The sequence below is a fragment of the Camelus bactrianus genome, chromosome 5, assembly GCF_048773025.1.
Source record: "Camelus bactrianus isolate YW-2024 breed Bactrian camel chromosome 5, ASM4877302v1, whole genome shotgun sequence".
In the NCBI taxonomy this organism is placed as follows: Eukaryota; Metazoa; Chordata; class Mammalia; order Artiodactyla; family Camelidae; genus Camelus; species Camelus bactrianus.
In genome coordinates, this window is record NC_133543.1 from 54,724,554 (window position 1) to 54,783,558 (window position 59,005).

The following is a 59,005-nucleotide window of genomic DNA, read 5'->3' on the forward strand; positions in this document are numbered from 1 at the left end:
GGGAATAAATGTAAAAAAAGTTGTGTAAGACCTTTCAAAGAGAAAACAATTTATAAAAAGGACATTAAAGTAGACTTGAATAAGTGGAGATAAATCAAGATGTGAAGGCATGGTATTGACTTTATGATCTCAACACAGGAAAGACAGAAAGAAATCAAGGAACAGACCCCCACACAAATGGAAACGGGGTAAATGAGAGGTAGCATTACAGTTAGTGGAGAAAAACTGGGCCATTCAATGAACTGTGCTGAGACATGGGCACAAGCTATCCATATGGAAAATATTAGAACCTTCACACCATAAACAGAAATAATTTCAAAGTGGACTAATAAGCCAAACTGAAAGACAAGGTCATAAAATTTTTGGAGAAAAATATTTTTATGATACCAGGCAGAGAATTTGAGAAAGACAAGCTACAACTCATAGATTCCATAAACCCGAAACTTAAAACAACATCACACATACAAAACAAAATACCATTAACAAAGTTAAAAGATAAGCCCCAGACTAGGAAAAGATATTATCCGCCCATGTATGTCTAAAATATATGTATCTGAAGTGTTTTTGTTTTTGCTTTTGTTTTTGGTGGGGGTAGGTAATTAGATTAAGTCACTTATTTATCCTTAGAGGAGGTACCGGGGATTGAACCCAGAACATCATACATGCTAAGCATGCACTCTACCACTAGAGCTATACCCTACCCCCAATATGCATCTGAAATTTATTAAAAATCAATACAAAATGCAAATAACCAAAAAGGCACACAGGCAAAGAAGGAAATAGGTCATTTCCTTCGAGAGGAAACATGGATTACAAACTTAACAAAAGTATGTTCAACTTCACCAGGATACAGAGAAATAAGAATCAAAATCATGAGTTATTTCATATCCACCCTGTAGGGTTGGAGCTATATATATAAAATACATTTACGTGGCAATACTGAGGGTCCGAGCAAGAAAGGATGTCTCCAGTGTGAAGTGGGCTTCTGCAGCTGACAGGCTGATCTATGAGTGCCTGAGTTGGAATGGGGTGAGGGTGGAGGGGGCAGAACGGGAGAAACTGGGCAGAGGGAAGAGGCCACAGTGCAGACTATACTCCCCGCCCCCGGGTGAAGAGAACTCCATGGAGAACAGCTGGCTGGGCCTGAGCCTTCTTTCCAACATTCAATCCAAGAAGGTTGTCTGCTGGGTGAGGAGACTGCTGCAGTGAGATTGTGGGGTGTACGACAGCACAGTGGGGCTGAATGAGCGTTAAAGGGTGCAACCACTAAACAACATGCAGCTTCTGCTAGTTACTGTATGTTTGTTATGCCTACTGTATCAGTGTCTTGATACAGCCTGGCTTTGTTTTCCTGATTCCTTTTTAACTTACACTTGCTTGTTTTTCTCCCAGTTGGATTTTAAATCACTTCGTCAAACTTCAAAATATAATTGCACTGTTTTTCATTAGAAAGAAATATCTGCCAAGGCCAAGGACCTGGGGAGGATGTGGGAAAAGGTAATCTCCTGTACGGTGTTAGGAGTGTGACTTGGCACAGACACTGCAGAGATCAATTTGGCAGTATCTGGTCAATTTGAAGATAAGAATATCTTACTGGCCAGTGACTTAAGTTCTAGATACATAGCTCAGAGAAACACACACACGTGCACAAGGAAACATGTCAGGTATTTCATTGCAGCATTGTTTATAGTAGACAAAAACTGGAAATAATTGAAATGTGCATCAACAAGAAGATGGGACTACAGCATTTAAAATGAATAATTTAGCGAAACGTGTTAACATGGATACATTTCAAAAACACGAGTGGAAAAACAAGTCCCAGAAGGTTATGTACGGTATGATACCATTTATATAAAGTTTCAAAAACATGAAAACAATCCTATATATGCACACATATAATAAGCATATAAAACCATTCACGGTGTCATTCTGATAAACATCAAAGTCAGAGCAGCAGTTACCCCCGTGGGTGAAGGGAGAGATATGGAATGAGACAGACTGTACAGAATTCAACTATAGCTATAATTGTTTCTTTTTTTTAAAAGAAACAAGCAAATATGTATAAAATGATTAAGACTGTGAAAGCTGGAGAGTGGATATACAGGTAATTCGTTATACTCTTTTCTATATTTTTTTCTGTACATTTTTTAATGCTTCATCATAAAAAGGCACAAATACTAGCAACTTTGTTAATGTTTGCTGACAGACAACTAGGTGGATCTAAGTGAATGAACACCCTAGTACAAGATGGGGATAATTATTTCCAAGTGTAGGAAGGGTGCTGAGTTCTCTAAGGCTAACATTTACTAGTACTTAACTATGTGCCAGGCACTGTGGGAAGTAGTTTACGTGCATTAACTTACTTAATCTCTTCCATCACCCTTATGAAGATGATGCTAATATTATCCCCATTTCACTTTTCAGAAAACTGAGGCCCAGGGTGGAAATGTAGGAGTCCAAATTGACACAGTTAGTAAGCAGCAGAGCCAGGACACAGACCCATATGTGCCCAAGTCCAAAATCTATGCACTATGTTATACTATGAGAGTTTTCACCTTTACTGAAGGATTCGAGATGGAAAAGCCACACAGTTACCAACAGCAAAAAATGGGAAAGATGCAATTAAAGAATTTTTAAAGGATCGGGATGTGAGGAAGCTAAGTAATTGGGTACATACAATTAAAAGTGAGGCCAAACTGCACCTGAGCCCAAATACATAATGAAAATAAAAAGACCATGTGATGGGAGATACTAACTATAAAGCTAATGTTGGCAGAAAGTCAGTGATCCTTAAGACCAAACACAAGACACAAACATAGACACAGCCCTCTGATTGTGTCCTCAGACTGTAGACTGCTAAGGCCTTTTACTCAGGTTTCCTGGGCACATTTTATTGACCTTTCAAAGCCCATCCTTTCTGATTTATTCAGGCTCTATGCTGAGTTCTCCCTCATCTAAGCCTGATTCATCTGGCATCAGCCCTGAATTTTTGTTGATATTTTCTATAGGCCTAAGTGATCAGCTGCTTCAACCAGGGTATTTTGTTCAAGAAGGAATTGTATCTCAGATGTTTTAGTTGGCACTATTTGGTAGCAAGTAAAAACCTCCCAAACTTAAGAAATAACTAAAGGTGGAACTGGGGGAGTCTCTGAAAGGTTTTGAGGGTATCTTATGAAACCCAAGAGCAGGAAGTGCACAGGCACAAAACATTGGTACAGTTATCAGGAATCAAGGCAGACATTCTCTTCATCTTTTTCTTGTGGTTGTATGGTCTCTCATCTTTGATTTATTCTTTCTGCTACACATGTAGGTTCCAAATGCTACCTCCCAAGACATCAGTTTTCCAATTCCAAACTCTTAGGAAAAGTCATCTAATTGGCTCAAATTTGATGAGATGGCCACTCCTTGTCCAATCATCTAAACAGCTCGTCCCCGAAGGTGGCAGGAAGTAATACTAAGAAAACGGGATGTAATGAGTTGAGCAGATATCCTAAAAGTTACCTATTCTAAAATTTCCTGTATGTTGCTGTTGCCTATTAATGGAGGCTTAGACATTTTTTGGAGAAAAAAGCTGTATTTCTTTGAAGGCCTTTTCCAATTTAAGTTTGGAACCATTAAATGCTAAATGCTCCCTTTCAATCAAAATGAACCTAAAGATTCTGTAGCTGGTTCCTAGAAATGTTAAAATAGGATAGAATTCTCTATCAGGGTGTAATTTCTGTGCTTCGTTCTTTTCTTCTTACTCCATCCTCTCTAATGAAGGAGTCACTTCAGACACATCGTTCACTATCAACTTACTCTCTAGTTTTCTTTTCAGATTTCTGCATTGAAAACTCCCCCTCATTCTGAAGGTGAAAATCAATGCATGAACCATATTTAAACAATGGAAACCCCAAAATATGGTCCCTTCACCACAAAATAAGTGATTTCTCCAAAGTTAACAAACAGATGTGGGGAGAAAATACCATTTATTGAGTTGCTACTGTAAGCCAGGATATGCTAAATGCTTACATTTTAATCCTCACAAAAATCCTATGAGGGACACTATTGTTATTTATCCTTTTTATGGATGATGAAAATTAGGTTTTAAGAAAGTAAGAAACCTATCCAATATCATCTAGTATTCGGCTTAATATGGATGTAGAAGAGGCATGGTTTTTAAATAAACAGGGAGTGGGGAGAGGAAGGCTCAAGGACATAGAGACTCCTTTTCCAGCACATCATTTTTAACCCCAAAAAAGCCTGTATCTTGAATATATCTAATAAAATGGTATAAATCATGTTATGTGACAGCAAATCATGCAGCTTTTTTAAAACTCACAAGTCCAATTTTGGTAGCCATTTTCAAAAGAAATAATAGTTATCTCTGGGTAGCTTTGAGCTCATTTAAATTCATTCATTTCTTACTATTTACCAATAAAAAAGTGCCACTTTTATAATCAGAATCAGAAACTTTTCCAATTTTTATAATCCTGACTCAGCTACACATCTGCCCATCTTTCTTCCCTTCATCACTAAACTTAATATTCTATGTCTCCATGGCTTCTTCTGTGTCCTCAGTCTTTTACTCAAATACTCTTGACTGCTTACAAAGGTCAGCTGGCAATTGTCAAAATCAAGTCTTCTCACTTTTCTTGCAACTTAACCTCTGTACTGCACTTGATGTTTATCACCATCTTTACACTGTTTCTAAATCAGCCTCCTTGACTCCTTTTCCTCCACCAGTTCCTTCAGTGTGGCTGTTTTCCAAGGTCCAGGCCTTAGCTCAAGTAGATCCCCGTGCACTGTTTGAACATTAGACGAGAATGCATTAAATGTGCATTTTCTAAGATGACTTATGATCCCCAAAATATTAGGAATCACTGGTAAAGATTAAAGCCCAAACTCCTTTTCAATTTGACAGCCCCTCCTCCAAAACATCTCCACTCCATCTCTCACAATTTCCCTTTATCATCCATAACAAATCACACTGTACCTTTGCTAAAGCCATTTCCTCTGCCTGGATTTCCCAGACTTCTCCACATGGAACTCTCCCTCATCTAAGTTTTGAGCACTTTGTATCTGCCTCTAGCATATATTTACCACAATATATTTGATTATATACAAATCTGAACAAGGCAAGGGGCCAAATCAGTATTATCTTTCGTGTCTCCAACACTAAATAAAAATGGTGATTTCACTAAAATATCAAATCTTGTTCCCAAGATATCAACCAATTTGTTTTGTGAGGATCATCAGCCACCAGAGACTTCCTACTCATTTATGGCAGAAAGTTTTTAAAATACTTTTCACTGAAACAAATTGTTCTCTTAAACTGAAAACAATTCTTGTCTACTTAACATAATTAAAACCAAAAACAAAGTTATCTGCAGGTAGGGTAGCATGACCAACACATATATTTTAAAACCAAGTGTTACTAGTAATAACCCGATTTTGAACAATATTGCATACAGTAAAATTTTAAATAAAACAAAACTTTGGAATCATGAATAGTCCAGTAATAGGATCCCAACTACAACGGATACTAAGGGGATGCTTGCTCTATTTGAGTGATTCTAACCCAGGAGTATTTAATCAGAGCCACTTGAGAAGCTGTTAAAAATACATACAGTTGACCCTTGAACAACACAGGGGTTAATAATTCATGTGTGACTTAAGAGTTGGCCCTCCCTATGTCTGGTTCCTCCACTTCTATGGATTCAACTTCGGTTTATGTAGTACTGTAGTATTTATCATTGAAAAAATCTGCATATAAATAGACCTACACAGTTCAAACCCACTATTCAAGCAAGGGTCAAATATATATATGCTCCATCTCCAGAAGTGTCAATTTAGGTCAAGGATGAAGCTAGGCTTGTGGACATTTTTAAACGCCCCCAGCATTTTCCGATGAACAATACTGGCTAAGAACTACTTTTTACGAAATATGTTTGACATGCCTTCAACTTATATGTACATGTATTTTTTACTATTTGAGCATTTTCACTATTCTGAAATAACTTAGAGGATCTTCACTATTGTGCCCGAAGTTACAGGGCAACTGACTTTTTGCAACACGTCTACTCCTTTAAAGCTTTATGTGATTTTTAAGTTAATTACTTCTCAAAGTCATTAAGTTTCAATCTATAGAAAATAGAATTTTCTTAAGTGACATTTTCTTTAAACTGAGGTATAGAGTACAGATACCTAATCCACTAGATGAGTATGCTAACAGGAATTATTTGTATGTAAATATACTGAATATGCACTAACACTAGCCTTTACAAAAATAAAGCAATTGCCAAAAACACCTATTAGAGTATATTTACACAAAGAAATATTATACCCATATACAATACTAACAGATTTTATAAATAGAAAAAAATTCTTCAAGGTAATTCTTCATATATTGTTTCCAGAGTATATTCAACATTTTTAAAATACAAAAAAAAAATGTATTTAAAATCACCTAGGTTGATGTTGAATACTAACTTTCATTTCTTTGTTGGGTAAAGATCCAAAAGTCACTGGTATGTTCCAGGTGGGCACTCAAAAAAAATCTGAAAACTTAAACAATTTTTAAGACTACTTGCTTTCTTCATTGCATTCATGTTCTAAGAACTGATAAAACTGTCTTGAAAACTCATGGGTCAAAAATGCTCTATAAATTTACTGCAAATTTTCAGTGTTAAGGACATCCCTACTATCACACTCTATAAAGTTTCTTAATCTTCTCACTTAATGGGTATTTTGCTCAAGTGATCAACCTCTTCATATTATCCTCTTCAACATCCTAAATAATTTTTAAAATTCTAAAAAGTATTTCAAGGAATTTGAAGGTTCAAATTCTAACCTTGTCACTTTAAATGTACATTCCACTGATTAATTTCTATAATTCCAAATACTTCCTATTTCACATCACAAGCTTAAGTTTAGAAAAATTTTGTGTTTATGTGTATTTAGCTAGAGTTGTCCTATGCATTCAAATATATTATTGACAGTGTCAGATTGGGACTGGAAAATAAACAATGGAAACCTTTAACCCCACTGTATACATGTATAAAGTAATTGGATTTTTTATTTTAAATATCTAAAATATTCATATTAATATCCTGGTAATTTTTCCTTCCCTCCTACCCTGCCTTTATGCTTAGATATACATAAATTCAAAAACAGTCTTTTCAAATAACTCTTGCCATGGTTACCAAAGTTTCTCTTTTGCTATTGTATTCAAGAATCTTCATGTAAACTCAAATTCTTTATAAATCAAAATATTCTGCATTGCTTTAAAGGGGAAACAAACAAAAAACAAGGTTTGCAAAATGGCATTGATAAGATTCTTATGAATCAACATGGGCTAAAAGATTTTCAAAACTTCTATTTAATAAAAAAGCTTATTCTTAGGTGAAAAAATTGTAATCTGCTAAAGCCTCTACTTTTTAAGTAAATATACCTGTTTACAATAATTTCAGTGTCTGAAATAAAGAATCTGCAAATAAAATGCTAAGAAAAATAAACCATACAGATTTTCTTACCCCATACCACTGCAATTATTTTAAATGCATAGGAATACAACAAACTCAAAAGAAAAAAAAATAGTGTTTTATTAACTACCACACTGTTATAATACACTTTTAAACGTACAATAAGGTAGCCTTTAAATTTGAGGTGGTCTTAAGAATAACAAATGAACAGAATTCCAAATTTTTGAAATAGGTGAACTGCTGCAGTTATAGGTATACATTTAGGAAAATTGTATAGCTCTTACAAGACCAGCAATGAAACTTTATTTTGTACATTTTTTAATAATTGAAAATATAAACAATAATTAAAAAATAAAAAGAAAATACAGCATAATAAAAAACATACATTTCTCAATTAAATGTACTGGATACATATAAATTTTAACATATAAATTTTAAGGGAAAAAGCAAAAAAGGAAAATGGTTGATATTTAAGTGCAGACTGACTACCTAGACCAAAAAAAAAAAAAAAAGACTTAAAAAATATCATAAAACCTCTAGTTTTCTATGACTAATATCCATATGGTTGGAGTATCGTCACTATGGAAGTGATTTTGTTATGTTTGCATATGTTATACTTTACTGGTAATTTACATGATGGCTTTTAAGGCCCTGGCAGACATATGGTTTTTGGAAACAAGATTGGATTAAAAAAAAAAAATCACTGCTAAGACGCAATACACCGTATTTTTTTGGTCCTCCAATGTTCAAGAAAAGGGATAATTCACTATAACGTTTTCTTACCACCCAAATGCCTCAACCTATACATTTTAAACTTTTTAAACATTGGTTATATTGCCCAACTTCGTTATTGAAAGAATATTAACAAGACATTATTTTGGCAAATTAAATCTTAAACATGGCTTTTCAACAGGATTTAAAAGGTGACTATTCCTAGAGTTCCATGTTAAAATGTAGTTTTCAAAATCTTACAAGAGTAATGCTTAAAATATTGTACATAGTTAACCTAATTAAAATAATTAGCTTCAAAATGACAAATTGATAAGCTAAGTAAAGCCTACACTATGTAACATTTGCTTGGAAACTTGATTTGTCAGTTATGCATAATAAAAATTCCAGTCATCAAGAAAATTACAAAAATTTTTTTTATCATAACATGATTTCTTTCACCCACCAACTTTTTTTTATCTTACAATAGATAAATACCAACATGTTCTCATTTTTACACTAAACCACACAGGATTGATGCATTTGGTTAGACTACCATTCGCATTGTTAAATTCAATTTTCTCTTTATATAACTTGGTAAAATTTCATTTCTTCTAGATTCCAAAAGTACCTACAAAAACCCATGCAATTTTACCATTTTTAATATACTATGGAATATCATACAAAGTAAGGCATTTCAGTGTCATGTATAACCAAGTTACTGTCAATCCAAAAATTTTTGCACATCAATAAAAAGATATCTAAGAACTTAGGAACAATATTCTTCTCACTACTGTATAAAAATAACCACAATGAATAAGTATTTGTGTAATATTTACTCCATTGTCTCATTTCCAGAAACTGTGACAAGCTGTAAAGGTATTTCAGTGTTGGTAAGGATATCTTGATTGCTGGTGGTGGAAGTATTAACAGTTCCTATCCCTGAAACAGAACCTTGTTGAATATTTGCAAGGATAAGTGTTGTTCCTCCTGCAGTAATCAAAGTATCATCGCGTGCAGCTTCCACAGATGCCAGCACTGTACTGCTAGAGTGAATGCCTTTTTTATTCTGATGTGTTTTAATATGTTTGGCAAGGTGATCACTTCTCATAAAGCGTTTTGAACATTCTGGACAAACAAATTTCTTCTCACCTGTTAAAAAAATTAAGTTACTTAAGTTTTTTAAATTCAGCATTAATACACTGATCATTTTCTTAGAAAGAAAATGAGCCAACAGTGACAGGGACAGGGAGCAGAGTTCATTTAGGACTATATTAGTTTCATGGGCTGTCCCTGCAAGATTTTTCTCATAGAATATTTTTCAAAATAAATCTGTCATCTTTATTTTTGGATGAAAAGCTATCTTCAACCTTATTAAATTATACACTGATATTCAGATACCAATTTAATACCTCAACTATGTTAATAGTTTGTTGAAATATCTGTTACAAAATGCCAGCTTAAAAATGACCATCTGTAATGTACTTCTTCAAAGAAAAATACTGTTTTAAGCTATATTTAAGATATTATTAACATGTCAGATCCCTGATACTTAACCTTTAACTTTTAAATGTGAATTCAGGTCACTACACAGAGTACTTTTCAATTAAAGCAAAGACACAACCCTGAAGTCCAATAAAGGCTGAGTAATCCCAAGAATAGAGATAGCTAGCCGACTTGATTTCAGCTGGAATAATGAAGAGCAACCCTAATATATCATGATGTCAAAGTTAATAAGACTCTGATGCCTAAAATTATTTCCCAGCATGAATAAAACTTTTTTTAAAACACAAAAGACAGACTGAACTTCTATTATGCTGAAGACCTACTATGTAAGAGAATTTCTGAAAGACAGATAAGGCAAAAAGCCAACTTAAAAGCAATCCAGAGAAGTCAATCAGCAAACAAATCTAACATTTTCTTTACTTTCTTCACAATGTCTTACCTATCTCTTGTTCTAGCAACTCTCCTCTTAGTAGGTCCTCATCAGACCTCATGCCTGAAACTATACTGCAATGACACCCTAGCTGTTTCCTCTCCAATCCAACCAATCAATGCCAAGACAAATCTTTCTTAAACGTGAAATTCTATCACAGCACAAAACTTCACCTTTGTATCAAGTGGTACGGAAATGCAAGAGTAACTTGCAGATAACTAAATAGTTGAGACTCTCCACTACCTAACTTCCAAAGACCTCTATAATGTGGCTCAATCCTATGTAACAGAAATGTGTTAAATAAAATCTCATCTTCAGGCATGACAAAGTTTCCCTCTTTCTCTGTTCACACACTATTCTATTCCTCTGGGAAGGTTATGTCCCAGTTGCTTGAGGAACATTAGTCCTGAGAGATGCTCACGGCAAATGGCACGATGAAAAGTTGGGGAATGCTACACACATTACCTCCCCCACTTGGAGATGTACAGTGCTCATTAACGTTCAGTTTAAGGCCCTAAGAGGCGCTCCTTGAAGGTACTTGTAGCAACCGTCTTTAACAGTATTTCCTACACTTATTTGATCATAGAGCTTTCTTCTGTTTTACATTATTTCTCTTTATATCCTGCTGCTCAAATTCCACTGAGGAAAATTCTTCTACAGGGTTATCTTAAGGCCTATCCCTGCCTACTGCCCAACAATGCCTTACTACCCTAGTAATAATAATCTCTGCCTCTGAGCATATTTTATCTACTTTCTTATATTATTAGTTTCAAACAGTTCAAAGCTTATTTGTCTACTTATTTGATGAGACAGAAATTAAAACAAGTAGAGCATATATTATGTGTACTACTACAGACTTCGTAGGTTATTGTATGCATTTAGATCTAGGAGACTTCAAAATCCACACTATCCGTTTCACCATAGTTCCTTCTTTTAAGCTCTCTAGACACTGTAAATGCACTATTTTTCAGTTCTTCGGTATTGAGAGCACAGACTGATGAATACCTTGGTCATTACATGGTAGTAGGATAAAACTATCTGTATAAGTTATATTTAGTTAGGATTCAATTTGGGTCATTCCTAGGTCCATTTCATACAACAATCACACAACACTATGTAAAAATAATTTAATGAAAGTCTTGACATCAATATTGCCTTGGCCATTCCTCTATGAAATGTCTTTTGCTTACCTCACAGATATTAAAACAAGATAAAAGGTGAAATGCCTGAATTTATCAGAGGAAAAGGAATTATTCTTTATTATAGTATTGAGGAGGAGGAAGAAAATTAAGATCAAGAGTAAAAGCAGGCAACTAATTTTAAAAAGTTAAAATTAATAATGATAACATAAATGTGGCTTAAGACATTCAATAATGTGGAAACAAAACAAAAAAGCTAACTGAAAAAAAAAAGAGATAACTGAAATCTACATAAAATAAAACATTATTTTGTAAGCCACACTGGCTTGTCTGTAATTAGTGCTTTTAAATTGGCATTACTGAAGATAGAAATTTGATATAATTGGTCATATTTTAAAAATTCAGTTCAGTAAGCTGTGCTAAAAAATTTTTTTAAGGTAATATGTAGTCCTATAATTCATTTTTGTCTGTTAAAAGTAAATATTAGTAACCTGTATGTGTTCTTCTGTGCCTCTGTAATTCATCACTTCGAGTAAATCTTTTACCACAGAACATCCAGTTACAAATAAAAGGGCGCTCCCCAGAATGCCAACGCAGATGGGCTCTCAGATGTGAGGTCTTCCCATAGACTTTACCACATCCTGGTATATGACAAATGTGTTGCTTCTTTTTCCCAAGATTGGTACCTCTAAAAAACACACACAGAATAATATATACTTATATGAAAATATTCAAATGGACATTACCACTCATATATGCCCCATGTTGAATTTCAAATAGAAGACACTATCACCATGAGGTCAATCAGAAACCAAGACCATTTAAAAGCAATTTAAATTAAAAAATTTTTAAGTTTTACATATTAATTTTACTCCAGAATTAATGTGACTGCTGTCCAAATGTAAATATGCTCAAGAAATACATAATTTAAAAGGACATTTCATACATAAAATATGTATAATACAGCTATTTTTTATTCTGTCAGAACCATTCACAAATTCTATGCATAGGTCCAATCCAATTAAGTTAGTTGTACAAGAAACTAAATGGTCTATTCAAAGTCATGATGTCAGCTAATTTCAAAAGTAAATAAACCAATAATAAATGTGCAACTATTCACAGGTACAATTAAGGCACCTTGATCAGACTTTAAATTAACATGATTTAAGCATATTTATTCACATATTTTTATGTCCACACCCTGAATATACACTGACTTAAGAGAAAAACAGAGAAAAAAAATCTAGACAAAACTATCATCTTAGATTTCTAGCACTATATGAAATAAATATAAATTAAAATTATCTTTATAGTTAAAATTCCCTTCATATTAACCATGCAAAGATATTCAAAATTATAAATCAGAGAGATAATACAGTTTCTCCACATTGCAAAATTTGACATCTGTTACATTTCAGTATTTGATACCAAGAGCAGGGTTTAGAAACTATGTGCTTAGATGAGTGAACACAGGTATCTTAGCCTAAGCAAGAAGAAAACTTTTTTGATTCCTGAACTGATATTCAAATTGTATTAAACACTACAGAAAATGTTATTACTTAACCTAAAAAAAAATTAGGCTAGTTTACTGAATAAAAACAATGCGTTTATAAGAAAACATGACATTTCAGACTCATCAACTGTCAAAATCAATTATAAAAACTTTGCAGTTTCTCTGAGATAAAAAAAAAAAGTACATTTAAGACCCCCCAACTTCCCCTCCTCCCACAATTTCAGTCTAAATTTAGCCTGTAAACCTTCCATAAGCCTGCAAATCCTCCTGTATATAACATACCTATCGCTTCTCAAATTTTACTGGAAAAATGCATATTTCCCCACATTTATATTTTAATGTACTCACACTCAGTAGCATGTGAAATTGCCATAGGACAAACAGTGCTAAACGGTGCTGTGCTGGCTGTTAGATGCCATAGGTGTTCTGAACAGGGAGACATCAATGTGGGCTCCAGTAGTTAGAGAAGGCTTCGTGGAGGAGGTGGGTAGGATTTAGATAGAAAGGAGGGAAGGCATTCCAGGCAGAGGAATAGCATAAGTAAAGACAAGGAGGAGTCATGCTGTTGTCTCAAGGGCAAGGATGTCATAATCTAACACAATTCTAGCTCCTGCTCCAGTCCACCCCCAATTTCTACAACTCTCTTTGAAGAGCTGAGTTGAGTGAAACAGGTTTTTCTGGCTCACCTGCAATGCCAAAGTCTTAACCAAGCCAGTATTATATCCATTTAATTTAGCTTTTTAAATTTGTTTTATTCTTAAATAGTCCTAAGAAAAAGAGCAATGTTTGTGGCTATTGGTGTACAAACCGATTTTACATATTATGTTCACCATAGCAATTTCACAGAGAACCCAATTCAGTTCACTCTATACATAACTTATTGCCTCTCTTCTATGCCTACCACTCAGGTCAGTCAATGTGCTTTTATAAACTCAAAAGTGCTATTTTACTAACTTAGCAAAATTTAGTTTGAGAGTACAAGCCACAAGATTGTAACAAATTACAGCAACAAATATGAGTTCTCAAAGAACCAAGAATCCAGAGAAAGATGTTTTCATCAATTGAATTATAAGGAAACAAGACATATTCATTGTTTGAAAATGGGACAGGCATCTAAAAAAGAAAAAAATGGAGACGGGGCACATGAAAATATATAAGGAAAAGCCCAATACCTAGGTCAAAGTTTCTATTAAAAAAATTTCACTCAAGGTAAAATCTAGATATGGATATATGACATGTGATGTGAAGGAAGAGAACTGAAGTGAATTTCTCAACAAACATCAAGTAATAAAAGATTTACCATCAGTTTTCCTCTTGATTTATCCAGTTATACCCCCTAATACCCATTACATGACCTAAAAAAGCTATTTTAAGTTTCTATTCTTGACTGCTTAAACTTGCTCCCAAAATTTTAATGCAAAGATAGAGTAACACGATAAATAAAACTAAATTTTGAGTAGAGGGGTTAAGAAAAGTTAAGTAAATTGAGTCTTTTGCTTGGGACAGGAGAAACAGAGCACAAACTGAAATGCTGACAGGGAAGAAAACAGATTTTGCAAAATAATTTTTAAAAAATGGATTGAGATCCACACAAAACCTATATAACAACAATGCCTTTAGAATTTATTTTACTTTATAAAATTATTTGTCTCTTCCACTAGTGTAAAAAGTTTCTGACAGCTGGTTCTGCTTAATAAATATTGGCTAAATGCCCAAATAAATACAATTTTAAAATATTTAATTATATTTTACATCTTGCTCAAAAAGGTAAACAAATAAAATTTAATTCTCTTAAGATACCATCTTACACATAGTCTTTTTTTTTTTTTAAGAGAGTACTGCTGAGGAAAAAAAGGCCAATATTCTAAAATGTTTAAAGTGCTACCTACCTCACTTCGCACAACAGGATTTACTATGCTATGCTTTTATTAATTAGATGCAGCAACTGTCAATGATACAGTTGTGCCTATCTTATATATATTAGCTGGATTTTGTTCAAATGAGCTCTAAGAGACAATATAGTTTTCTTAAGAACTTCAATTTTGACTGCTTAGAATAAGTTACAAAAAGGAACAAAAATGAGTACTTTTATAATCCTCAGGATAAGGGAGATTAATAGCATGATAACAAGGCATCTCATATAAAGATTGAACTAAAAATTTTGTGCTTAAAAAAAGTTTGCAAACTTTAAGTGGGAGAACTCTCTTTACTTGTGTAAATGCATTCTGCAAACCACTGACAACGTTGAAAGGCAATGTAAAACTTGGAAAAAATATCTGCACATGTGACAGGTAAACACACAAATTAACAGATACACAAAAGACAAACAATTCACAAAAGAAATTGTGAAATGGTAAAATAACATCAAAAATGTTCAATCTCACAAAGTAACAAAAATATACTAAATAAAATAGTGAGGTGTTACTTTTCATCAGTCAGACTTAAAAGTGATAAATATATTTAAAAATGATAAAATCCATTGTTGACAAGGGTGTGGGAAAGCAGATACTCTCATGTACCACTAGTGGAGTATAAGTTGATACAACCTTTCTAAATTCCCTTTGATTCAACAATTCCACCTTTGCCAACCTATACTGATGAAATAATCAGACAGATGTGCAAAGATGTGTAAGGATTAGAACAACATTAAACTCCCAAAAACGATGTTAAACTCTATACAGCTATACAACTGAATACTATTACAAGTCATTAAAAAATTGATGCAGACTCTATATAGACATGGAAATATGATCACAAAAATTTTCAAAAGAACAGACATGTAAAACAGTGAGAACAAGACATTCTACTTTAAAACATATTTAAACTCTGGAAGGATATATACAAAAATGCTACAGTAGTCATCTTGAAGTGGGGTAGGAGTTTGGTATTCTTTTAATACTCTTCTATATTTCTAAATTCTTATAAGCATGCATTAGTTTAATAAACATAAATTAAGAAGGTTTTCAATTTAAAAAGAATAAGCAAAACATAGGCAAGGCCTTGACTCTCAATTAGATTTGACTTCCATGAACAATTTATCTTGAAAGTTCCTCTAAAAATGATGGTAAATTTCAGAAAAGTTATTGCCTAACCAGAATTCCACACTAATTTATTTAAATTGACCAAAACATTTCAAAGAATAAAATTTCAGACAACTGAATAATTACTGGTAGTAATACAAATGCCTAAGGATCAGATGCAGAAGCAAATCCACTTGGGAGGCAGTATGTGTAGTGGTTAAGGCCCTGGAGTAAGAAAATGGGTCCAAATCCCACTTCTGTATGCTCTTAAGAGTCATTCAACCTCTCCATGCCTCACTTATAAGACCATCTCGAACACAGAACGCTCTCAGGGTTAACAGTTATTAGTCATTACTATTATTGTGAATGAGCTGGCCAATGTACAAACCAACTCAAAGGGAGACAGGCTCTATTAGTTCATGCTCATTAACTGTATTAACAGTTGTGGAGTTTTTTTCAGTCTATTTAAAGAGTTCATTTCTGAGAGAGGTATGTTAAGCCCTTTCACTGTAACTGGAGGATATGATTAGTATGTATTTAGAATTCTATCAGTTTTTGCCCTATATATTTCAAAACTGTGAAAAAGGTATCATGGCTATTAAATCTTCTTGTATTATTAAGAAATATATCCCTATCTATTCATTTGATATTTTCACCTTAATCTTACCATGCTTGATATTAACACTGCTACCCAAGTTTTCTTTTTGTTAACATTTGCCTAATAAATCTTTTCCATCACTTTATTTTCAACATTCCTGTGACAATTTGAGATGTTCCTATAATCAAAAAGGCTGGATTTTATGTTTTCTTAAATATGATCTGAGTTTCAGTCTCTTATTAAGCTTAATCCAACCACATTTAATATAATTACTGATCTGTTCTGGGTTTTACTCCTGTCATGTTAAGTCTTTATTTATGTTTATTTTAAAAAAACAATGAACTGAAATATTACAGTTCCACTTTTAAAAAATTCCATCAAGGCTTATTACTCATTTCTGTTGAAAATGGAAAATATTTATGCTTTATCATTATCAACTATTTCTGAACTTCTTATTTCTATATTATATAACTGCTATTCTCAAGCTAAGAATCAACTTTTAAATCTGTATTTAGGCTAATTCCATTGCTACTTTGCAAACAGACTAATTTTTGATAGACCTGTTAAATGGTATCTTGCTGTACTTTTTTTAAAGAAAGTAAACTAAGTAATTTTAGTTTAAAAAAGGCATTTAGATCTGAAAATTTGACTTCACATATTTTGTTCTAATTTTTTCTGCCACACTCATACAGACAAACACACAAAATGATCATGTAATGAATAATTTCCATAATTTAGTGACAGGGCATGCAGTATTTCAAAAATAAGGCTGATGATATTAAGTCTTTAAAAAAAAAAAAGAAAGAAAAAGAGTATGTTTCATGTGTGCATACCTCCCACCACCTTCTTTACAGTTGGGACAGGTGCAAGCTACCCTCCGAAGTCTTTTTCCTTCTTGATGTTGTTGGTCCCCTTCTTCATCTACCACCTGTACTCTTAAATGTGTTAGATCATTGGTATTCAATGTAGAATCACCACTGAGCTGCCACTCTTCAGGATCAGGTTCTTCTTCCTTGATCCTAATATCTAAAGAAAAAAACAAATACAGATGAGAAGCAGCCCATTGGCCCAAAAAGATAGCATAGATCTGAGCCTCTCTAAGGTAAAAAGAATACTAGATAAAAGTCAAAAATCATCCATTTGTGGAGCATAAACACTGCTCCTTGTTGTGGCTTATTCTTTCAAAACAATATATTTTATTCTAAATATAAGAGATTAAGCCAAAAAGCAAGTAAAGCCAGCATGAGAGCTTGCTTTTTAAGATTCATTAAGAAAAACAATTTTTTTTGAGCAAGCTGAGTCATAAAACAATCTGAAACTTCAATTATAATTGTTCAAATAGTCAGTGAATCCAACGGTCAACTCAATTGGAACAAATTCTAATGCCGTAAACCTCTCTTTTACAGCCTATCAATTATGCCTATCTGTAGTTACTATGGGAACACAAAATGTAGGTACTATGGGAATGCAATCAAGCCTCTCTGTAGGTACTGTGAAATTATTACTCACAAACCTAAGCTTTAAAGTCATTAGTTACTAAAATATCTATAATGGCCACACCACAGTATCACTGTGCAAGAAGGTGAAAAAGTGTAAGAGAGTTTCTATTTTCAAGGAGTTTTATTATAAACCAGGCTGGGAAACAAAATGAGCATGCAATGGTGAGAGGAAGAGTGGATATGGCAGGAAATTATATCATTTTCTCAGCATAGCCAAATATCTTTCTTTGTATTGCTAATGATATAAAATCATTTTCTATGTGAAACTGAGGTTTTTCATCTCAGAAAACTAATTCTTAAAAAAAAAAAAAAAGAATTTAGAACACTGAATATAACCATCTTTGGTAAAACAAATTCCTGCAAATTTTTATTTTGATTCATGTAAACTAAAAATCTCAATGGAAATTTATTATTTTAGATCTATCAGTCTAACAATTGGAGCAAAAATAGCCGAAAAAAAATCAAATGTGCCCTAATAACTCTTGAATTTATACAATGAAAACTAGAACGTACAATCAAGAAAAATGTCTCAGTTTAAAACTAGTTTATCAGAATAACTACAACTAAGAATCAAGGAGGGAAATGGGAAGAGAGGAGACTCTTGCCTGGGCAACAGGGCAGATGGTGGTGCCATTCACTGAGATAGGAAATACTGGAGAAGGTCCAGAGGGAGGTAAAGAAGGACAGTTAATAAATTCAAGGTTGAAGATCATGGAATCTAAACTGTTTGTGAGACAAACCAGTAAAAAAGCTGGACTTATATACAGTTGGGAGTCCATCCAAAGAACAGGTTAGATCATTCAAGGGCTATGTGTAGAATTAGAAGAAACAGTGGCCTATGAGGAACACAAACATTTAAGGAAAAAAGAAGATGAAGAATGTGCAAAGGAAAGGAGTACCCAGGAAAATGTGCTACATTAAAGAAAGAAGAAGGAAGTGGTCAATATCAAATACTGCCAAAAATCAAGAAAGAAACTAAGAAAATGAGCAAGAAGTGAAAAAGTGTTTAATAACAAGTATAGGTAAGTTTTTCAAAATGTCTGGCTTAAGAGGGAGACAAACATGGCAGAAGAGGCTAAAGGGGATCAAAGAAGACAGTCTGGGGGAGGGAGCTGAGCTGATGGAGCACAGCTACTTCTTCCTCTACTACATGAGGGAAGAAGACACAAGGCACATTTGTTCATTCAATAAATAATTAGCTACCATGTGCCATGAACTGTGCTAGACCCCAGATGCAGAGAGAATTTGATAGCTGGAAATTAAGGGGAAATTGGTTTTTATTTCCTCAGTGAAATTTCAGGATAAACGACTAGATATGTATAAAATTCACCCAGAAACTCAACAAAAATGAGTATTGACCTCTGTTCCTTTACAATAAGGTGTCCACCTGCATCACTGTGATAAAACATTTAATCACTTGCACAAATACTGCATAGTACTAGTTTTTTTATAAGTTAAATAAAAGACACAGCATATGGATATTACATATCCTAAGTTGGATAAATTTTAAGTCCATAAAATGAAGAATTTTATCAGATGTTTTTAAAGCTGCTCATCTTACATTATTTGTGACAAGACAGCAAGAAAAAAGGAGGACAGAATACTAATAGCAAAAATAAAGGACTCTAGAGAGACAGAAGAAAAATTTAAAGACAACACAGAGAACAAAAAAAAAGCAACTGATGAGAGAGAGCAAGAATGAAATGCAATCTGACTGAGGGGACAAAGATACTATTACAGGGTGTTCTTGCTCATATTGCTAATTCTCTCTGGAACCTACAAAATATGTTTATAGTGTGTCATGGGCATAGATACCTATAACAAAGTTCTCCTTATTGAATCTGAATATAACATAGGTATGAAGAACTTACCATGTCCAAATTGAACACATCTTGTCCACTCACCAAACCCTCTCCTTGCACCCCTCTTAGTTAATAATTACAAGCCATCTAACTGTTCAAACTATCAACTTCAGGTGAGTCCTGTCAGTCCATTCCCTGCCTCTCATTTCTTTTTTGCCAATCCAACTTCTATACAGCTCCCAGAATTTTCCTCCTAAACAAAAATCTGATGGCATCACTTTCCTGATTCATTACCTGTACTAATCCTCTGTTTTCTACAATATTAAGTCCTAACTCATTAAGTCAGTATTCAAGAACCTTCTCAATCTGGCCCCAACCTGCTCTTCCAACTTCAGTGTTAAAATACTGAAGTTCTCATTTTCAGAACACATATCCTTTCTTAATGCCACACCCTCACATGTGCCTCTTGCCTAGCCTGGTTTCTAGCTCTTTCCTTTTTCATCTAACCTCTACTTATAGTTCAAATGTCATCTTCTCTATACATGCTTATGGTAGAATTAATTCTACTTATTGGTTCATAATATCCCTTTAGATAATGAATACTTCACTCAAAAGTGCTCAGAAATTACAATCCAACTAAATGAACAAACCCTTCCCTCTTACGGAGGAACTTCTAATAGAGGTAATAATCTACCTGGAAAAACTTTGTCCTCTACTTTCCTATGCTCCTTTTATCTGTATGTATTATGCAAACAATATATAAAGAGAAGATTTTTTAAAGATTAAGAGTCAGTTCATATGGACAAGACCACAAAGTGCTCACTTAAGACAATAAATCAATTGCCCAACAAGTGTTACACCCGATTTTTAAGCATTTTACTTGCTCATACACATCTGAGATATCTTAGAATCAATCATAAATTTAACTAATCTAGTAAATCTCAAATAATTCCCCTTTAAAACTGGCGTATCAGTTTAACAGACACCTTAAAAAGAAGTCTTCAGTACTAGGCAGTCAAATTTATATCTTCCTCAATATCTCAGTGTAGTTAATAGACAAGTATTTTTCCCCATACTTTATTAGTGCTCTACATGGTACCTAGTTATTTAGAAATCTACTGTTGATCAAGCTCAGGAAAAGAAGGAATGCCATCAAAATGGACCACAAAAGTATGAAAAGGTATTCAATATTATTAGATATCAGAATTAAAATTAACATCAGTGAAATAAATATACTGCACACCAAGATGGCTAAAATTTTTTAAACAATTATTTAAAAAGTAGTAGAGCAACTGAAACTCCCATGCTGCTGGTGGGTGTGTACATCGGTATAACAACTTTGGAAGCTCTTTTGACAGTATCTTTTAAAGCTGAACTTACGTATACTCTATAACCCAAGCAACTTCACTCCAACAGAAATGCATACACACATGACACCAGAAGTACAGAAATTCATTCTAAACTGGAAACAACTCATATATCCATTAGTGTTGGAACGGAAAATAGATCATGATATATTCATTCATACAATGGAACATGTTAAAACAATGAAATTAACAACTTATATGCAACAGGAAATCACAGACATAATTTTAAACAAGACACACACTTTCTCTCATACGTATTTATCTTTATCTATATATATAAATAGATACTCCGTTTAAATAAAGCTCAAAACAACACTACTATATAGTGACTGCCTACCTTTACGGGGGGAATGACTGGGTATAGGGAGATTGGCTGAGTTGCTGGCAATATCTTATTTCTTGATCCAGGTGATAATTTTTCCTATGTGTTCATTTTATAAAAATTCATCAAGTTCCACACATATACTTTGCACATTTTTCTGAGTGTATATTACAATTCAATATAAAGATTATTCTAAATAAAAAATTTAAAGTAATCTATAGGAGATTACTTAGGAAATCTGTTAAAGACAGTCAATCAACGTTTGTTGTGGTTTCATCTCTAGTTCCTAAACAATCAAGTAGTTCCTTCTCGCATCATCAGAATTAAAAAACAAAAACATAAACGTAAAAACCTTAAGATGACTGTGCTCTAAAAATTAAGTCCATAATTTGAAGTTTAGAATATGTTAAATAAATATGTGAGTGACTACAATATGCCAGTCACTGTTCTAGGTTCTAAGGATAAAAGTTAACAAGAGTTAAGCTCATGCCTTTATTGAGTTTCCTTTTTCGTGGGAGATGACAGAACAAATAAACATGTAAGTACTAACCCCCGAACAATGCAGAAGTTAGGGGTGCTGTCCCTCTGCACAGTCATATACATCTGTAGATTCAACCAACCACAAATGGTGTAGTACTGTTGTACTTACTACTAAAAACTCTGTGTGTAAATGGATCTGAGCAGCTCAAACTCATGTTCAAAGGTCAACTGTACATGGTATTTTAGGTTGTGGTTAACTGTTATGGGAAAAAGTAGTGTAAGGACAGACAGGAGAGAAAGGAGAGGAGTACTAGCTGTTTTAGAGTGGTCAGAAAAAGCTTTGCCAATACAGTGACATTTAATGCTGAAAGAGGCAAAAGAGCAAGAAGTATTCCAGGCAGAAGGAAAGGCAAGATGATGTATGCTTAACGTTTTCAGAGAAATGCAAGGAGGCCTGTGTGACTGGAGTGAAATGAATGCAGAGGAAAGTAGTTAAGTGGTAAGATAGCAGAGATAAAAATGCAAAGGTGGGATAAGATCATATTTGATGTTATACATTGTGTATTACCTTGCAGGCCATTAGAGGTTTACAGTTTATTTAGTGAGGGCCACTGAGAGTAGAGGGGTGATGATAGTCTAAAACTAGCTGTTAATGAAGAAGCGGTAAGAAATGGTCAGAGTCAGGAAATATTTTGTAGGTAGAGTTAAAGACATTTGCTAACAGATTTGGTAACAGGGTTTCATGTGAGGTATAAGAACAAGGGGTTAAAGACAATTCCAAGGTTTCACTCCTGAGCAACTAGAAGAAGGAGTTGCCATTAACCAAAACAGAGTAGACTGGAGGTAGAAAAGATTATGAAGAGGGTGCCAGTCAGGGGTCCATTTTTGGATATGAAAGTTTTGAGGTACCTATGAAATATCCAAATGATAATGTTGACCAAGCAGTTAACAGATCTGGAGTTCAGACAGAAATATGGCCTACAGATACAAATTTGGGCATTGTCAACATATATAGTTGGTTACTGAGAGTCACCTGGAATTAAGTTTATATAGGAAGAAATCCTGGGGATTCCTGGGGCATTTTAAAGTTAACAAGCAGAGGAGATTAAAAAAAAAAGCCAGTGGGACAGGAGGAAACTGTCCAGAAGCCAAGTGAAGAAATCATTTCAAGAACATAATCATAGATGTCAAATACTTGTTAGTCAATGTTAGTCAAGTAAAATGACTATTGAGAAATGACTTTTGGATGTAACAATGTGGTAATCATTGGTGATCTTGACAAGAGCTGTTTCAATAGAGAAGTAAGGATATAACCCTGCCCAGAGTAGATTGAAGAGAATGGAAAGCAGATGAAATGGAAACAAGTATATACAACTTCTTCCAAGAGTTTTGCCAGGAAATCAAGCATTATAAAAATGGCACTGAAGTTCCTAAGCTTAGCCCACGAGGGTAGATTTAACATGTAAGAGTAACTGAAATAGTGCTACCGAAAATAAAGGTTAGTTTACACTACCTATATAATATACACTAGTAGTATAAAAAGTGAATATACAAACTTGACTTTTGGTACATAAGGAAAAACAAGTTTAAATGCAAGAAAAAAAAGTAAGTAATGTAAATAGAAATTCTCAAGGACATTTCCATATACATATAAGAACTTTAAAAACTAACAGCACTGGTTTTTTATTATGTCTATTCTCTATCTCAAAATGTTTATATTTCCTTTTCATCTGGCTGGTATATGATTGTTAGTAACTTTGTTCCATAATTATGATTGTTTTCAAGGCTTACCCCAATAAAACAAGTTTTTGAAAGGGATATAAAAATGAAAATTTTTTTCCAATTTCCTGCACACCTGGGGAAGAGTTAAAGAAAAAGAAGAACTTTAAATGATGAAAAAATACACACACACACACACACAGAGTATGGTTACAAAGACTAATTTTCTTGTATAGTGAATGGACAATCACAAAATTGTAAGTTGTAGCTTAACATGTTATTAGCACACTTTAAGTAGAGAAGTACCAAAAAAGGAGAGAGTGGTGTACAGAAGTGTGGTAGTGAGGGTGGGTAAGGATGAATCCAATTTCCCATAGCCACCACTAAATAGCACTGATAACATCAAAGAGTTTGGCTGTTACTGTGGATTAAAAGAGGTTGAAGCCAGTGCTCTCCAAATCTTCCTGATTGCTTGACACTATTAGTAAGCTGTGAACATGCACCTCATGAATGTTTCTTAATTAAGCATATAAATGTAATACTATTCTAATTGATTATTAATTATAAAACACAAATAGATATATAAGAAAAAATTGTACTGTTAATCACCATAGCTCAGTATTAGACAGCATATACGTTGCAACAAAAAATTTAGGTGAGATTCAGTATCAATAACAGATGGAAACTGTCTACCATTTTCAGTGATACTTGCATTTCTTCTCTATTCAATCCATGGTTTCTTTACATGAATATTAAAGCCACTTGTCCACTTTGAAGGTTATTCAGTTAAAACCAGAAAATACAAATTCATTTAATTCAAGCACATTCACGCATATATAAACAGCAATATGCAGCAGCATGCTAAAAGCATGCAAAAAATGGACGAGTGAGCAGGCATATTACATGTAAAATCTCACACAGAATTAGTGAAGGCATCAATGGCAATTTGTATAATCAATATTAAGCGTTAAGCATTAATAACTCAGGGCCTGCCTAGATTTCTATTAAAAATACCGCCAGAAGGAAATGCTTAATGTTTCTTCCTAAGACTAATTGCTAATTATTTGTCAATAGAGCTAAGAGAATATTTAAGATAAATTCTTTACTGCTTTATCAAGTCTGAAAGATGCATATTTAAGTAACACTAGATAAATACAAATTACAGTACTGTTGATAAAATGAGACATGCTCCTTTATCAATAGCAAATCATTAGGATTTTGTTGTTCTTATCAAAGGCTTTCATGTTCTCTGCCTTCAGTTTTTAACTACTGATGAAATTACTTCATTTGATTCTAAAAGTGTATTTACATTCTCCCTTTAATCAATTTCACTTGCCATAAAAATCACCTAAACAGAATTAAAAGATAATCCTACAAGATCTCATATATTATTTAATTAGATTTTCACATTCATAACTATTTAGATTCCTATGGACATTTCAGAGTTACCAGAAGTCTTTTTTTCCTAATTTTTCTTTCAAGGGGATAGTTCTAAATTATAGGCATGGATTTCTAAAAGTATAACTTCGCTAATTTGACCAAAAGAAGTTAACACTTTAGGGGGAGATTTTAAAATAAAATTTTGTCTTTACCAAATGTAAACACTCTCTCTCTCTGTAATTTCTGCTTTAACATGAAGCAATCTCTTTGCCATAAACCCTATTTCCTTAGATTTGGATCATTACTCTTCTATGACTGCTCCCTTCCCACTCCATGTAAATTTAATCTTAAATCTCATCTCTACTAATCTTTTTCAAATCTGATCCCCTATTTTTTTTTATAAGTTTCCCAAATTATTTTCAAAGCTTTTTACCCAATTGGAGATTATACTTTAATTATTATTCTTCCTAGTAAATCCAGATAATACAAACTTTTATAGGATATACACACATAGATATAAACGTAACTGGAAATGATTGATTTTCTAATATGCCTTATAGAAGACCTTATTTTATAGATATATCACAAATATGAGAAAGACTATGACCTGCAATTAATACACTAAAAATAGTGAAATATTAACTTTATTCAATCTGAAGTACTAGATAAGTTACTGTTAAAGGCAACAGTGTTTTACTCTATCAGATGATAACACACAAGATTTACTATTTGTCGGATACTACTGCAGACACTTTACATTAACTTACTTCATACTCCCTCTACCCTAAGGTTTTAGTAGTATTTTTCCCTGCTTTCTGCATGAGAAAACAAAAGGTTAAGTAGTTTGCCTGAAGTCACACAGTTAAAAATGGATGGAGAAAGGACATACAACAAAGAATTACGCAAAACTATATCGCAAGTATTGCTAAAGATCAGTTCCCTCCCAGGGCTAGTTCCCAGGAATAGCAGTTCTATCTCCTTACATATGAGTATGTGGCTTTAATTGTAATTTGTTCAAATCAAATTAATGGGACTTTAAAAATCTGGGGATGATAAAGAAAACGCTGTATATTCATATAATGAAATACTGTGAAGCCTTAAAACAGGAAATCTTGTTATGTGCTACAACATGGATGAGCCTTGAGAACATTATGCCAAGTGAAATAAGCCAATCACAAAAGGACACATGCTACATGAATCTACTAATGTGAAGTTATCTAAAGTAGACCAAATCGTAGAAACAGAAAGTAGAATGGTGGTTGCTAAGGGCTAGGGAGAGGAATGAGAGGGAATGGGTACAGAGTTTCAGTTTTGCCAGATGAAAAGTTCTAGAGACTGTTGCACAACAGTGTGAATATATTTAACACTACTGAACTATTATATACTTAAACAGTTAAAATGGTAAATTTAATGTTATGTGATTTTTACTATAATTTTTTAAAATCTAGGAAAATCTCCCTTCTTGCTTCCCACTCTCCTAGACGACTTATTTTAGGAGCCTTACAGATAAAATCTTCAGTGTCACAGATAAGAAGTTCAAAGTAACTATGAAGGATACACATCAAGATACTGCTGTAGACAGTACTCTTTGCTAAGGCTCATCCTTTCCCCCATACACTGTTGGGACTAACTGTCTCTCTAATTCCAGATTTAAAGAGAATACTTTAAAGCTATTCTCAAATTTTTTTAAAAAGAAACAATTGTTTTCCTTTATCACTCCCTCAAGTTAAAATAATACCGAAAAGATAGTTCCCAATAACCCCTGACTGCCATCTAAGAAACAATGAGTGATTTGTTACAAGCAGCTGCCACAACTCTCAGCATATTCAAATCCTAACAGGACCAAACATTCACACTAAAAGTACATTCAATTTTTAGAGACAACTAAAGATGATCTGAATTCACATGTTATGAAAAATACTAAGTATTTAAACTGGAAGATATAAGTTTTGAGCTTCATTCAAAACAAACCATGACCATAATATAAACTGGCTCCCTACATTTTATCTATCACCTAATCTTCATTGGAATAAGCAAAACACCTTCTTAGTCTAAGCAATTCAGGAGAAAAGACACTGTTGTTGTTTGTTGTTTTTTAAAGTCTTCTTTAGTAAGACCAAGGGAGGAAATATATAAAAACAGCAGTAAGTTATATACGATTTTTTTTAAAAAGCTCACCTCTCACAATCCAATTCTCAGTTTTCCTATCATCCATCCAGTAAACATATCTTCTCCCATGTTCACATATGTTTGTTACTCACCAAGAATGCAAAACATAGCTCTACATTAATTCTATTCCTAATCCACTCTAATTTCATGTTGCAAGAAAATTCTCTTCCAAACTAGATGGTTTGCAGTCATCTCTTAAAATACTCTTTAAAAAAAAATAGCTATGACAGAACATATTTCAGTTACGTTGTTTAGATACTATATATTATTACGATTTGTTGAAATACAATGGCAATGGCATATAATAAACTTTTTCTCAAATTTAAATAACCTGTGTTCTTTTCTAAGTTTTAATTCTAAAAACTTTAAAAAACATTAAACATTGGAAAAGAGTATGATTTACTATTTCAATGTTTAATTATTTGTATATCACTTTAAAAATACACCAAAAACTTCTAAAGTTCAAAACCTTCAGGGCATAAGTTGTTTAGGATGGTAATTTACCAGATAACTACAAGTTACCATATTTTGAATGGAAATCTCTTCAGAATTAATTATACATTTCCCTGCTTTCTTTAGTGGGAAGCTCAGTCTAATGACTCAAATTTATTATTAAAAATAATTTATGGTATTAAATAAGCCCCTAGAACACTGTACTAAAAACATACAGAATTTCAGTTTCTTACTTCTTCTATCTACTTCATTTTTTTGTTTTTTCTTTTTTACCTTCTTCCCAATTCTGCAGGTATCATCCTTTACCTCCCAGGCCACTACATCCATCGTCCATTCCAAGGTATATCTTCCACGCCAGTTTTAAATTTAGAAATCAGCCAGGATTGTTAAAACTATATATAAATATTGGATAAATGAGGCCTAAAGAAAGCACCGAAGGCTTCGCCTAAGAAACCCAAACTCCCCAAAAATGAAGACAGCCACAGTGACTGTACATGGCTCCAACCCAGGCATTTTCAAACTGCAGCTCCTTAAAGGACAGTGTCAGCAGAAAAGATGACTACATACAGAGTCTCAGGCTCTCATATGAATCAGAGCAATCATATACCATCAGTTTTGTACCCCGGGGTTCTACCTAAGGCTTCGTTTGAGGAAAGATTCTACTCCAGCACTGAACTAAAATTGATGTTGTTGCCACAAACACTAGAACTAGAAAAAATAATGGTTTGGGGTTTTTCCCTTGCCCCCTTATTTAAAAAATTATCTTTATACGAAAGGTTCCCTTGATTTCCTCAATCCTGTGTTTAAAATGCACATTATTTTTCTAAGGATTATTCACTACCCTTTCTATGGATTCAACAATCTTAATTTGAGTTACTACCACCAGAAATGGGAAAAAATGTTTTAAATAATCCAGTAAATCACATCTACATATAACTTTGAACAATTATTTCTAGTTAAAATGTTACAAGTTTCACTGTTTTCTAATTTTTCCTGTGCCTTCTACATAATCTCTTTGCCTTATTACCTATATATATAAAAGGTAATTAGTCCATGTGTGGGTTTGTCTATTATAAGGAATATAAGCCTAAAAGCTGTTATCTCTGCAGTTGTAGAATCTGTACACTTTCTTCTTTCCTCAAATTTCAATGTATTCAATTCAAACATTTACTGAGCACCTACTGTGACTAAAATTATAACCTAACACATCGATCAGAACTAGTGAGGCGGTGCTACAATAACAAACAATCCCAAAATCTCAATGGCTTGACACAACAGTTTATTTCTCATTAACTTTACATGTCCAATTCTGACTGGCAGGTCCCTCAGGACTCCACTTGACACATGCTTCCAAGACTGTCTTGCCAAGGAAGGTAAAAGGTAATGTGATAAATCACATCCTGCTCTTAAACTTCCATTCACATTTTATTGGCCATAGTGAGTCACATGGACATGCCTGACATCAAAAATGACATAAAAGGGCAATCCTATTATGTGATTAGAAGACAAGTAGTCTACTTATGAAGAATCATGACTCCCAAGTCCCTATGTTGGTCAAATATTCAATACACTCTTTGTCCCACATCTGGATACATCTGTTTCCTCTATACAGAAGATAACCCCTAAATCCCACCTAGTTACAGCGTCAAGCTCCTTAAAGGTCAGGATCTGTGAACAATGTGGAAATAACCTTTTCAGGTCCAGATGTGGCCCTTCTTCACAGAGATCTATTTACTAAAATAAGTTATCTACGTCCCTTCACAGACACGATACACAAAGACAGAAAAAGTTAAGTATAACCATAAAAACCACACTTGCTAGTTTATTTCCCTTCCCAACTCTGACAACAATATGATCTTTTTAGAGGACTCATCTTTTATTCTCGGTAGCTTATCACTAAATTCTATAGATTCATCTTTTGAAATGTCTAGCATTTTTACTTCCTTACTTTAGCCATGTGTAACTGAAATAGCTTCCTATCATCTTTATTGCCAGTTCTTCCCATCCCAATCTATTCCTGAAGTGTATCTTCCAAGAGTTGATTTATTCATGTTATTCATTTGTTCAAAAATCTTCCAGGGCTTAAGTTAAAAAACATTAAAATCCTCACCAATACTATTTAGAGCTCTCTATTCTTAACCAAACGTGTCCCACGAGTCTCTAGTCCCAAAAGAACATCGCAGCCTTCTATTTATGCTATTACAGCATTTCCCGAAGTGTTCCTCACAATTAACCTAATGAAATACTCATCTCCAGAGATGTGTAATCTGAAAAAGAAAAAGGATGCTGCTTCCTTTCCTTAAACAGGTTTATTTTCCACAGGATTTCTCAGACTTTAACATGCTAATGAGAATTTTCATAACCTATTTAATAACACTCATTAGTATCTTACAAGCCATTTTTTTGAAAATGCTGGGCTATTAAACTTACCTTATGGATAGGCTGTACCTATTCTCATTTATATGGCTTTTTGCCTTGTTAGGTAAGATATTCCCCTGATCTTTCTACCTACAGAAATCTAGATTCCTCTACTGAAGTTCTCCTTTTTCCATAAAATCTTCCCTGACATAGCCAGAACTCTCTTTGATCTTCCACGCCTCTAGATTTTAATTCTTCTAAATCTCCTCATATGCAGACAAGACTAAATCTAAAATTCCTTCTGCTTCTCTTGGTTTTTTTCTCCCATAGGTTTGCAAGTTGGTTTCTAAAATATAACTCTCAATATCAAGAACCTTTAAAAAGCTATAAATTTAACACAATTACACAATTGGAAGTAATACAAAATAAACAAGTACCAGGCATCTCACATAACTGAACAAAATTATTTCAGAGGTAAACAGGTAAAATTTCCATTATATGTTGCCACACAAATCTATGTTTATTCTGTATCTATTACTGATATTTCATTGTTCATTCTCAACAAAAAGCACAGAGATAGAAAGATGAATAAATGATTGCTGAATTCCAAAAGGAGACAATTATGTTAACTATAATAGAAAAGGAACAAGTGCAACTAAAAAGCAGAAATTTAAAGCGGGCAGGAATCAAGAAAGGCTATGGGATGAGGTAGTATCTGAGCTAAGCCTTGAAAGATGTCAACTCAAAGGTTACTTCTCTACTCTTCTCTGTTCCTAACTGTAGTTCAATGTTAGTATACCATTTACCACATTACATTAGAATCTTCTACATGACTGCCTAACCCAATGGGTTCTCAAAGAAAGGAGGGGAGATTTTGCCCTCCAGCGAACATACGGCAATGTCTGGAGCCATTTTTTTTAGTGTCACGAATGAAGAGGTTGGGGACCAACCAGCATCTAGTAACGGATACTGCTAAATATCCTACAATGAAAAGGACAGCCACCACAACAAAGAATTATCAGGTCTAAAATATCAATAATGTGGAGATTGAAAATCCCTGGTCTTATCTTCAGAGTATGAACAATTCTGGTGCAAGAAGTATCTTATTCATCTTTGTATGCCCGGTATTGGAACTCTGAACTGTATACATATTGGTAGACTCAATAATGTTCAATTTAAAGGCAAAGAATACAATTTTATGTGTCAATTATACCTCAATACAGCTGAAATAAAAAATAAAGGCATTGGAAGAGCCAGTGAAGATTTTTAAAGAAGGCAACAAGAAGATCTGTGTTTAGGGAAGGTAACTGATGTAAAGTATATACTGGAACAACTACTAATATCTTCCAAAATTAAAAAAATACATAATCTCTACATGTATTCTTAAGATATACATACTTTCCATAAGAGGAAAAAAATATGTATATAAGGATATCCACTGCCGTATAATCTGAAGTAAGACTGAATATAAATACCCATCAATAAGGATCTTATTAAATGACAAGATATTTGTTCAACAGAATACTGTCACTGCCCTTGCTAAGAATGAGATAGCTCTATTCTTGTAATACTAAGAGATCCAACGTAAAAACTTTTAATGTAGAAGAATGAGTACAATTTCAGAGACTGGCAGAGAATATACATGGATGGTAATGTTTGTAAATGTATCCTTCCGCCAGAGATATTACATAGTTAAAAAAAAAAAAAAACTGGCAATAATGACTACCTCTAGGGAGAGTAACAGAGGGGTTTAGATAAGGAGAGAAAAAGACTAACTCCTTAATGAGTGTTCTTTCACATATTTTTTGAATGTATGCCTTGTGCAGGTATCACTTATTGAAGAAATAAATTTTCCATAAAGAATTTTAAATGCACTGGAAAGAGGAAAGATTAGAAGCATGAAAAGCAAATTAACTATTATAACAATAGCCTAGGAGAACAATAAAAGCCAGACTAATAAAACAAGAATGGACAGGAAGAACAGATCAAAAAAACTGGCAGAGATAAAACCAAAAGGAATTGGAACTCCCAACCAGGAAACAGGGAAGAGTTAACCCTGCATCTGCATACAAACAGCTAAACGTAACTGGAGAAAAAACAACTGTGCTAATTACTCCTGCAATTCTATGTCTCACCAATAATTTCACTTTCCAGTTTTCTCAGATGACCATTTCATGCCTTCTTCCTTCTTAAATTTTTAACACTTGTCCTCCTCACCCATCTCTGTTTCTTATTACAAAAGGAAATTAGAAGCAATCTGACAAAAATGCCCTTCTCTTCCTACCAACATAACTGCATCTGCAAAGCTCTATCCTGTGCCCTTCCTGTTAAAACATGATTATCCCCACTCTGTGGTCAACCTCTAAACCTGTGTCCTGTATTTCATCTAGCTCATGTTCTTAATAATTTTCCTCTATTATACCTTCTTCCTGTATCATCAATTTCTTACTCTTTATTGAGACTTTCCCAAGAAAGCCCACCTTGACCTCAAGCCTACCTCCAACTACAATGTCCTATATTTCAACATTCTTAACAGAAAAAATTCTTAAAACATTAATTACTGTAATTACTATTGCTACTTCCTCTTCATCTCCTTTTAAATCACTCAATTCAGGCTTTTCTCCCCAACATGCCACTGGAACCACTTGTTACCAACAACTAGATTCCCATTCTTTATCATCTTATGTACCCTCCACAATATCTGAAAAGTTAAGGACTTCTCCTTTAAGCAGTTTACTCACTTGGCTTCCAAGGTATCACTCTTGGCTGGAAGTGCCTTCTGTTTCCTCTACTGACTCCTCCTCTACTTGTAGCTCTCTAAAATGTCGAAAATGTCCTCATATTCAGCAAGGATTTCCTCAATTTTGGTCATTTTAAGTTTCAGTCCCTGAATTTGTATTTGATTCTTTTACAAATCTGCCATGTCATTTTTATTATAGTCTCCAATTCTTTGTTAAAAATTTTCAAGCTTGACTTTTATCTCCTAGACCATAGTAAAAACAGCTGTTTTAGCCTACTTTTGGTATCTAAAGTTCCAGTAAGTGTTATTTCTGTTGTCTGATGTTTCTACTGGTTCTAATTTATGGCACATCACCTCCTCATGTGCCTGATTACCTTTGATTCTGTACTAGACACTGCATCTGAAAAAAATCTAGAAACTTAATTTGAGGCCTAGAATGATAGTATTTTCCACTCTCTTCTTTATCTATATTCTTTCCCTATTAAGTTACTAATTTTCAAACCAGCTGCACTTCAGAAATCTCTTAGGGGCTTTTAAAATACATCTTTCCTAGGCCTAATGCAGAGCAATTAACTTAGAATTAGGAGGAAGGTGAACACAAGTTTTTGGAATTTTTTAAAAGTTCCCTGTGAGAGTCTACCATACACCCAAATGTTAAAAAGCTATGACCCAAATTTTTCCATCTAGTCACATCTATCTACATTGATGGCTCCCAAAATTTTATCTCTAGCCCAACCTGAGCTCCAGATTCTGATACCCAACTGTTAACCTAAACCATCCACCTGGATATCTACTAGGTAGCTCAAATTTAACAAAGCTACCACAGAAGTCTTAATTCTCCCTTTACCCAACCCCTTCCAGACTTTCCTTATTATTAGCCTAGCCAAACTATCTTCTTTTACCTGTTATTACTGCATTAGCCTTGCGCTTACTCTTGTCATCTCAGCCCTGACCCTCAGCCCTGACCCCCAGCCCTGACACCCAGCCTTGCCTGCTAATGTCCCAGGTATCTTTTGAAAACTTAAGATGTCATGTCCTTACTCAAAACCCTCCAATGTTTTCACATTAAAAAAAAAAATTTCAATGTCCTTACCATGGTCTTATCATCTAGCCCCTGCCTACTTCCAATCTCATCTTCTGACTCCTCCCATTCACTAAATGCCAGCCACTTTTGTTCATTACCTTTTCCTCCATATCTCAGTAAGTCTCCTTTTTCAATGTTCAGATCTGAATTTCTATTTTACCTCCTTATAAGGAGGTATTTTCTAACCATCCTACCTAAAATAACCACCATCCTCCATGCTTTTTCCATATTCCCTACCATTCCATAACCCTATTCTGTTTTTTAAACACTAATTATATAAAATTACTGTGTTTACTTGTCTTCATCCACTAAAATACAAAAGGTATGAGAGTGGTGACTTTTGTCTCTTTTACTGTTGCAAAGAACCTAAAAATCATTACCTGGAAAACTGTAGTATACCTCAAACACTTGTTGACTCAATGAATGATGACTGACTTCTTTAATCTAAGTTGCTGGCAAGATGATGGTACTATTCATCAGAGGAGAGTTTATGAGACAGATTTATGAATTGTCCCATGTCAGGTACCCTCCCACAAACTAAAGTTGGATACAAAAATCTGTCGCCAAGAACCACTAAAATGACCAAGCAGGTTAAAGACTAGCTCTAATAAAGTTATTCTCTTAGATTAAAAATAATATAGAACTATAGAAAAATGTATCAAAAAAGCATACTAATGAAAATCACACATTACATGACTTCCAATCTGTTGTGTCCATCCAGAATTCTAATTTACATTATTACTACATTATGGGGTAAACTTGGTTAATCATAAATATAATATAAATTTAATATAAAAATTCATATACTATTTCAGAAAATAAAGAGAAAAAGTATTTTAAAACAGACACTGAGCAGCCATTTGTTGAAGATGTATCTAATGAGCTGAGTTAGATGACCTAAGATTCCATGGTTTAAATCACATAGATACAAAATACTGGTATTACATATACCAAAGGTATGATATGTACCATATGACAATAATACTGTCACTATATTTACCAATATTAAATTAAATGGATATTTCCGTAAGGACCATCCTCAAGGGATTTCATGGATCTGTGAGCACCAATTTTCCATAGAATACTAAGAAAATAACAAGTATGACCAAAAACATACATTAAAATGATTTATTTTAAAAGACACATAATGTATTCTAGGTATTTTTCCAGTCATAGAAATTATTCGAAATTCCTAATTTCTTGCACAAACTGTTGAATTGCATTAGATGACTTGTAAATCAATATAAAACTAAGCTCAAAAATATGGTTCAAAGTTTCTAACTTATTTTACTCAAAAAAAAGTGTAGTAAGAACTTACATGTACTAAAACTCACCACTGACCATACTTAATGGCAAATAAATGGAGAAAATATCTGTGGTATGTGGCAAGACTCATGTCCCTCACACATAAAGATGTCTTTAAAAAAAAAAAAAAAACAATTTTTCTTACAAATCAGTAGTGGGGGAAAAACATGCAAAAAACATTAAAGGGAACTGACCAAACACAAACAGTCAATAAATATACAAAAATGTTCAAGTTCCCCAATACTAAATGAATGTATTTGATTGTATTTATACCATCCCCAAACTGTGCCATTTGATAAAATGATATCGGAGTACAAAAAAAACCCATACTCATATACAATGCTGGTTAGAGTGTTTCTGCAATATTTATAAAAGCCTCAAAAACTTCTGTATAAGGAAATAATGAGAAAGATTTTTATGTAACAGGTAAAAATGAGAAATAACCTAAATACCTAATGATAGAGGATTACTTAAATCATGAAATACTCACACAAATACACTTAGGTAATAAAACCAAATAATTATGTGGAAAACTAATGATGTGGGGAAATGCACATAATATATTGTTTGGAAAAAAGTTATAAAGCTACTGTGTACATGACCCCAATTTTATAAAGACACACAATCAGCACAGAAAAAAGACTGGAAGATTATACAGCAGAATACTCGCAAGTAACTTAACAACTTTACTGGCTATGGGATTACTAGTACTTTTTTTTCCTGTTTCCTTGTCAGGACTGTCCTGAATTTCTACATCTGCTATTACTTTTTCTTTACTACACTTCTTTCCTATTTTCTGTTGGATTGATAATTTTCTACCTCTTTCCCAAGTTTAGAAGTTAAAAATTGCATTTTTGCAATAGAGAGAACACAGGATTTTCAGAGCAGTAAAAATACTTCGTAAGATATCATAATGATGGATATATGTCATTATACATTTATCTAACTGTTAGAATATGCAATACCAAGAGTTTATTATATAGACTATGGACTTTGTGTGTTTATGATGTATCAATGTAGGTTCATCAGTTATAACAAATGTACTACTATGATGAGGAATGTTGATAATAAGGGAGGCTATGCATGTGTTGGGGCAGGGGTATATGGGAAATCTCTGTACCTTCTCTTTAATGTTGCTGTGAACCTGAAACTGTTCCAAAAAATAGTTTTAATTAAAAAAAATATATAATTGCATTTTTTTCTCTTGATAATTACTTATATCCATATTATAAATTGATGTAAAAAGGCTAAAACTATTCTCTATAAAGACAATCTTCCTAAAAATGACACTCTTTACCCAAGAAACCAACCCCACCAGTTCCACACCCCTAATTTTTTCATGCTGAGCATTCCATTTCCTAACAATATAAATATTAACTACCAAGAATGATGACTTCCATGTATTAAAACACACATAAAAAAAATGAGCTTATAATGATACGTTAAAAAAATGCAGAGAATGTCTGAAGGCAGCTAAGACATCAACTCATTCTGAAAACAGATAAATACAAGGGATGGGTTTAATAGTTTATCCTTTCTTGTACAAATGTGCTTTCGTGGTAACCAGAGAGCTAACAAGGGAAGGTTCTTTTCAGAAAAATCAGTTACAAACACAAAATGAGAAAATTAAAAAATCATTTTGCAAACTTTAATGAAATAATGAATCCAAATGACAACAATGAAAAGCTACTAAAACCATTATTTGAAAAGCTAAGACTTGGAAGCACATGAACCAATAAAAGACACTATCCTTATCTGAATCCTAATTTGATCAATTCTAAAAAGACATTTTTTTAACCACTTGGAGAACACTAAATAAGGATATTACATAATATTAAGAGATTACTATAAATTTACGGTATTGTAAATAATGGTACTGTGGTTATGTTTCTTAAAATCCTTATTCGTTAGCACAGCAGTTCTCAAACATTTTGATACCAGGATCATTTTAAGTCTTAAAAATTACTGAGGACTTCAAGGGGTTTTTGTTATGTGAGCTACATCTATTTGCCAGAGAACAAGGGTGAAAGAGAATGGTTGACTATGAAGTGGCATGTGGGAATGAAGAGTGATAAAATGACACTATATCTTAATTATGGTGGTGACTATACGACTGTGTGCAGTTAACAGAACTGCAGAATTGCACACTAAAATTTTACAGTGAATTTTATTATATGTAAATTGTCTTTATAAAAAATAGAAAAAAATCAATTTTTTAAAAATTTGAGGATTTCAAAGTCTTTGTTTACATACGTTTTACATAATATTTACCATATTAGGAATCAAAACTGGAAAAATTAAAAGGGTGTATTTATTAACTTTAAAGTAACAAATTCATTAAGTGTTAACGTAAGTAACATCTCGTTACCAAAAACACATTTTTTTAAAAATTAGTAAGAATAGTTTGACAATTTGGCGAATTATCTTTAATATCTGGCTTCTTAGAAAGTAGCTAGATCATACTAAGTGAAGTTAAGTCAGAGAAAGACAAATATATGATATTAATTATATGTGAAATCTAAGAAATACGATATAAATGAACTTATTTACAAAACAGAAATGGACTCACAGACATAAAAAACAAACTTATGGTTACCAAAGGGGAAAGGGACAAATTAGGAGTTTGGAATTAACAGATACATACTACTATATATAAAACAGGTAAACAATAAGGACCTACACACAGGGAACTATATTCAGTATCTTGTAAAAACTTATAATGAAAAAGAATCTGAAAAAGAATGGATATATATGTATATCTCAATCACTCTGCTGTACACCTGAAACTAACACAATTTTGTGAATCAGATATACTTCAATTTAAAAAACCAGCTAGATCTTCCTATCTGCTTCTGTGTTCAATGTATCATCTTATCACATATGATTTGTGATAAAACTTCTGAAAAATTCCATCCGTGAGGTGAAAGTAAAATACAATAGCATCTTGGTATCATTACAAAAATAACTTTGATCTCAGGGACCCCTATGAGAAGTCTTGGGGACTCCCAGGCCACACACTGAGAATCACTCACTCCATTAGCATTTTTGAGTAAAATGATACAATGTCTGAAATTTATTTTAAAATACTCCAGCAAGAGTAAAATTTTAAATGCTGGGAATAGAGGAAAGAAGAACGGCAGAAATGTTGATAATGGTTGAAGCTGGGAGGTGGTTACATTAAGGTTCACTATACATTTCTGTTTTTGTGTATCTCTAAAGTTTTCTGTAACTTTTAAAGTTACTACTATTTTACTGTCAGTTAAATTATTAATTTTTACCCACTGTAATCACTATTATGCCCTCATTTCACCTGGGTCTATTTCTCTACTTAATCCTTCAGTAGTTTCATAAGGGTATTTGAATAATAAACTCTCAGTCCTTGATTATTTTAAATGTCTTCATTATATTCTAACTCTTGAGTAGGATTTTAACCGCTATAGAATTCTTGGCTGCTGGTTATTTTCTCTCAGTACATAAAGATATTTACTACCTGACCTTCTGGAATATGTGTGGCTGGTAAGAAGTTGGTAGATCTAATTTTATGCTAGCAATTTGCCCTTTCTATCTGTTAAAATTCAAGATCACCTCTCTTTCTCCATAATTTTAGTTTAAGACAGGGGTGAACTTGAAGCAAAATTTTCATCTGCAGACTACGTATCTTCAACACAAGAAAATTCTCAGCCATTATCTCATCAAATACTGCTTCTCTTGCCATTCATTCTATTTTCTTTTTCTGAAATTTCTGTGTTGGTGACTCTCAATCTATCTTTCAAGTCTCTTGATTGCTTGTCATCTCTAAGCTATATTCTGGGTAAATTCCTTAGTATTTTACTATTCAATCATTTTTTTCTATGTTCAGCCTAAGGGTTCTCCTGTTTGTCTCCCCAAATTTTCCTATTTCATCTAATTTAAGACAATGCTAACAAAACACACTACCAGTAAAAAAAAGAAAAAGCACTGTAAATTAAACACTGATGTGCCACAGACTGTAAGATATACTCAGATCTCAGAAATATTAAAATGTTAAACAATATGTATCTTAGAATCAATGAAATGTTTCTCCTATCTAGGATTTCTGGTTGTTCCTTTTACACATCTTACCTTTTTGTTCCACTTCTTTTTTTAAAGATGCTACAGCTTCCTTTATTTCACTGGCAGTTATAAACATACTGATTTTAAAGTCTTTAACAGAATTTAAAATTATCTTTCTTTAAAACGGACATGAATTCATCTCCTGATTGTTGATTTTATTGGCTATCTTACATGATGAAGGCAAAATTGATGAAATTTGGAATTTTGGTTTTCAGGCTTACAATGAGTACAAATTTTTTCTCTCTGCATTACATCCCCATGCTTGGCATTTCTGCAAGTGTCTCCACCAAGTCTCTCTCACCCTAGTGCAGATCCAGGCTTTAGAGGTAATATTGGAGATACCATAAATCTAGACGTTGAACTAACAGCTCAATGGCTTAGACTGGTTCAGAAGCTGATTTCAGGACTGTCTTGATGTCCTCCTATTTCCCTATGTCCTCTTCTCATCTCTGTTAAGTGTACATCCTCATTTAAGTCATACCTTGGAGTAAGAGACAGTAACAAACTTTTTTTCCCCCAAAGCTTTCCTCTACAAAAAGGAACCCTACTCCAGATCTTGGTTTTAAGCAGAGAATCCGACTCCCAGCTCTTTCTCATGTGGGGTCTTTTTATTTGTATTAATAGATAATTAAGTAGGATATAATTCCTGACCTAAATGCTTAACAGATATGCTCATCCTACAAAAAAAAAAAAGCAGCTAAAAGTTAAACAGGATTAAAAAAAAAACTATACAAGCAGTATAATTATGACAATATTCAAAAATGTATATGATACCAAGTTTTAAGTATGTCCACTCTTAAAGGATAAAGTCAAAATCTCATAGAAAACTAAAATTTGAGAAACTGAATAACTCTTGGCTTGAATTTGGGGGAAATTTTCCGACTTGAAAAGATGTTAGAAAGATAACGTAAATTCATACTTTGTCTCCTCTCACTCAGTTTCAAATACATAGCAAATGGTGGACAAAGTAAAAACTAAATTTCAAAAACAGCATGCATTTCTCAGTGGGCAAGGAACAGAAGAAATAAAAGGAGTGAGAATGGGGTTGTTGCTTCAGGTCCAATAAGGAAGATGGGTGTTTGGTTTCTAAAGGATAAAAGGCACTAAACATACCCCTCATGAGAGGCCCAGAGTCAGATTCACCTCTTAAAACAGGCTGGAATAGAGGTCATTTTTGTTAAAGGAGAGCTTTAAAAAAAAAAAAGTCAAAGAAATTTCAGAGCCCTGCTTGAAAAAAAAGTGTGGTTTCACTTATTTTGGAAATTTGTTATATTATTTCCATACTCACCAAAAAGGAAAATACAAACCAACGGTGTCAAAGTTTTAAACATTTCATCTGGGCAAACTATGCTTTAATACAGACAAAACTTTTTCACTCTGATTTTCACATAAAACACATCCTAAAATAATTTCTTCCTTCTTGTCAATTAAGACAGTACACCACGGTATAGTTTTCCTATTACCAAATTATTCCCAAATTACAATTTCCTGGTTTTTATTTCTAAATATGCTGCTGTGTACTACACAGCATTTTAATTTTCATTCTCTTTAACTTTTGTTTTCTCAAGTCCTTTCATCATTCCTTTAAAACTGGGGGAAAAACTCTAACTGAATGGTCTTCTGGAGTGCTTCTTTATTTTACCCTTCCTTGCCAACATTCAAGAAACTAATAAATTATCACCCTAAAAATTCAATTTTATATTTAATTCAAACAGTGTTGCCAGTGTATTAGTATTTTGGAAATAAATCACTGTACTGAGCACTTGGTACTTTATGTCAAACTAATTTCATGACCAATATAAATCACAAAATCACAGATCAATTCTCTAGAGGTGTTTTTCTAACATATATAATCTCCATAATTTTAACTTTGTGTAAGCTTTAAAAACTAGTTTCTAAAAACTATCCACTGTCTTCAGAAGTGTGTCATTCTTCAGAAGTGTGTCATTCTACCAGTATTCTCAAACTTTTTGGTCTCAGGACTCATTCTAAACTCTTAAATTTACTGAGGTCCCTAAGAAGCTTTTATTCATGTAGGGTATATATTTTAGTATTTACTGTATTAGGAATTAGAAGAGAAATTTTTCATTTTTTAATTCATTTGAAAATAAAAAATCCATTACATGTCAACACAAATTAGTATTTTACGAAAAACAATTTTCTAAAAATATACAAAAAAGTTTAAAGAGAAGAGAGGCCATGTTCCACATTTTTGCAAATCTCTTTAACATCTAGGTTAAAGGAAGACAACTGGAATTTCATATCTGCTTTTGCAATCTGTTGCAATATGTGGTTTGGGCTGAAGCATATGAAGACTACCCAGTCTCACAAAGATATGTGCCTGGAAAAGGAAGATGTAATCTGACAGCCTTTCAGCCGACTGTGGGTATTCTTTGATACTATACAAATTACAAGTGGTAGTTCCTTAAGGGTCAGTTGAAATCTCGAAATCTGAATGGATCTTTTACTCATCCATGATTCTGTAACATGAGTTGGTCATTTGAAAACCACTGGTTCACTGAGTTATCATAAAGATCTTCCAAATGTTGGCATTTTTCATTATAGTACAGTATCCAAAAAAATCCTACTTATTAATATTAATATCACTGTCCATTTCATCAGAAAAGTATTTAATTATTAACAAGTTTTCAAGTTCATAGTAGTAGATTCAAGTTTTCCAAAATTCTAATTTTTGCTGGAAAGCCCAAATTTTATTATTGGTAGCAGTCAGGAATTTTTCCTTTAAGGGACAGGCTCATTTAATTCATTTTTTTTAAAGAAAGTATCTTTTTAAGAAAGTATCTGTCACTTAAATACACAAGCCTCTTAATAACCATAGTTTGTCCGTTAGTCTTTCAAGTAAAACATGTTTCATGAAAATAGCACCTACTTCAGCTTGTAACTCACACAATTGCTCAACTGAAAAATATATATATATATATATGTATTTTTCAAAGACAATCATCTTATTTTGGTATGTAGCAGAAGTGCTTTATTAAAGTACACTTCCCATTTTGTCACAAAGAATACAGAAATACAGCAGGAACTGCAAATCAGAAACACAATGAGATACCACTTCACACTCATTATTAGTATGGCTAAAATCAAAAAGGAGGATAATGATAAGTGTTGGTAGCGATGTAGAAAAATTGGAACCCTTTTACTGGTGAGAATGTAAAATGGTATAGTCACTTTGGAAAGTTTGGCAGTTCCTGAAAATGTTAAACATACAACCCAGCAATTCCACTTCTAAGTATATACCTAAAAGAAACAAAAACATGTCCATACCAAAAAACTACACAAATGTTAATAGCAGCATTATTCTTAGTAGCTAAAAAATGGAAATGTTGTCCATCAACAGATAAATGAATAAAATGTGGTATATCCACCTAATGGAATATTATTTAACCACAAAAAGGAATATAGTACTAATAAAGGCTATGATACAGATGAAATGAAAAGTCAGACACATAAAGCCATGTATTGTATGATTGTACTGATACGAAATAAAAAGCAAATCCAAAGAGACATAAAGTAGATTAGTGGTTGCCAGGAGCAAAGGGGAGGGGAGAATGTGGAGTGACTGCTAATGGGTATGGGGTTTGGGGGAGATACTGTAAATGCTCTAAAATTAGACAGTGGTGATGGCTGTACAAGTCTGTGACTATATTAAAAACTACTAAATTATATACTTTAAAGAGTGAATTTTATGGTATGTGAATTATATTTCAATAAAGCTGTTATTTTTAAAAAGACATGCAGCATTCAAGGGTCAAGATTTAGTAAATATAACTATTTTGACTGGTACATCAAGGTCATTTTTCAGTGAAGCTAGCGTTTTTCTTTAACTGCAAGAGCATGGTCATAAAGAATACAACTGCTAGTATAGTTTGGTATCACAGCTTTAATTTGTGCTAAGACACAGTAGTTTTGACTACCATCAGAGAAAATGTCAACACAACAAAAAACACAAATAATTTTACTAATATTATGAAAAGCAGTTTGACATCATAAGACCACTGAGAAGGTCTCAGGGATCCTTAGAGGTCCACAGACCACACTTCAAGAACTGCTGCTCTAAACCATGGCTTCAGAAAGTTTAAATGCAATTAAAGACTATCCAAGTACAAATCTGAGGCTTCAAGACAATTCCACTTTTCTAGATATCGCAATTTTCTCAAAAGAAAAAAGGTAATACCATTACCTCAATAAATTAAATCCAAGCGTACCAATTTAAGAGTTTGGAATCACTGACTCAGTGGAAGGTTATAATAGCAAAATTTCCCCAAAAACCAAATAGCAAAGTATAAGAAAGTAAGGATTTAGTACACAACAAAATATTTGATAAAACATTATCTAAATAAATAACATTAATAAGGTAATGATAATACTATCTCTTTTAAAATTGTATTATTTAATTCTTACACAACAAAGAGTAGACTTCTCAAATTTCTACCCATACTATCAATAATATACCTAACATAGCTGAGTTTAAGGCTCACCTCACACTTGTAAAAATAAACTATCACAGAATCAAAGAATTTTAGGTTTGGGTTACCCTAGATATAGTTACCTAGTCCAACAACCCCATTTTACCTGATGAGAAAACTGAGTTTGCAAGAGAAAAAGGAACTTAGCCAAAACCATACAGCTAGCTAGTGGGCGAGACAGCATAAACAGCACCCACTCCCAGTACCATGTTTTCACTGTGCCAACCTGACTGCCCACTAAATATAATGCATAAAACATTTACTTTACATCACACCAAGGACAGCAAAGACACCTTACCTGCCAAATAAAAATTTTGTAATGCTTGACAATATTAATCAGATATGAAAACATATATAAAATTGAGTGATGAAAAACTACAAATGTAACTGTCATAATAGAGAAATGAATCCTTGACTTCAAAAACTACAAACTTTCAGTGAAGAACAATATGGAACACATTTGATGGTGACTTTTCATAAAGACATAAGGAAATGTATCATAATCTTTAAAGATAGCCAGATGCTGATAAACACCTAAAGCAAAAGTTTCCTTATAAATTAACAAATCACTAAACTTATTTATGGCATGACAAGACTTAAGCCAGACTCACCTGCAGGACTGTCAGCATTCTCTCCTGGGTGTAGCTGTATACCAGTAGAATCTATAGAGTTTACTGTAACTGTCTGTAGATTTGGCAACTGACCAGTGCTTAGACTAACTGGAGTTGAAGTCAAGGCTCCACCTGCTGCAACTTGACCAAGCGTGAGTGTCTGAACAGGCGTCAAAGTTATCTGTTGGGCAGCAGTATTCTGTATTTGCAAATTCTGCAAGTTCTGGACCCCTTGTACTTGAAATGTCTGCCAAGTTATCTGTCCAGAAGGAGTCACTGTCTGTGCCTGAATTAAAAAGGTTCCAGGATTCAGCTGCAACTGAAGATTTTGCAAAGCCTGTTGTGATATATTCTGACCACTGGCTTGCACACCATGGATTGTCTGTGGTGTAATACCTTGCACAATTTGGGCTTGACTGGTTGGCTGCTGAGACTCTTGAAGTTGTAGATGTTGTACAACAGGCTGTGCTGTAGAAACCTGAATATTCTGAGCCTGTGTCTCTTCAGAAACAGGCGACTGGATATAATTTCCCTGAAGATCTGAAGAATGGACTTGCCCACTAGTAGTAGTCAAGCTATTGGTATTTTGTTGTAATATTCCTGTACTATCTATAGTAACAGGCAACTGTGATGAAGAGGACGTTGGCACAAATAAATCTGTATCAGTATTAGTTTCATTAATATCAGGAGAAACCCGCTCACCAGTCCTTTCTGAATTGTCTGAACTATCCATAGCTTGTCCTGTGTTTATCAAATGTCCATCAGCATTAATGCCTGCAGTCATTGTCTGAGAACTGCCCGAGAGTCCCAAAGAATCTAGATCGACACTATTGATTGGTACAAAGGTAATATTTCCTGGAAGACCAAGAGGCACATTAGCAACTACTTGGGTTTGGCCAGGAAAAGATGAACCACCAATTGCAACTCCCTGAACCTGGACTTGACCAGTCTGTGGTAGGAGATTCTGGATATTAGCAGGAGGTGTTCCAGAGGCAAGCAAGGTTTGATTAGAGCCAGGAATGATCTGAATTTGACCACTTTCTTGATTTATACCCCCATTATCTGAAGAGCCTGTGAAACCAATCTGAACCTGCTGACCATCTGAAGACTGAATCTGTGGTATTACTTGATATTGAACATTGGACACTGTACCATTTGATGAATCTGATCCCGGTGCAACTGAAAATATTTGCTGATTCTGCAAATTCTGAAGGGGAAGGACATACTGCCCACTGGAAGTAGCAGCACTTGGAATCTGTACTAGATTACCAGCTTCATCTTTTATAGTTGTAGGTGTGGCTGACAAAACCTCCCAACGGTTTGGTGCTCCTCCTAACTGTGCAGAAGCCAAATCACCTGTCTGGATGAAGAAAACAAAAAATGTTATGTGATATGTATTTGTGGTATATTTGATCCAATCCTCAAAAATCTCTAAAAACTGATATAAATCCTACCACCTGAAAATGAAAGGCTTCCTAGTAGCAAAACAGAGTTCAAATACGGAAGTACTATATAAACCACAATAATTATCATTTCCAATTTTGTTATTGCAAAGATAACCGTGCTATTTGAGTAGGAAAGAAAATTCAATTAGAATATTCTTTATTTTATGACCATAAACTGATTTTCTAATCCCTCACCTATGATCTCTAACGCTATAAAGTAAAAATAAATAAAAGTAGAAGTAGCTAGAAAAGATTAGACAGCTCAAACCAAACATACTTCAAACACTGAAGAGAGTTCAATAAAGTATAAAACCCTCTAAAAACATATCACTAAATCAGGTGCATTATATTTGTGTACAAAAAATAAACATTATTAGAGCAGTGTCATCAAGTTATCTGAGTAGAAAAAGTTAAGATCTGTATATTACTATCAACTTTAAATCAAACAATTAAAGCTACTCTTTCCTAGCATGTATTCATGTAGTCCAGAGTAAAATGGTGAGGGTGATTCCATTAGCAAGCCATCAAATTCTTCACTTTTCCCATGGACTACTTTAAAAAAAAAAATTAGATCCCAAAAAAATTTTAATGAGGAAAGGTTACTGCTCTGTGATCACATTGCAAAGTCACCCCATTTAAAAGGTTCTTCTAGAATCTAAAAGCTGGAGGATACAGACTGTTGCTTTACCTACTACCTCTATTTAAGTTTGCAGCAGAACGCCAGATATATCAATTTTGCATTCGGTAACCTGTTAGAATCTCAGGCATCCCCATATCCCCGTATTTTATGGATTAGACAAGACTGGAAATACTAACATAGGAAAGCAGAAAGCAATAAAACCCAACATATCAATGTCAAAGGATATACTTTCTAAGGGAATGGTAACAGTAATGTCTAACATTTCAGCCATTCTTTTATATGCCAAGCAACGTGATAGGGGTTTATAAGATTATATCATCTATTCCTTACAACACTCCTACTAGGTATGAGGTAGTTATTGTGATCACAGAAGAGAAAATAAGGGACAAAATCACATAGCTATCAAAGGCCCAAACAGGATTTAAAACTAAACCAGTCTAACTCTGGAACCCAGGCCCTTAAATACTATACCATACTTGTCTCCCATTAAGACCAGTGGGAATTGGGACATGGGGAATGAGACCCTATATGAATTACTCACTATCAAAATAATGCCATTCCTATCCCAATTCCTTCTAGAACTATATGTGATTTCCTATAACTCCACACACCACTAGACAATGAAAACATGAGCATATCTACCCCAGAATTCTCAACCTAGGATCCATGTCTGGGGTTCAAGGGATCTATGAATCCTCTAAAATAGCATACCAACTTTTTGACAAAGTGGGGGCGTGGGGTGAGGGGGTGTTATCTAGGGTTTCATCATATTCTCAAAGGATGTCTGTGACCTACTTTTTTTATAAGAGGTTAAGACAAATACTGTTCTCTCAACATAAACCATTCCACAGAATTTAATACAAATATTATAGAACCAAAAGAACCTAAGTTTCTTAAAGAGATTCACTACCTAATTTTCATGTAGACACAGTTAGAGAGTATGTATTTCAATGGATGAACCACAGTTTAATGACTCAAATCAAGACATGTGAGTATATCTGCCAAGAAGAAATAAGCATATATGGGTGAGTACATGAGACATACAGTCTCTATGTTCAAATGGTTCATAATCTATTCAAGCAGACATACACATACATGTCACTACTATGTGAATAGTGGTGTGCACTAGGCATATGATCGAAACACTTGTGGGGAACACAGAAAGATGGGGGGAAAAAAAAGATTTCACATAAGAGATTTTGAAAGTAATCCTGAATAAAATTTAAGACTTCAATGAGGGCAATAAGGAGAGAGACAGAGATATTAATAAGATATAGAAATAATAAAGTCACAGACAAAAAGAAACTAAAGAATAATGTGTAGTTTGGAGTTCAAGAGAGGATCTAGAAAAAACTCATATTCAGAGAAAAAAGTAATGGTGAACAGGACTAGACATTTTTATCAGTGCCTACAGTAAACTCTGTAGATCCTATTAAGGAGTTTGAACTTTATCCTACAGATAGTGGATAAAAGCTGTAAAAGGTTTTAAGACAAGTGAATGGTGCAATCAGATCTGTGCTTTACAAAGATAAACTAAGACCCGATGAAGGAGACTGAAAGGCAGAAGACAATAAAGGCAGAGAAACTGTGGGACCCAGTACAAATGTCAAGGCATGAACTAAAATAATGCTCTATCTTTTAAATACAAACTTTTAAACTTATCAAACTTAAAAGATTAAAGTGAAGCACCAGACATTAAAGCTGCATATCATTCTTCAACGTCTGTCTGCTATAGAAATTACAAGCTTAAGTCATTTTTCCCATTAGTAGAGTACAATTCACGTTCCATTTCGGTCTCTTGTTATTTTAAGTAGAGTAAAGATATTTAAATCTATACTTTATACTGAAATCTACACTAAAGTATAGTGTTTCAGATCCAATCCTTATCTTTTCAAGGTTCTTCTCCTTTGGAGAATAGACCTTGAATTTTTTCTGACCAGCATTAAACTTACAATTTTTTCAACTTATGTCAAAAAATATAGTATATCAGATACAAATTAATTTTACAATGCAGTCATCCCTAAGTGTCCCCGGGGGCTTGGTTCCAGGACCCCGCGGATACCAAAATCCCCCAATGCTCAATTCCCTTACATAAAATGGTGTACTAGAGATAGCCCTCCAAGGACGCAGAACCCAGTTACAACGGGACAACTGTACTGGCATTTTGTCTCTTTTTCATCCTTAAAATAAAAAGTCAAATTAATGGCATCTAAAGTATTTCTTAACAAGATCATAAGAAGCGCAGATATTCAACCATCAGTGAACAGCTTTCTAGTTCAAGAAATTCCCTGAAAATAAATGACTATTCAAATGACAAGTCTGAGTAAACATTACCCAAGCACCACCTTCTCTACAAGTTAAATGAACTACAGTACCACTTTTCCCAACAATGCTGGCCCTTAACCGAAGGGAAATCCCCAAACCTAGGACAAAATTATGTATTTGAACTTTTCTGAGTAAACCTAAGGTGAAAAGCATATACAAAAAATATTTATGAACACTAAATCAGAAAGTACTAGGCTTTCACAATTTAAGCTAAGACTATAAATGCCTAGAGAAGAGGAGTACATTATCCTAGAAAAGAAAAAACTCATAATGGGTTCTAGCTCTAGCTAGAACTGTGGAATTATGTGTCATTTACAGCAAGACTCAGTTTCCTTATGGGAAAAATATTGCCTTGCAGGGTCATAAGAACCTAACAAAGTGTTAAGCTTTATAAACTGTAAAACACTACAAAATCCTAAAATACCCTTATGATGACTAAGATTATGAGGACAGATTTGAAAAACATACAATTGTGCGTAGCACAATGATCAATAAATATTTATTGAATGAATAAAAGTATTTTACTTTAAAATCACTGCAAAGAAAGTGACAGGAAAAATGGATCAATAAAACTGACCTTGAGATACCAGTCTTCTATAAAAATTTCTACACCAATTTTAAACCAATTCCACAATGAATAAGCCCCAAATATTTCAAAACTACAAAGCCTACTAAGACCATTCACTTCACTTGCAAGAGAAATTTCATCAGCAGCATACCAGCAAGAGATAAATTAAAAATCACCTGAGACCAGATAAAAGTTGTAAAAATATTTGATGTTAGGCTACAAAGGGAGAGAGACATAAAAACACACAACCCAGACAAGAACTAGTATTTGGTTTAGGTTCAAGATAACCTACATTAAGCTTACACACTGAAAAGAAAATCCACCAGTGTTTCTCTCAGTAATTCTAATATTCTTATTGACAACTAACAAAACCGCAATTAAAATGGACATTGGCATTATTGTAAAAAGTTGTAACTGAAGGTAGTCCCAGTATCCCTCTGTATACAAACACATAATCACATGGTAAAAGAGACCACAACTAAGTAGCTCTGGGATGCTGCTATAGCAATTCATTACAAAGGCATTCTCCACTGTAACCAGACATAAAATGGGAGGGGGGAGGGGAGGACCCAAGGATATCGTCTCAGATAATACCTGTGGAAGGGAATAAAGAAAAAATTCATAGCCACTTATTACATCGCATTTGGAAAGTATTATTAACCTCTCAAGTTTACACAACTGGCTTTACAAAAGCCAGAAATAGGCAAGGAAGGAGTATAGCTAAAAACATGTACAAGTGTGAAGCTAAGGTAGAAACAAACTAAGAACCATTCTTCGGCAAGTATTTAAGTTCCTTAAAATCTTGAAAGGAAGAGTAAAGAACACAGACTGCAAAAAACAAACAAAAACAAAAAAACTGTGCAATGAATTCCTTATGACAGTGTTGGTCTTATTTTAAGTAACAGCCAAAATAACCTTTTTTTGAAATAAACTATCATTCACTTTATACCTCACTAAATTTACAAGTTAAACTGAAATTCAGGCAATGCCTTTCATAACATTTATTTGTGCAGTTTATTACACTAAAGTACAAATGAAATAAGCAAATTAATAATCCACAAGTTCACACAAACGTAAATTGGACAAAATAATACCACGTAAAGGTCTACTTGGGGGGAGGATATAGCTCAAGTGCTAGAGCACATGCTCAGCATGCACAAGATCTTGGGTTCAATTCCCAGTACCACCATTAAATAAACAGACCTAATCATCTCCCCCCTCAATAAAACACATTAAAAAAAAAATCACATAAAGGTCTACTTTTTTTTCCCTAATTTATTGCTAAAACTACTGACACAACTTTTCATAATGAAGTACGAAGGAGTCTTACCATCAAATCAATTTTGAGAGGCCATGCTATACGACAAGGTGAGACTGCCTTGTTATGACCTATTCAGCACTGTACTGAAGGTAACCAAACATTCTTGGCCAGGATGTAGGATGAATGCCTATCACATTATAATAGATTCTAAATAGAAAATATTTAAAACAAATCTGCAACAGCTGATTGGTTTTCCAATGCCCCTTTAATCCTAAAATACCAAACTAAACTAGTATAAAGTTGCAGTTTATACGTATATTTCCACTTGATTAGGGGATGGGGAGGCAATTTCCTCTTGATTTTAAACACAACAATACTATATGCAATCCTGAATTGGATCCTGGAACAGAAAATGTGCATCAGTGGAAAAACTGGTGAAATCAGAATAAAGTCTGTAGTTTAGTTAATAATACTGTATCATAGTAAATTACCTAGTTTTGACAAATTTAACCTGGTTATATTAACATAAGGGGAAGCTGGGTGAAGGGTTCAAGGTGACTCTCATTTCTACCTTTGTAACTTTTCTATATATGTGGAATTGACCCAAAGTAAAATTTTTAGAAAGTACAGCCACAAAAAAAAGCTCTCCTTAGACTGATCATAATTCCCAGTAATTTGAGTAATTAAAGTAAGATTACTTAAGCATGTTTTTAAGTGGGGAAAAAAAAATCCCTACGAAATCACTTAAATTCTTTCATTTTCTGAGATGTCCATGTCTAAAATTCATTTTTCAGCTTGAAAAATAACTGTCCCATTTGCTAAGGCAAACATACTCAAGCCAGTCTTACTAATTTTACTCAGTGAAAAATTTTGTGCACAGGTGCCAAACAGACAAGGGAAAAATGCTCTGACTGATTCAGGTTCATGTTCATCTGGCGGGAAATGTGATGTCAGTAGAGATTTGGTAGTGCAGAAGAGGAGCTGAAGAGGCATGGAAACAACTTCCCTACAAGTATATAGCCTCAGCAGGTTAAGGCTGAAGACAGTAATCTATTCCCCGGGTGAGACTCACATAAACAGTACATAAACATATTTTTTCCTGTAACTTCCTCCTTCATTTCTCCCCTCCCTCAACCTCTAAACTAGTATCTAAACTTGGTAAGATGCACTTACAAAAAGTTTTTTGTTCTATTTGAAATTTAAAAAAGATAAATAGAAGCAATCTGCTTTGCAACTTTACTCATGAAGTGTTTTTTTTAAAGATAAACTATTTGTTTTGGCATTATGGACCTAAAGGGATATAGTTCATAAGAAAGGTATCAATCCATAAATTTGTTTAGAAGTAACAACGCATCTTACAAACATAATTTTATGCCTTTACATTTTTAGTCTGCTGACAAAAGCACAAAAACCTAAAACCACTTTTAAGTCATTAAATCTATTCACATCCCTCTACAGTATAATTTCAAGTACTAAAATTACAAATACAATACTTAACAGTAATACAGCTTCTTATTAGGTTCACTTTTAATGCCTTGGCATACTAAGAATTTCCTGCAGACTATACCAAACTTTTTGTCTACAGTAACAATTCAAAATACTATGCAAGCCAATGCTATAATCCATCTTAAAAAAAATGATAGGGGAGGTTTCAAATATTTTAATAAGTTAACACATCTACATGTTAAACACAACAGCAAAGATTAAAACGAATACGAAGTTCACAACAGTCTTTATTAAAGACTGTTTCTAGCTAATTTGTAATAAGCCCTCATTGTAACACTGGCCAGCTCCTCCCTCTGCCCCAAACTAAAAAACCTTACAAAAAGAATCCCACCATATCCCATCAGACTAGCAATCACAATAAAATGAAAATACAGCTTTGCCAACCAAATTCAACTGTAAGTATGTAAACATAATTCCTTACATGTACTTTTGTTTCTAACACTGGTATTCATATTAAGTTTCAAAAGCCAAAGTACTAAGTAACTTCGCCTATTTCAACGGTCACTTACTCCATTTATGAAAAATTACTGCAAATTTAGGTAATCTGCAAAAAGTAAAATTCAACAATGTAGAATAGCCATTTAAAAAGCATTCAAAAAGTGTTGAACTGTTCACTCTTGTATACAAAACGGTAATTCAAAGAATAAACCTTCAATCCTTTTTTTTAAACGATTTAACATTTCAACAGTAAGATCTAGTAACTTCCAGTAAAAAAGAAAAAAGCTCCGGGTTCAAAAACTACTAGGAACTAAAGACACTGCCTCTGCAGTTGATACTATCTATGGCCGATAGGCTGTGCTTGAAATTTTTGTAGTGTTCAGCGAAGGAGTTTTCGGCACTGATACGAACTGCTCAAACATCCATTTTGGAGTCCTCTACCCCCACCCTCTCAGACTTCATTTTGTAGTGAATTTGGATGGAGGTGCCGCAGTGACAATTTAGAGAAAGCCTGGGCTAGCTTCTGATCCAAACAGGCATGCGAAAGAGCAGGAAAGGGCGCCCTGGCTGCGCGATAGTCGGTCTCGGGGAAGGCGCGGGCGCCGGGGAGGCCTTTTGGGCGGGCGGGCGCGCCGCAGGCCCGGGATGGCGGGCCCAGGGCCTCGGCGGAGGCGGGCCGCGCGCGCGAGACTTACCGCTCCGGCAGCGGCGGCGGGGGCCCCGGCTGCGGCGGCCGCCTCCTCCTCGTCGTCGCCCGGCGATGGCGGCCCTATCTTGCTGCAGGTAGCGGCCAGCAGAGCGAGCGGTGACGGCTGAGTGTCCTACCCCCGATGGGCGGGTTCAGAGAGGGAGACAGGGGGAGGGGGTGGCGGTTAGGGCCGAGCCGCCGCTCGCACAGGAAGTGCGACTCGGGCCTCGCCGGCTGCGCCCGGGCGAGCGCCAGCCCGCGCTCTCCTCCTCCTCCTCCTCGCGTCCTCCCGCTCGCAAGCACACCGGCTCCACCGTCCGCAGGAAGGCGGGCGGCGGGTTGCGCGCCGGGCCTCCACCTTCCGCCCGGAACCCACCCCCGGGAGGGCAACACTTTCTGGATCACACACACACACACACAGACACACACACAGACACACACACAGACACACACACTCACTCACTCACACTCACACAAAAAGGCGTCGGGCGGGGGAGCGCGGGCGGGGTCGGAGCGTTGGCGCCTCGGGCGGGCAGCTCCCGGGGCGGGGGGAGGGGAGGAGAGAGGCGCGGAGGGAGGGGAGAGGCGAGGGGAGGAGAAAGCGGCGCGAGGGGGGAGCCGGGCCGGGGCTAAGCCGCTCCTCACCTGGGCCGCCGCCGCCGCCACCGCGCCGTTTCCGTGCTGCTGCTGCTGCTGCAGATACTCGCCGTGGCCGCCGCCGCCGCCGCTGTCCACGTCCAAGGCAGCCATTTCCTCTTGTTTCACGGGCTTTTCGGGAGCTGCAGGCACAGCGCGGGGGGGGTGGGGGTGGGGAGGAAGGCGGGTGGAGGAGAGGGAGGGGGCCCGCGGGCCGAGGCGAAATTACTCCGAAAGCCCGGACCGAGTCCCCTTCCCCTCCCCCACCCGCCCCCCGGCGGCGGCGGCGGCGGCGGCGGCTCCCTCCTCCCCTCCTGCTGCTGCCCCCGCCCGCCGCTGCCTGTAACCCTCCTCCTCCTCCTCTTTCCCTCCTCCTCCTCCTCCCCGCGCTGCCCCTGCCCCCTCTCCTCTCCTCCCCTTTCCCTTCGCGCCGCTCGCTCTCACTCGCGCTCGCTCCTCTCGCACCGTCAGTCACTCACACGCCCGCCCGCCGCCCGCGCCCGCACACAGGGGGATGCGCTCCCGGTGGACCGGGCCGCCAGCCCCGGGCCCAGCGGGGACACGGCGTTGCTGGGGCTTCAGGGGTGGACGGTAGCTGGCGGGGAGGGGAGGGAGGCGGAAGGGAGTGCGGCTTTCTGCCTCTCACAGACACTCGGTCTCATACAGGGGGCCCGGAGCCGGCGGCGGCGGCCCGGGGCTGGCTGTAGTCGGCGGCAGAGGCAGCAGCAAGGGTTGCTCTCTCTCGGCTTTACGTACCGGTCATAGTGTGTTTAGGGCACCTCAGGCGGGGCTCCCCGCCGCCTTACACATGGTGAGGAGCGAAGGCGGCGGCGGCGGGAGAGGATGCGGGAAGCGGCGGCGGACACGGCCGGAGCGGTCCGGGGATTTTTTTTTCCTATTTTGATTGACTGTGCGGGAAACACAAAAGGTGGAGCCTCCAGCCCAAAAGGGGGGAAGAGGGTGACAGTCCGGCCGGAAGTTCCGCCCCTCTTCTCCGTGGTAATTCGCCACCACGCTCTCCATAGGCAGTGCTCATTGGCCCGGACGCCGGTCCGTCACTCGACCAGGAGGCGCGCTTCCTGTTTGCCCCCCGGGTGGAAGAGGAGAGACAATGAGCGGCCGTGGCGGCGTAGGTTCCCGAGAGCGGCTACGGCTCGCCTGTTACTCCGCTGTGCGCGCCTCGATCGCCGGCTGCCGCTGCCAGGCTGAGGCGCCGGCCTCTTCCACCTCGCAGGTGGTTGGAGCAGGCCCCGGCCAGCCGTAGGAGAGCTGAGCTGGGGAGGAAATCCGTCCCCGGAGGCTCGGGCTCCACTCGACGCTTCCTCCATCCCGGCGGCAGCCGGATCTCCCCAGGGCCTCGCGCTCTCGGAGCCGTCGCTTCCCTTCGCTGCCAGAAGGCCGCAGCCGCTCAGCCCTGGGGCTGCTTCTGCGGCCGCTGCTGCTACTGAGCAAACCAGGCCCGCCCCGCGAGCCCGGGGGGGAGGGAGCTGGTATTGGGGGAGACACCCCCTCCGAGGCTGGAGGAGGATTTTCTCTCATACACATTCAGCTCTTAGATTCACAGTCAGAGCCATCTCATTCCCATCCCCCTTAGCCCCTGGTTTCCAAACCGTCTCCCACTTTTACGTACCCTGGAAGCAGGCGTTTAAAACAGGGAAGAAATCTCAATTCACCTTACAGATAGAAGAGCTTTCATTCTGGCCACTGGCACCAAAACAAGCACTTAAAGTATATCTCATCTAATACGCAATGTGTATATTCAAAGGGACAGAATCTTTTTTTTTAAAAAAATTGTCACATAGTCGTTACGCTGCACAAACATATTATTCCCTGCTTTTTAATTGTCTTGATAACAAGTGGAACATCCGAAAAAGCCCATCAACAGCAGTTGCCAACATTTTTAAAAACAGAATTGCAGCGAATTATTTTCTTGGAACATCTGGTTATATTTTAATTTAATGTCTCATATCACTTACTAGATTAGGTTAACACTCCTTCTTTGGCATCCTTAATGCCTTGCTGTCATCCTGGGAAGGGAAAATGCTCAAGTTTTGTGTACGTGTGCGTGTGTTGCCAACTAAGAGACATCTCTGCCTATTACCTTCAGATCTAATTGCCAAGAAGGAGGTTAAGTTCAAGAGATGAAAATGCTGTCCTTAGTATTCTTTTTGTTAGAAATCTGACTCCAACAAGAATTAGTGTTCCAATTAATTGTGATTGTTTGACAAAGTTGTGCCCCGGGGCTGGAGTTGTAAAGTCTAAGCACTTGAATTAGATTTTGTGTGCGCTAACTGAAAAGAATTCTTAATCCATTTAGGAGAGACAGAGTTTGCATCTCTGTTCTTATATTTTTGTCCTGTACTCATAGGATCAGAAACATACGGTGACTGGATACTTAACTGTACAAAAGATAGAACTAGAGAAATGACCTAAAAACCACCAACATGCAAAAACAAGACTTTAAATTCTGAATCCAAGAATGGAGTTGATTTCTTTTAATAGACCTTTTGGTCTCATGTATAAGTAACGAATCACTTTAAAAAGTAGTATATGTCCACCGACAGATGACTGGATAAAGATGTGAGATATACATACACACAGACAGACAGACAAACACACACACACACACACACATGAATATTACTCAGCCATTAAAACAAATGAAATCATGCCATCTGCAGCAACATGGATGAACCTAGAGATTGTCATATTAAGTGAAATAAGGCAGACACACAAAGACAAATATATGATATCATTTATATGTGGAATGAAAAAAATGATACAAATTCTATTTACAAACCAAAAATAGACTCATGGACATAGAAAACAAACTATAGTTACCAAAGGGTAAAGGGTGGGGGAGGGATAAATTAGGATTTTGAGATTAACAAATATACATTACTATATATAAAACAGGGGGTAAACAACAACGGCCTGCTATATAGCACAGGGAACAATATTCAGTTTCTTCTAATAACCTATAATGGAAAAGAATCTGAAAAGAAAATATATATGTATTTATACATATAACTGAATCACTTTGCTGTATACCTGAAACTAACGTTGTAAATCAACTGCACTTCAATAAAAAATAAAATTAAAAAAAACATAAATAGTATAAAGCCTGTACTATTTTACCCTGAAATTCTAAAGGAAAGCTGAAGTGTCATAGAAGAAGCTGATTTTTGGAGTGAAAAAAAAGAAACAGAGGGATAGGAGACTTGAAGGGAAGGACAAATGAAAACAAGTGGAGTGGGAGCAAGGAAGGGAAGTCACAGTATTGTCACTCTACTTACATGGATGTATTGGAGTGAGGATAGCTCTTTCCCTAGAAGAGATATTTCTGATATTTTTAGGTGTTTTTCTAGGAGTGGGGATGTGTTTTATGGGTCTAAGCATACTATATCCATGCCCCTTGTACAAAGTCTTAGTCCAGCAACCCAGAGAGAGCAAAGTTCTTGGCCACAGGAATTCAATTCCTCATTGATACCAACTGAAAAATGAAATGAAAAAATCATATTGAAACTTTGTTGGTCCACAGTCCATTCTGAAAAGATGCAAAAACAAGTCATCTAATCTTTTGAAAGGAAAAAGTAACCTAACAGATCTAACTACTCTGCTTTTAATGCAGTGCTTTTAAGAGATGCATATACCAAAAGTATCACTACTGCATAATTAGATTCAGAGGACCCGCTCAGACCGCACTGAAAAGAGTTATTATCATGGAATGTCTTAAGGCTGGAGATGAAGATAGTCTCTGGAAAGAACACCATTTCTTAGCTATTCCAGTACTGTAGTCAAATCTTGACATAGTTTATTTTAATTAAAAGATACTTGTTTTCTTGGTAGGAGACAGCCTCTCAATGGCGCCTACTGCTACATTACATAGGAACCCAGAAATTGCAGTTGTGTATCAGGAAGGGAAGCACTCTGCTGGGTATTATTTATACTTTCTCCTTTCCAAACATGATTTGAGGAAGCTCTATGCTGACCACTGTTTACATCACAGCAGGAGATCTGGATGTCACTTTATTTTCCCTTTTTCTCAATTTCCTTTGTTTTTGTATTTGTTATTTTGTATGTTTTGTAAGTTCTCTTAAATCCTTTGGAAACTGTGGTAAATGTCAAAGGGCCTCAAAGATTCCAATAGACCCAGTGGCATGAACTTTTTCACCCATCTTCAATCACCTTTTTTGCTACAAAGAGAAGAGGCCACTAAATAATGTTTGATTCACAGCTGCAAGAGCCTAACCATTCTGTAGGAAAACCAGTGACAGCCCTGGTTAACTGCACCCCACCTGAGGGGCTTTGCTCTTTCCTTCACAGTCCCCGCTGCCTTTCTTCCCTCCTGAACATCTGTTAAGTGAACAACATAAAATTGCCAATATTCAACCATTTTATATCTAAAAAGGTGGCAATTTTGTATAGTTCCACCTAAATCATTGTCTATTTAACATAACCTTTGTTTCTATGACTGTGACCCTCCTTTTTACCTACCTCTGAATCTCTTTAAGCTGTGCACACTGGATTTCAAATCTCTTCAAGCTTGTTCTACTTACATAATCACTGTCATATTTCAGAAGCATTTTAGTTGACATTGACTAGGTATACTTAACCCCCTTCGTGTTTCATATCTTCCCTGCTCTCAAAAATATACCTCAAAAGCCACGTCTCTTGTCTTACTTTTACTTAATCTATCAAAGGGGAGAAGTAACATCTTTGAGCTTTTGCTACGTGCCAACTCATTTGCACCTTTAATCCTCACAGCCCTAGGAGGTATCATAGGTTCATCCTTTTATGGATGAGGAAACTGAGGCTAGCAGGGTTATGAGACTTGCACACTGTCATTTTCAAATAAATGGCAGAATCAGGCTTCAAACCCACATATCAGTCTCACCAATCAGCATATCAAGTCTTGAATGATCAGTTTAAAAGATTCACCTAACCATTATGTAAAAAATAAAGAGAAAGGAAACACAATAACATGGATAAAATATGTATCTATAAGGAAGACTATTTTTAAAGCAAGTCTTCTTAGAATACGAGCTGCTTGTGTTGGGGTTATTTATTTTGAATGTTCTAATCAATAACGAACATGTGAATATTTAATTAAGCAGAAAGATTGTCAAGACAATTATCTTGTGGAAAAATGAATGATGCGTTTAAAAAATTAGAAGTAATCAATAAATGTTGTATGATAAAATTTCTTTGACCTTATATTAGTTCACACCTCTTTCAAGATCACCTTTC

General features: G+C 35.3%; 1 protein-coding gene across 1 annotated transcript; it reads right to left on the minus strand.

Moving 5' to 3' along the window:
* Positions 1 to 7,559: 7,559 nt before the first annotated feature.
* On the minus strand, positions 7,560 to 54,651 carry SP3 (Sp3 transcription factor). The gene is made up of 7 exons (XM_074363902.1): positions 54,512 to 54,651; positions 53,765 to 53,898; positions 53,127 to 53,252; positions 44,249 to 45,608; positions 17,211 to 17,403; positions 11,738 to 11,934; positions 7,560 to 9,323 (listed from the first exon to the last, which is right to left on the minus strand). The coding sequence occupies exons 1-7, from the start codon at positions 54,516 to 54,518 to the stop codon at positions 9,007 to 9,009; spliced, it is 2,334 nt and encodes a 777-aa protein (XP_074220003.1). The 5' UTR covers positions 54,519 to 54,651; the 3' UTR covers positions 7,560 to 9,006.
* Positions 54,652 to 59,005: the final 4,354 nt, after the last annotated feature.

Bases quoted from the DNA above. Each gene is read 5' to 3' on its own strand.
- SP3 (XM_074363902.1), bottom strand. The intron at 53,253-53,764 runs GTGAGGAGCGGC...CATCGGGGGTAG, and splicing joins TGGCGGCGGCGGCGGCCCAG to GACACTCAGCCGTCACCGCT. The intron at 11,935-17,210 runs GTATGCACACAT...TGTGTTTTTTAG, and splicing joins TGTAAAGAAGGTGGTGGGAG to AGGTACCAATCTTGGGAAAA.